Raw genomic sequence first — 72,089 nt, forward strand, 5'->3', positions numbered from 1 at the left:
TCATCCAGTCCTGATTTGATTCGCTGTAAAGCCTGACTTGTCGCCTGCACTTCATTGATGTATGCTTCGATATTTGGGAAACATGATAATTTCAAATTAAATAATTTTCTTAATAAAGTGAGTCGTCTTAGCACTCCGCCATCGGCGTAGGCCTTTTCTAACGCATCCCATGTTTGTTTTGCCGTTACGGCACCGGTAACAATTGGGAAAATGTTTTCTTCCAAGAGTAGACATATTTTTGCTCTTGCTTTACTATCTCTCTTTTTTAATTCAGGAGTATCAAGTGTGTCTGTACTTACACAGTCCCATAGATCACAATCTGTGAGGAACATCTGCGTCGCGAATGCCCATGTTCCATAATTGGATTGTCCACACAATTTTTGTATTGTGGACTGCATGGTCGCCAGTATGTATATAATCCAAATATTTATTTATATATTTATATAACGGTACCCGGGCCCATAACCTGTGGTAATTATGTTAAATAATGAAACATAGTTCTTCGGATGTACATACTGACTTCTTTTTTTCTTTACATAAAAATATACGACTAACTAATTGTTGCTAAGCAACAACTATTCTTCTTAATATAAACTTATGATGGTTACATATACTAAGAAGGCCAGTTCTAACAAATAGGAAGGGAAAAAAAACGGTCACAAGTTAAGGTTAATATCACTCAATACCCAAGTGGATGTACCCCTTCATCGCGAGCGTAGCGGAAACCCAGAAAGGAGCCGGCCGTTCGCGCTAACCCTGATCGCTTAGTTTCTCCGTTTGTAGAATCCTAATTACTCATATTACAAACAAGCACGTAACGACAATGTGTGACTCTTGTTTGTAATGTGCTACTCAAATTCGTTTAACTGTACTTAATAATCAGAATTCTAAACAAATAATCAAGATACTAATTTTAACAGTGCGTACAGAAAATATAATCTAAGGTACTTAGTATAATCTAGGGTACAGCGGTAGGCAGCGGCTTGGCTCTGCCCCTGGCATTGCTGAAGTCCATGGGCGACGGTAACCATTCACCATCAGGTGGGCCGTATGCTCTCGTTTGCCTGCAAGAGCAATAAATAAAAATAAAAAACTGAATCTGTATAATATCTACGATCGTTTGTCATCTAGAATAACCAATGACTCAATTTTGATAAATATATGTTTAAGTGTCTGTGCATCACACAAAAATGACGTTTACAGGAAGCCTTCTTCTTCAATCTATTTTTTTACCGCCACCCAAACGCATTTCTGCTTCACGGCAAAAATAGGCAGGGCGGTGTTACCTACCCGTGCGGACTCACAAGGGGTCCTACCACCAATAATTACGCAAATTATAATTTTTGCGGGTTTGATTTTTGTTACACGATATCCACCCAATGCTGAGTGTAGATCTCTTCAAATGCACAAAAAGTTAGTGCATGAAGGTTATTGGCCTTAAAACGCCACCCTGGCCGTTGCGGGTTGGCGCGTCCACTTATTTCAAGGGTATTTATGTCCTTGGGGCTTGTGGTAGCCCTATCTGCGCTGTTGCAGAAGTCAGCTCTATCGAAAAACTATTGTCCCCATACGTTTTAAGCTTGACCAGTTTATCGGAACAGTAAAATAATTGCCGATTAGTTCGTGACTACGAAAACCTCATGAAAATCTCAAAACATCCGTTACAAATATAATAAAGTATACATACTCAAACATATGTATGTATACCAAAATACTTGAATAGTTCACATGTGAGTCATACACGCTTTCGCTGATTGCGTTTGTATAATAAAAACGTATAAAACACATAAATTAGCTTTGCATTTTTAACATACGATAAAATTAATAACATAATATTATGTTATTCGATCGTCAATACTTCGCCTATATTCTTTAACTAAGCCTCGCAATAATAATTGACAGTGGGCACTTACCGCATTTGTTCTGAAAGTCATAAGAATGTTGTGTTCTGTTTGTAACATCACAGCATCCATTGGAGTTTGTTTACTTTGTTCGCTTTCACTTCTTAATTACTCAGGAGATCATCATGAAACTTTGCATCAACGTTGTCAGGGGTAGCGAAAAGGTCATAGAGTTAAAATTATTTAAAAAAAAAACTACATTAATGCAGGTGCAGTCGCGGGTAAAAGCTAATAATATTTTGTACAATATATACTAAAACAAAATGGTCAGTGTCTCTTGTTTATAGTATTTTCGCTCATTAATCAGAAGAGATTCTTCGAATTACTGCGGCCCTTAATGATTCACCCACAGCAGCGATTGTGGTGGGTAGCCAACATACAACACGAGATATTTGACAGGTGCCTCAATCTCGCTTACGACATTTTCAAGATAAGCTTGCATATATACAAGTTCCGAACAACAACATTCGGACCGTCGGTCTACCGAGCAATATCACCCGCTCGGTGGAAGATCTTCCCTTCGTCGTTAAGCATTCCAAAGCGATAATTAATAACTAGTGGTAGGACCTCGTGTGAGTCCATACGGCTAAGTACCACACCCTGCCTAATTCTACTGCCGTGAAGCAGTAATGCGTTTCGGTTTGAAGGGTAGGGCAGCCGTTGAGATCTATGATGAACTATAAGATCTTGGAACTCATATCTCAAGGTGGGTGGTGGCATTGACCTTGTAGATGTCTATGGGCTCCAATAAGCACTTAAAACCAGGTGAGCTGTGAGCTCATCCACCCATCTTAGCAATAAAAAATATGTACTATAAGGCCTATAGCAAGTAGCGGTTGTAGCAACCCAAAATGGGTGGATACACTCAATCTACCCATTACTGCTGTGACGTACGAGTAATCGTTTATTTCAGTCCCAAAGGGCAGCCCTTATACCAAGAAAATGGAGATCCATACTTGTAAGGTTTATTGTAAAATAATTAAAACAAAAATAATAAAATGTATCATGTTAAACTTAAGGCAATTATCGGATCGTCAAATAGCAACACTGTTAGTGGGAGCAATGGAAGTAGTGGGGACGTGACATAATAAAAAAGGCGGTAGTCTGAAAAAAAAGGTGAAATCAGTGTATTGGGTAGTGAGCAGATGTCTAAAGATTGTAAAAATGGAGTTACAAATAAAGCAATACAGAATTAAGTAAACTACTGCAATCTGTGTATTATTTCCTGACTGGTGGAAGTGGAGTCCTACAATACGTAATACAATTTAATGTCGCCTCTCGAGAAGGGCAGTAGCGGTCATATCGTGTTATGTTAGGTTATCTTGTGAAACCGGGGTCCCGAAACAGATGTACATCGTGTGTGCTCGGCGAGTGGACACTCTCTTTTCACCTTTGTCTGCAGGGTTAACTTTGGTAACGGTATGAGGCTGCTAGTACATCTACTTCGTGTATATGTTATGAAAATATGAAAAAAACGCTTTAATCGCTTTTACGGATTACTTTACATCTTACCTGGTGACGGACGATAACCCCTGAAAAAATGAAGCGTATTGGAAGCGTCGGAAATTGTAAAAAATATGAATTAACTTGCAATACAAGTTTTTGTAAATTTAGACGTTTAATTCTTGGTCATAAACGTCACTACTACATTCCTACGAACATGCATACATGCATACAATGGCGAGTTTTTAAATATATAGCGTAAAAGTTAACTCAAACTCGTACGAATGGAGTTGGAACGTTTTCTTACGTTTTCCGCTAGGGACGCTGTTCCTACTCCATACTTTGAGTAACTTTTACGCTATCGAGAGCGTTAAAAACTCGCACTAAGCACACTGGTCACACTATATTAGTGAGTAAAATTTTTGTGGTTGCTCCAATGATTTTTTATACAACAGATATGTTATCTTCATAGTAACTGACTCTTCAAATCTGATCGCACCATATACATCTACATACCTACCGGTATAGTGCACACACATGTTGACAATTAGCATTAATGAAAAGTACAAAAGATGGGATAAGCGCGTGAGTAAAAAAGATAGATATAATTGGATGGATTGCACTTGTTATATTATTATTGCATTTGTTTAGACGCGACTAAAGACGAAACGTCCCAATCGGCCTGTTTTGGAGTCTTCACTTGACGTGCGCTTGAAACATATCTGCTTCTTTTTACATATAAAATATCATTGGGTTGCTCATATTAGCACTGACACTGTTACAGTAGTAACAAAATATAATCACCTCCCGTCTTGTAAGCATAAAGGTGATACTTATACTATATAGTATCGTATAGCTGTGAATGATGTGCTTCCTCGTAAATGTAAGGCAATAAAAGTGTATTATTACCTCGACAAAAGAAACCTTTAGCTCAGAATGTCAGGAGTGTAATTTATTCCGGTTTTTTTTCACCCATTGGAAATATGCCATGCCCCGACACTCCATTATGTCGATGTCACGATAAAAATGGGTCAAGTTTGATAAATGTCATGTTTTTGGGGAATTATGACAGTATTTACGAGCGATTGGAGGTGAATGTCAATCTTAACTATGTTACTAACACCTATGTTTGTCCACCTGATTACAAATAATTTTACGATTTTCATGCTCCCATATTACGACTACTTATAAAATATAAATGCAATTTTATAAGTTATGGTGTTTTAAACATTACGTCTTGTAAAATACTCAGAAAAGAAACCTACTCGATTTAAAATACACAACTTTTACATAATATACAAAGACGGTACAGACACAAAATTATCTTAAAAAAATATTGGCAACTTTAGATTTGTATTTGTAGGTTTATGCAGAAAAAGCCGCTTGTGTATATCCGGTGTGTGTCATAAATAAATGTATCAAAATAATGTTCTAATGAATTGAGGTTTGAGAACCACATATTATTCAGGTCCACCCTAAAATTTTATGGTGCTCTGTGCGGAAAAGGTATAATACACTATAATAATGAAAAAAGATAATTTTATTTTCAAAATAATTTTATTACATCAAAAAGAAAACCCTAAGCAATAAATTAACATTTCATTTTAAATTTCAAAACTTTATAATTATCTTTTAAACTAACCATTTTTTTTGTAATAAAACTGTTTATATTTAGGAATTTCACACTATTCTATTACATTGATATAAATAATATATTATTAGGCGTGTATAACTTCTTTATAAAGTACAATTTAATAAGTTTAAGGCAATCTCATATCACAATGCTTAACTTAAATTTATTTATTTATGATATTTACTAATTATGTAATAGGTGTGTCACGAAACTTTTAAATACATAAAAAGTAGTTTAAGGCATAAAATACACATTATCATGTACATAAATACATAATAATTTAAAATATTCGTAGCAACATTTAAATCGGAACTGTTGTGAAAACTCTTTTTGTAATATTCGACAGAGCAGACAGAGAAATTTCTAAAATAAACAAGCAATTCAAATTCCTTAATACCTGGCACTGTTCTAAATGAAAAAAAAAAACCTAAATATCTTCTTATACAATATTGCAACAATTAACTCTATCAATCTCGATCATAAATCTATCAGTTAAATTTAATTGACTGAATCATATTATTATGCTAAAAACACTATCCATATCAAAGCTACAAAAGCCTTAGTCTCCAGATTATTAGAAAATAAAACAAACATGACTGAGTGTACCGTAGACAAAAATGTAACATCAAAATAACCACCACAGATTATACAACTTGAACCTCAGCCTTCCCTGTATAATTTCTAAATGTTTTCGATTCTGTCCAAAACACGAAATCCAAGGTCTTGATAATTTAGAAGAAAAATAAGTAATTAAGAAATATTTTACATAAGTCGGTAATATAAAAAAAATTCAAGATTACTTTAAAACTTTGAAAGTAAACACTGCAAAAAGATAAAGATGTTTTGTTTGTAATAGACTAACAATATTAGCAGTGTGAAAGCCATTTACACATACTAATGTTGACAAAAATACAAATTCTATTTGAAAAAGAATCTTGAGAAATGTAAATTTGACAATCATACCAAATTTTAAGTTGAATTTTTCAGCGAATGTGGTATTTGAGACTGAAAACTAAGTTATCAACTGGTTGATAATTAATTTATAAAGAAAAAAGTACGTTGGTTATTCAAACGACCAAACATTTTATATTTTGCTGTGTTTTCTAGTTAAGTCATTTGTTTTCAATAATAATTAGTGTTTTCTATGCTAAACAATCAGTAAGTAATTACTATCTAATCTAATCTTCTATAAAAATACAAAGAACGTGCATAGATACAATTAATTTAGTCTAGAGGTGTCTTTAAGGGTTTATCAATCATCATCAACTCTAGAAACTTCTCAGTTTGGGTAATTTAGCTAAATTTGACAGTTCGAGTTTTAAAGCAGTTTCGATTTTATGTATCAGCATAACCTACATAATGTTTGATTCCGAGTATTGTATATATACAAAACAAATGTTATTGTTTGTGTGACGTATTAGCAAACAATCCCAAACTCTCAGTAATCGAGTTTATTTGCACAGAACCTTTAACAATTTGGCAATAAAAACCATAACAATTTGAACATTAGAATTTTGAAAAACTTTATATTAATTAATTAATTTATTCGTATTTCTAAATTAGATTAAGGCACTGACTATTTGACACTACTTTTTAATTCTAAAGCGATCCAAATTAAATTTGAATCAACAATGTATATTTAACTAAAGTTATCTATTAGGGCCATCGCCGCGCATAATAAGTGCATAATTAACTGTAATACCGGATAAGATTAAGTACAAGATGTTATTTTTATTTTTTCGGAGGCCCGCTTCAAAGACTTCCATGTGTTTTAATAATCAGCATCCAACCACCACAAGCAAAAATCCCGTAAGACATTTCGTTAATTCATTGTGAGTTCCATACCGTTTTTCTACTATTTTGTAACAAAAAAAAATAAGAAAAGGATAAGGAAATACGTAGTAAAATCATTTTTAAACAAATCATAAAGCTTCGTGTAATCTTTGTAGCATTGTAAGTAACGTTCGAATTGTTTATTCTCTAACAATAACAAACTCAATTATGTTTAGTGCTCAATCGCAGTCGGAATCACGCCGCTGTAGGCCACCGTGCCACCTGTGAACTCACGGAACGAGAACAATAATGAGACCCGATTCCAAGGCGTTATTAAACGGCTATTAAAATAGTTTCTTGTTTGTTTCCCACAGTTGAATAAACCACGAGCGACGCTTGCCGCGACGTGCCGCGCTGGAAAGCGACAGCAAAAACCACGCGGTTTTTCAACGTATTTATAGGTGACAATGAAACAATAGGAAGAAACGAACGCACACAGAAGGCGCGTGCGGCGGCCGCTTTCCAACGCTCGTGATGATCGCGACCATAACCATCATTTGCATCGCGAGCGAGAAAATTAATTGATTCACTGTTGATCGAGTGAAGGCGCACCGAGACATTCGTGGAATTTGTCCGTTTGCCCGATTTCGGATTACGGTAAATCGCGAATTCCAAGGCGGCGCGCACTCGCGGACCCGTTACTACACCACCATAGACGCGACACCTCGATCGGAGCTCCTCGGAACTCGCTTTGAGTGGTTGATGCTTACGAACACGGTACGTACACGATCAGCGTTACACACTTTAGAACCCTGGCTCTGCTCTCAGGTTAGGTTAGGCAGCGCCGGCCTCCTGTTTCTGTTGTATCATAGATTCCCATTGCTTTATGAGCCGAGTGGAACTCGGAGCGAGGAACTCTTCACCGGGTGCAAGCTCGCACAGCTCGGCGAGCGACTTGGCTGGCTTGAGGCTGCCGGGTGAGTCGTGTCCCGAACTATTTCTAGGTGATGGCGATCGTATGTCTTCGTTCAGAGCCTCATAAAGCTCCCCTATTGACTTAGTAGCTTTAAGTTTTCCAGGTAAAGGAATTTCCTCATCTTCTGATTCGGAGTTTATCTCATCATCGGTCAGTTCCAGATCAAAAGGTTTCTGTTTTTTCCTCATTTTCTTCAGCTCTTGTTCTCTGTCTTTCATTTCCTGTAGTTCCTTTTGTATCTTCTCTTCCACGGGGACGTATCCCTTCCGTACTGGTTTCCCTTCAGGCGTACGAGTTATGATAGGAGGGGAAACTACTGGTGCCAATACTGGAGTCGAGGGGAAAATAAGGGGAGGGGCGATGGCCGTATTCGGTGTTGAGGCCGCATTTGAAGGCGGGGGCAGCTTTCCTTTGCTGGCTATAAATCTTTGCATTATTCCTTTTGTACCGGTCTGCGGAGTGAACCGGCGCGTGTAACCATTTGCGGTGAGGGCGGCAGGCGCTGCAGGAGTCGAGGGGGCGATGGGCCCTAACAAATGTGAAGTGGAAACCGCTCTGTTGAGGGTCCGCGATATTTTCTCATCAGCATCGCCGTTCATGTGTCCATTCTGATGATTAACGTCAATCGTAGATTCGGACATAAGCCTGTTGACTCTGAAGTGACCTTCTTTAAATTCTCTTTCCCTCTCTGTGACTTCGATGATCTCTCTCTGGATCCTTGACAGCGGATCTTCTTTCAAAAGTGACTGTAACAATAGAAAAGCATAAATTAAAAAAAACTTGTGATTCAATTTTCAATCCTATTTTACACAGAAATCATAACAACGTCGCGCGATTTTACTTTGACTTAAGTATTTTTACAATTCACGACGAGCTCAATGACATTCCATATTTGTGTGACACTACCTACCGCTTTGTGAATGCTGACACTCAACACGGGGCACGAGACGAATCGTGTATGTGGAGAAAAAAAAAACTATTATGAAATGCTTAAGATAGTTATGACGCTGATGTCGAATTCTGCGGGCTTTGGAGTTTAAGCTTTTCAGATATTGCGCATTTGTCGCACTCACACTGCGACATGATTCAGGGTAAATGATCCATACTGATTAGCACACCTACCCATCCGAGCGTGGCTGGAATAGGTCCTAGAACTATCAGCAATTAGGTACGGAATAAAAATCTGATCAACAGCTAAATGCTGATTTATTTCTTAGCTCAAGTTTTTATTGAATATTTTAATAACCCATAACCGAAAATTACAATTTATGCTTTTTGAGTTACACTGCCGTGAATTTTTTTGTTAATAGACTTGAGCATTTACCGTTTTTCCGATCCAGGGGCAAATACTATTCACAGAATTAGGTCTATTAGATCATATTTAATTGTGGACTTCTTCCACAATGAAATGAAGGGTATCGTAAAATTAAAAGAAGTTTTTTCATAGCGTGAGACCGTACGGCGGGTAGCATCTCCAGTGTAAGCTTTTAAATATTCCGAGTAGGGAGGAGGATAGGACCCCATTACAACATAATTAAGACTTCGGCCTCGACAGGGCGTACAGCTGTGAGTAACACTTGTCCAATAAGAAACTCCAATAGTCCGCGTTCGATTACAACTTATGACGAGTTCCGTGATCAATTTCACAGTTAAAATTCAATGCGAATGTTCAAATTGAATCCATTGAAAATATGATTTTAAAGCTCGAGTAAGCAAGCCTGAGTTGATGAATACTTTTGAAATAACTGAATAATTTAATATTATGTAATTATTAATAAATAAAAACGATAATTACCAAAGACAAGCAATAGACGCTGTGGCTATTTCGCAGATTCATATTTGCAAGTAAACCTTTGTCCTCAGAGCGTTTACGCAATAAAGATCTTGTATACAACTGAGCAGTATTAAATTGATAATTCGTACCAGAATAAAGCTATTTATTTATCTTTAATATTATTATCCCACGCTAGAAATAGAGGAACCGGGTACGCAGGATTAAATCGCTGTAGACATAGACAGGACGGTGGTACCAGCTCGCAAGGGATCATAACTCGCTCTACTGCAATACTGGTATTGTAAAACCCGCCAAATTTTAATTTCATGTTAATGAATATATAGTACGTATTGTGTGTAAGTCGGGTTCATGAACCGATTCACCTTTCAGCCTTCTCACTATCTTTCTGTGCGTGCGTTGTTTATTTTGGTAAATAAGATTTAAATAGAATGTTTGGTTCCTAGGAAAGAATTGCAGCTAATTTAAAAGCGTAAGCTTTGGCTGTAAGGGTTTTGTTTCGTTTGCATCGCATTCCTACATATCTATAAATTAATACGTGAAGCAAAAACTTTGTATCCCTTTTTACGAAAATTGCGCGGACGGAGTGGTATGAAATTTCCCAAATTTGTAGAGAATATAGAGAAGGAGTGCAGAATGTTAATATTTTATTAAATTATGCATAAAATATATGTACATAAAATCAATAAATAAAAACACACTACTATGTATTTGACACACACATGCATGCCTATTATTGGTTTATTTAGAAGTCGTCGTGGCCTAACGTATAAGACGTCCGGTGCACTCGTGTTGAGCGATGCACCGGTGTTGGAATCTCAGGCGGGTACCAATTTTTCTAATGAAATACGTACTGAACAAATGTTCACGATTGACTTCCACGGTGAAGGAATAACATTGTGTAATAAAAATCAAACCCGCAAAATTATAATTTGTGTAATTGCTGGTGGTAGGACCTCTTGTGAGTCCGCGCGGGTGGGTACCACCGCCCTGCCTATTTCTGCCGTGAAGCAGTAATGCGTTTCGGTTTGAAGGGTGGGGCAGCCGTTGTAACTATACTGAGAGCTTAGAACTTATATCTCAAGGTGGGTGGCGCATTTACGTTGTGGATGTCTATGGGCTCCAGTAACCACTTAACACCAGGTGGGCTGTGAGCTCGTCTATCCATCTAAGCAATAAAAAAATAAAAAATAAAAATTATTGTCAAACTTTTCTTATTGCTTATAGTCTGTGGTCAAATAGAGAATAGATTAAATATTGTTTGTCTTTAATAATATTTATCTCTAGACTCTAGAGTGTAGTCTTAGCGAAGCCTGTGATTATAGAAGTATAATAAATAGTCTTTGACAATAGAATCATAATAGTGTACAAACTTATAATTTCAATTAATTATAGTCGAATTTCGACTATCGGCGGACCCCACTAGTATGTTTAAATGTGTGTATATCTGGCATGACCCAGCGCTCATATGGACACATCAGGTGGAAATCCTGGAAATGTATAACGGCCTGATTGATTCGCAGCAAAAATACGTTCATGGCGGTGACTACTCTCACAGGCTTACATTAAGCAAGTACACTAAATCGCTGCCAGTATGTGCTGGGTACGAGTACTCTGGTCATCATATCATTCAGCACTTTATCACTCGCTATGAGTCTTAAAATAAATGTTATCAATAATAACGTGTTTTGAAAACCATTAGAAAATTTAATTACCCTTAATGAGTCATCTATTTACAAACATCTTTATTTATCTCAACATAATGAAAACATGTGTTGAATGCATAATGCAAGTGCCAGTATGAAATCATACTGCAGAAAGGTTAGGGTTTTTTGCGTGAGGTAATTACCACGTCATTATGTCTCCTTAAAAATTATTATTTGGGATATTCCAGTTTTATCTTTTAAATTTACTTTTAATCATTTTTACGATTTAATCTGTAATGGCGGAGCACGGATGCAAAGTACCGATTCAAAGCGTTCGAATTAAACTGAGGTTACCGGTTTTGTTTCGGTACATTCAGAACTGCGTCAATGTTTCCGTTTGCCTACACACGTCAGCTTGAAGTTTCGTTGACATTGGAATAACAGTTGTCCGTTTTTTTTAGGCGCGAATACATTTGTCTACACGGTAGTACCTAATAGACAAGTAAACCGCCCGTGCGGGCTCTCAATATACCACCAATAAAGAGACAGAGTTCAAATTTCTTTGGATAATATATAAATTCCAATAATAATATATAAATATTTTGTCAAGCGTACATCCCAAATTCGCGCACAATATCAGTAAGCGGCACTATACTTTGTCCTAAGCTTGATTAAACGTTTGGTCACTCCATTTATGTATGTCTGGGTCACCCTAGCTGGCTGGTATTGACCTTATCGATACGTGCAAGTATCGAGAAACGAGTTTTTGTTATCGATTTTAATGACTGATAGAGGTAATGATTTATTTCGTTTTAATTTTGTAGATAGTGAAATTTTATATGCGCTACAATATGTTGCTAAGAATATTAAAGCTTTGTTAAGTAAACCTCAAATAAGAAGTATTTTCGTAAATATCCCACGTAGCCAATAAAATACAGCGTTTTTTTGCCAATAAGGTAGTGTGCAAAATGGTTTTTAACGCCAAATGTGGCAACAACTATAGAAATATAAAAAAATAACAGCTAAATTCATACAAATTTCTAGTACCATCAGCAGGCGGCTCTGCTCGGCCCTGACATTGGCAGTGTCCATGTGCGTTGGTAATCACATGCCACTAAGCTCTAGACTCGTTTGTCCATCTAAGCATATATTTTTCCAAACGCCTTTAATGCAGTGAAGCACGAACAAAGCGTACAGAATTATCTAGAAAACATTAAAAATAAAATGCCCTTCGATACTTTTATCAGTTAATATAACGATAACATATTACAGATAAATTGATTCGTAAGAAACATTCATTTATCAAAGGCCGTTTTAACTTATGATTGAAAATGTATAGTCGATTGAGTAGGTTTTGTTTTGTGGGTGTTACGAAAATTTGGACGGAATATTCATTCATACAAAGCACAAGAGTCAAGCTATCTAATTAAATTTGAAGACGAGAGTTGTGACTGGAGGATGCGCGATGCTGGGCGGCAGATCTAGGCACAAATCGAGTACTGATCCGTGACCACGGGATGCCTAATTCGTCCTGTATTTTTTTTTATTTATCCATCATACCCCATGTTGGCATTATATATATGTTTTTGTGCCAATGTGGGCACAAAAACATATGAGTAAAATAATACCTAGTTTAATTGTTTTCTTTTTTGTTTTTGTTTAAAAGACAATCGATGAGAAAGCGGTGAGGTACAATTAACTAAAAGAGGGACTAAAACAATTTTACGGCTTAATCTCAATATTAGACGATAGTCATCCGTGAACAAAACTGTAAAATTTATTGTTTTTACGTAACGTATTGTTACTAATTGACCAGCGATCGGTCAATCATTGAACTTCAACCATACTGAGACACCTCTAGATCTATTACCGTTTTCTGAAACTCTTGATATAGCTGGTAGACAAAAAATTATTGACGAAGGAGAAAATATTGTTGTTGACAGACGAGAAAATGTCACTTAACTTCTTTGTCTATTACTTTTTAAATATCGCCTGTGAATAAATTATACGTTCACTGTTACGTAATCATACAACACATGCAAACACCTCTTGTCGTGGCCGCTGGAAACTACATACCCGACCCTGTAGACCGAATGGTAAACAGTCGACGTCGCCCAAAGCACGTCATTACCGATCCTCCTGATCCATTAATGGTGCTTTTAGGCATCACAAGCATCGGTCACCGTCCTCGTCGAACCCGTCGCTTGCGACGAAGGGCTCAACAAGTGAATTAACCCATAGACACAGCCCACTGAGTTTCTCGCCGGATCTTCTCAGTGGGTCGCGTTTCCGATCCGGTGGTAGATTCTGCGAAGCACTGCTCTTGCTAGGGTCAGTGTTAGCGACTTTCCGGTTTGAGCCCCGTGAGCTCACCTACAAACGTTAGGGTGAAGCTGAAATAGCCTCTCAAGGCTATCAGCATAGGTAGGAAAAAAAATTATCTATACATCTATCTATAGGTATATTTTGTACACAAGGGATACAATAAACATTAACTACATTTTGTCGAAGGCCTGAAGTATGATCAGAGAGAGAGAGAGAGAGAGAGAGAGAGAGAGAGAGAGAGAGAGAGAGAGAGTGTGACAACCAAACAACAATTTTTAATACCAACTATTGTGATTTACATGCAACCTTAGGATATATTAATATAAAGGAATTTGTATATACCTGCGTCATTTATATTGACCTAGCTGAATTTCCGGTTAAAATTCAACAATTACTTTATTATTTTAATCTTCAATTAACGTGGTACCTAATTAATAAATTTGTTCACAAAAACTTTCAACTGCCGGTAATATTATCTTGATTTGTTTTTTTTTTTTGTGTTTAGTGTAGAGCGGTGAATGGGCTCACAGCCCGCTTGGTGTAAAGTGGTTACCGGAGCCCATAGACTTCAAAAACTTAAATGCCGTCACCCGCCTTGAGACATGGGCTCTAAGTTTCAATTCTACCCCGCCCTTCAAACCAGATACCTTATATTAAGCGGTACTACAATGCCGCGACCTTGAAACATTAGTTCTAACTATGGTGTAATGGTTGATGGCTTCAGTTTACAAAAGGAGGAAATTAAATGGAATAATCAGACGACAATACTTCCATATGAGATGGGGAAGTAGCAGCAGCTCGAGAAGGCCAGGGTCAGAATCATGACATAACAATGTTTGGCCTCAATGCGTTATAACTAATCTTTCAAGTTATCAACTTCTATTGCTATTTTTGCTTACGTTTGTCTAACGCATTTATATGCTAAGCAATCGTTTTAGATTACAATATATAATACTAGCGACCCGCCCTCGCTTCGCTTCGGAAGTTGTAATTTATTATTGATTTCTCCACTATTTAATGGATGTTATTATACATATAAACCTTCCTCTTCAATCACTCTATCTATTAAAAAAAACCGCATCAAAATCCGTTGCGTAGTTTTAACGATTTAAGCATACTTAAGTATATAGGGACAGAGAAAGCGACTTTGTTTTATACTAAGTAGTGATGTTACTTCAGATATTGCAAAAAGTGCGTTAATATCGCAATTATTCATAGCAACTGAATCGGTATCTTGATTCACAAGTGTTTAAATGCAGACCCGTCAAGCTAAATACTTTATTTTTAAATTGTCTAACATGCTACTTCAAATTCTAATGTATTATCTGTGTGGGCTTTTCGAACATACGGTTTTAATGAAGAATTGATCTAAAACTTATAGTGTGAAGTCGAGACCGCAGGACAGAGATCGGTCATCGTTTTCGTCGAACCCGTCGCTCGCGACGAAGGGCTCGACGGGTAAATTAAGCCACAGACACAGCCCACTGAGTTTCTCGCCGAATCTTCTCAGTGGGTCGGGTTTCCGATCCGGTGGTAGATTCTGCGAAGCACGGCTCTTGCTAGTGTTCGTGTTAGCAACGTCGTCAGGTTTGAGCCCCGTGAGCTCACCTACTAGTTAAGGTTACGCTGAAATAGCCTCTCAAGGCTATCAGCTTAGGTAGGAAAAAAAAAGGACATAGAAGCAAAAGCCGAACCGACGTTCTGCTTCTAGCGCCGAGAAATACAAGCTCTATAGTTACACAGATTACAAGCTCTATAAACCGAATCAATGCTTACTAGTTGAATTGAATTCGTCACGGGAACCAGCGCTGCGGACAACCAGTTGTTTTGTCGTCCAATGGCTGTGCTCTGCGTAACTGTTACGGATCATGACCGATATTGTTGAATTTAAGATTTTATTATATACCAATTGAAGAAATGAGTGGATGAAGGGGTTAAGTACAATTTTTAAGATTTATGAGTTTTTACATTGAATGGGGGTGTTATGTGCCTATAAACCATATTAGACCTTAAAAGGCTATTTTTAGAAATTGCATGTAATAAAGGAGTTACGCACGAAGAAAAAGTACAAGTAACAAAAGTTTGCTGCCCGTTTTCTCAAAATTTACAAATTGTATCATATCCCCTTCATCCGCTCATGTCTTCAATTATAGATAACTCTGCCGTGTTTATACGACGAAACTTTGCTTGAGTCAAATTCAATTTATTGAATAACTAGAAAAGAATTAGTATGTTTTTATTTATTTATGCAGACATTTTTAAAGCCTTTTTTTTAAAGTGACTTAATTGTAAATGGAATCGATTTTGCTCGATCTAATTGAATTCTTTGAAACATTCACGCGGATTACTACCTTCGTCACTAGTGGCAGAACTAAATAGGCACAAGTATCACTGCTGACATGCCTATTTCTACCGCGATGAGGTCATGGATTATGGCTGGAAGAGTAGGACAGAAGATATCACTTATAATGTAAACTACTGTCTACGTCACAAGACGGGTGATTGTGTTCAGGTTGTCGTGTCTCCACAGACTCCAGCAACTGCTCAACATCAAGATGACACGTCTCTCATTTGACCAGCTACCACAGATATCAGAAACGTTTTAAAACCATTAATATTGTATTTTTTTTCATCTAAGCTAAGTCTACATTTGTCAACTTTTTGGAATTAGTATCCAACGGAGGCTAAAATATTCATGAAATAACATACTTATCTAAATATTGAAGGTAACTTAAAAAGGTTTACACGCTTGTCGTCACCCTATACCCAATCATATTTGTACTTAGGTACATTGATCTGAATAAAACTTATTTCGTACTGTCGCAACGAAATGGTCAGATTTCATCAATCATATGATTCAAGATAAGGAGATCGAATGTTGTTTGGTAAAGTAAACAAAGATGAAACTATATAGGAATATTGAGAATCGCAAACCTAACAATATGGTAGTTCCCATTGCGATACGAGGGTAGTTTTTGATGATTGCAAGTTGTATTTGTATACTTTGCCATAGAAATTTGTTTGGTATTATGAGATATTATATGTACTAATAAGTATTTAAAAAGGTTAGGCAGAATAAAATCGTCGAAGGTTATTAACGAGCACGATTAATAGCCAGAGATAAGACAATAGCCATGTATTCACCTACAGCGGGCACAAATAAACGCAAATACATCGAACAATATCGAAGATAATGTATCGGCGGGCAGCGTTATCAGATGTGTAACAGTACATTCGTGATCTCGCACACTTTTACCGATGCTGCACTGCGACCGAGCTATTACCGGGGGCCCGCAAAAAGCTTTCTACCGGCCCTCGTGTCGGCACACATTCCGACACACCGACATTGTCCGCGTTAATTACAAGGAGGTCGATCTCGAGCGACGACCCGCCATCGCACCGCTTACTTGCACTTATCCCGTGCCGACGACCTACGAACCCGCGGCTGAACTGGGCACGCACCAGACGTAAACTAGAACTAAAACAAACGGTACTCACGTCGCCCATGGTGAAACTCGTAACGCAATCCGATATCCGAATGGGAAGGAAGCTGATAATTGCACACAAATGTTTCACTGTTTCGACATCACGGCACCGACACCTGGCACGGTTCTAGTTTTGTGGAGCGTGCGTTGCGGAAGACGGACGTGGGCTGAGCGCTTACGTCCTCTGCGGAGACAGCCTCGCGAGTACAGACTACAGAGCCGAAGCCATATCACCTGGCCCGCTAATTGGCGCGAGAGCGAGAGGCCTCGACGGCGCTAAAACGTCAAAAGTTAAAAAGAGAAAGTAGATCCAACTTAAAACACCTGAGCGCTGTTTTAGCTACACTATTCTGTTTTAGCGTCAAAATTGTGAGCGCCGCGCCAGTTTGAAACTTGACCCTTGAGAACGGATTCACGCGCTATTGGCTTCCGAGGGCCAGACCTCCCCACAAATTGGGCAGGAAGCGGCCCTTAATTAAATGTCCTGTTAACTTTTTAATGTAACTTGAGTGGACTTCGTGCACCGTACAGTACGAACTCCTGACATTGTGAGGCTTCTTTGTATAGGCGCTAACTGTTGAGTAAACTTGAAAACAAAATTCATTAAATCAGTTTCGGATTTCTAGTGGTTTTCAAAATAAGGTGGTCTATATTGGTCACCGAAACTTACAGACATCACAACGTGATTACCGGCCCTTGACACTTGAAAACGAAGTCTCTATTGTATTGTATAACAGCTGTCCAACTCTTCAAACCGGAACGCGTCTGACAGTAAATACTGATGGTTAAGGTTTGTGTGGGTCCGCGCGCGCAGCAATACTAATAATTTCTATAAATAAATGAGAACTCCACTGCAGAGTCTAAGATTGGTACAGGTATGTATTCACGGTGATGCGTGTATTGGTACCAGTGCTTAATACCAGAGTCGTAATATGTTCTTTTGTCATTCTATGTGCGTTTTTTAACTTCCCGATTGCGTAAAAGTTAATTCAAATTTGTATGGAATAAGCTTCCCCTTCGTTTGCCGCTAGGGGCGCTGTTCCAACTTTTACGCGATCGAGAAGTTAAAAAACTCGCACTAAGCACACTGAGCTTTATAAACAACCCTTTCAACTTGTCTTCAGTCAATATAGCGTGAAGCAGTTGGTGCTGGTCGAAACTAGTTCGGGTTTTGACCCCGGACGGAGATCGGACGTCGGGTGTAAGAGTGCAGGGGAGTCGTTTAGTGGGTGGGCCCTAAAATTCTTTGGGCCCGCGGTCTGCTCCCAACACCTTGCAAATCGTCAAGCCCCACAAACCTCGTAGGATAGGCCCCGGACCGAAAAAAATAATAATGTCGGAACTAGTTGTCTCGGGCGACATTTGTTATATTTACATTTTATCAAACTTCAACTCACGACACAATATTCATGTTTAAACCCTCAACAAATGATGGAAATTTTATCGTAATTTTACGATTTTCGGACGTTTAAATTAGTTATTAACAGTTTTATTGGTAGTTGTATTTAGTACAGACGAGACGACACGACAAAGTGCGAATATTTTTTTACTTCAAATCATTTACACGATATGAACGAATGAGGTACTTACTACCTTCACTCATAAATTGGTTCTTTTCAAAAGGGATATATTAGAAAAAATCTCGCCTTTCAATATTCCAAATATCGGAAATAATAAAGTCAGATAACGCCTTACGTCTTACATAGGTGACGGGTTTGAATCAATTGCTCTGGGTTTTGAGAACGGATGTCACTTAATATCATACCAAACGATGACAGCTCGGAAGGTAGTTCTTGAGATATTGTTAACACTTTTTATTTTCGCAAGTAGCAGACATATTTAAAAGTAGTTTTAAGACTTAATATCTCGCGTTTATTAGTTTCGACGTTCGGAATACTTTACAGTTTGGAGGCTTGTAGAGAGTACTGAACGGCAGGCTCGCGGCTAGGCTCTGTCCCCGGCATTGCCGACGTCCATGGGCGACGGTAACCACTCACCATCAGGTGGGCCGTATGCTCGGCGCCTACAAGGGCAATAAAAGTAAAAGTTTAAGTTAAAAGTCGTCGTGGTCTAAAGGATAAGACGTCCGGTGCATTCGTATCTAACGACGTACTAGTGTTCGAATCCCGTAGGCGGCTACCAATTTTTCTAATGAAATACGTATTTAACAAATGTTCACGATTGACTTCCACGGTAAAGGTATAACATCGTGTAATAAAAATGAAACCCGCAAAATTATAATTTGCATAATGACTGGTGGTAGGATCTCTTGTGAATCCGCACGGGTAGGTACCACCACCTCGCCTATTCCTGCCGTGATGCGTGAAGCAGTAATGCGTTTCGGTTTGAAGGGTGAGGCAGCCGTTGTAACTATACTGAGACCTTAAAACTCATATCTCAAGGTGGGTGACAGCATTTACGTTGTAGATGTCTATGGGCTCCGGTAACCACTTAACACCAGGCGGACTGTGAGCTCGTCCACCCATATATGCAATAAAAAAAAGAACAAAGCAAGAGGGTTTTCGTATCGTGCCACCTTTTCAAAGTGGCGCACTCAAAAAGTAGCAAAGTTCCAGGTCATCATGGAGATCCACGTTCCTCATGAACAACGATGCTCCGACCTCTATCCTGCAAAAACGGGATTAAATGACTTGAACGGGTTTCAAATTATTGCAGGCCGCGTGAGCCAACACTACACTTGCATAGGTCATGACGGGAAGAGTGATGGGACGAATGGCGGAGGTGTTAACGCGCCTATTAGGGAGTGGGAGTCGACATCACTACACTAACGAGACGATCTACGCGCAATGCCTATTGCTGCGTTTACACAATTGCCGAGGCTTGACATCAACCACAAGTTCCAAATCTTTACTAACACTTGGTTGCCATTAACACGTTTGCGAGTGCGTTGGCCGGAGAGGCAAGGTGAGTAGGCAAACATGGTATACGTTGAAATCGTGTCCGCGATTTCGCTTGGCTTGACTTAATTTTATTCCGAACATAAGGAAAAACGAAGGAAGGGAATAATAGTTCGGCAGAGAAAATGGTAGATATTAAAAATGCGCGAATTATGCGGCCCATGCGTCATCATATGTTTGATTTATGTCTTTATTAACCAACGATTTTTTTTTTCTTTTCAACGCTGGAGAATCCATTAACGGATTAACTAATTAATTAATTATTATTTATTAACCTACCCTAGTCCGCACAGGATCGACGATAAGCTCTTTCGTGAGTTTGTGTTTGTGAATGTTTGCCGAGCCTCACTGAGCGCGTAAACGTAGCATAACTAACCGTCACTAATAAATCACATCGCGTCAATTTACCATTCGACAGCATAATAATGACAATATAACATAATGAACTTTGGACCTTGTTGCATATAAAAAAAAGTATTGCAAGTTTTTATATGAATCAAATGAATTACATAATAAATGTTTATTGAACTTAGGAATCACGCTGAGAGACCCACAGGAGTTGATAGCAGAAACATAATATGAAGAATAAAGAGAATAATAGATTGAGAAAGGTGTTACATTAAATACGTAATGTAGGTAATGACATTTATTTTCATTATTATAAAGTACCTACCTATATAATTTATTGTTATGCAAAATGTAACGTATAATTTATGGTAAGCCGGGTAATATCGCGTAAGTAAAGATGTACCTGGTAAGTAAAGACGCATCTCCCGGGGGCGCCCGCGTTTAGAGGGCGATGGTTTAAGGGATCTTGCTCTTAGCCATAGAGCGAGCGGGCGCGGACGGTCACCGTCCTCATCGAACCCCTCGAGCTCGACGAGCTAATTAACCCACAGACACAGCCCACTGAGTTTCTCGCCGGTTCTTCTCACTGGGTCGCGTTTGCGATCCGGTGGTAGATTCTGCGATGCACGGCTCTTGCTAGGGTTCGTGTTAGCAACGTCGTCAGGTTTGAGCCCCGTGAGCTCACCTACTAGTTAAGGTTACGCTGAAATAGCCTCTCAAGGCTATCAGTGTGCTTAGTGAGAGTTTTTAACGTTCTCGATAGCGTAAAAGTTAACTCAATTTCGTATGCAGTTGGAACAGCGCCCCTAGCGGCAAACGTAGGGAAACGTTAAAAAACTCGCACTAAGCACACAGGTATGAAAAAAAGGGTGCGGACCTCCCGCATGTGGCTTTTTTTTATTGCCCTTGGAGGCAGTCGAGCATACAGCCCACCTGATGGTGAGTGGTTACCGTCGCCCATGGACTTCAGCAATGCCAGGGGCAGAGCCAAGCCGCCGCCTACCGCTTAATACTCTCCACAAGCCTCGTTTGAAGAAGGACATCTCATAGGCTTCTCTTTATGTTGTACAAGAATGCATTAATTCTTCTTTATTTCTTTCCAACGTAGAAGACTTACGATTCACTTGATGTTCAGTGGTGGAGGAATACTACCAGAGACGAGCGGTGTCCTCGGGTAGAATGTTCCGGGGATGGGAATAGAATCGATCAACAGCCAATAAATAACCAAACGATCACGTCATTAATAAATAATGTAATGTATGTTTAATGAAGTTCAGCGCCGCCAAAACAACAAACGTCCGTTAGGGTTGCCGCAACTCATTGTAAATCCTATTTTGGATATACAGATATATGTATGCATATAGTTTAGTTACACTTATGTAAAATAATGATATAGTTTTTATAAGCTTAAATCTACTTATTCAGTACTTAACATAATATTGCAGGAAACATCTTTGACTAGATTATTTTTGTTGATATCAGCCTTTCAAGGATTGACATCCCTGCTCAAATACTGTTGGAATTCTGCAAGTGTCAGAAATGTCTTTTTTTGGACAAAGATCTTTAATATACTATTTATTATAGCTTATTATATTATAGCTATATTATAGCATAGTCAGGGTAGACTGATAGATATAGTCGCAAGATGTTATATATGTTTTATAAGTGTAAGCAAGTCTAACTTTTAACTAATATACAAACATTTAATGGGACACACAATTTAATGTATACTTATATTTGTGAAACTTATATCAGTATCAGTACATAAATTATAACATGTATCATGAACTTATATTCTTTGTTTTTGATATGAGAATACATAATTTATTGTATTTAGGTATGTATGTGTAACAGGACTATTACGTTATTCCATTGTTAAAATTAAAATAGTAAATATGTATTGAGAATCATTACTTAGACAATCTTGTGACAATTTTTGGAATATTAGCCAGTTTGAGCAGGTATGAACTTAGTAATACATAAAATATATCTATGATTAAAAATTAGATATTCACTATAGTTAATATTAGCTCTGGTTTTACTTTGAGTTTGTCACTGTCTAAATGACTACCTTTAAGGTGTCTCGTCAAATCTGACCTACGATAAAACCTTCTTGGACAGTGACTGCACATAAACGGCATGGTGTCTGTATGATATTTATACAAATGAGTCTCGAGCAACTTCATCATGGGAAATGCTTTACTACATTCTCCAACCGTACAACGATATTTATCAGCTCTCTCATGTTTGTACATGGTGTGGAAAGAAAGACTTCTTTGTGTAGCAAATGCTTGATTGCAGGTCCTACAAACGTAGGGTTTTTCTCCGGTATGTTTGCGCAAATGTTCAGCTAGATTCGGAAATTCTTTCATACATACTTTACACTCTCCGGCTTTTTCTGAATGTTTCCTAATCATATGGGTCTTGAGATTGCCTTTAAGTGAAAACATCATTCCACAGAAGCTGCATATGAAACGAGTCTCATTGGTATGTAATGAAAGATGTAAATTCCTTGCTGATTTCGTCTTGAAAAGTTTGTCACAAAGGTGACACTTGTGTTTCCTCTCATCGGAATGTGACAGCATGTGTCTCCTCACAGCATATTTGTCATAAAATTGTTTGTTGCATGTTGAGCAGGAATGTGTTTTCTCTCCAGAATGTGTTCGTTTGTGGCGTATCAGAGATGAAAGTTGGGAGAATTTGCTGTGGCATAATTTACATTCATATGGTTTCTCTTGCGTGTGAGAACGAATGTGAATTATGATATCTGCTTTCCTGTAGAAACTGTTGCCGCAAGTCTCACAAACAAATGTTTTTTCTCTCTCTAAGTGGTTAGTTTCAATGTGCCTTTTCAAACAACCCTTTAATCGGAATGATCTATTGCAGACATCACATTGATATGGTTTCTCTCCTGTATGAATTGTGTTATGAATTTCTAAGGCCGAAGAAGAAGGTAGTATCTGCCCGCAGACAACACATTGTACTGGACCATTAATTGTTTTATTTCTGGCCTCTTTTTTGAACTTTCTAACTACTTCCATGCCGTGGCGCGATTCCTTGTGCTTTCTGAGAGTATATTTACCAGACAAATGTTTGTGACAAATTTCACATTCAAACAATTTGATTTTAGAATGAGATCTCATATGGTCTTTGTAGGCACTCTGACAGGCAGCCCTGTAACCGCATATTGCACAGATTCTTGGCCCCCTAATCTTTGTTCTAGATGATTTTCTGGGTTTACCTTGTAAATCTTCATACTGATGATCATCACCGTCTAAGAATTCAGTTTCAGACTTGATTTCAGGTTCCTCTTTAATTTCAATGTATTCGGATTTGACGTCGTTCTTTTCTGGTTTATAATTCAAAGATACTGAACGTAAAGCCTTGTCAGAGGCTTGGCATTTGGTGATGAAATCGAAGGCAACAGAAAGTTTAACAAGGCATTCTTCACACATGAAATCAGGCAGGCCGTCGTCCTCTGCGATGTGGATGTTCGCACAATGCATAATTTTCTTACAATATTGCACATTATCTTCGTGTGTTTCGAACAAATTAATATTTCCTGGTTGAACGAGACATAAACGACATATTTTGGACTCCATTACAATGATATATTAATTTATTAATGTATACCTAGTAAACAAAACACATTGAAATCGTTTCAGTTCCATAATATTGTGATAAAATCACTTTTTAGAAAGAAATCTTTCACATTGTTTTAGATCAGAAAACAAGTTGTTTTCATTTCACGGTTTTTTAAGGGATTTTATGACCTGGTAACTGAGACGCTTAAGTCATGTCTTATTTTAAATTGTACCTACTCTTATTTTTATGAATAATAATAATATGGAGTGAAATGAAATGAAATGAAGATGATTAATTTGAGACATTAATCAACTGGGATGAAATGAAATGAAATGGGATGAAATGAAATGAAATGAGATGAGATGATTCGGTATGAAATATAATCTCAGTAAAATGGTGGTTATTTATTGAGATTTTTTCAGTGGACTTTTTGGAGGATCCCGAAAAGTTACGTCCAGCGGCTTTGTTTCATTTTCCCACATTTGTGCTCTTTCACAGATATTAAACAGTTAATAAACCACCATTATTACACATTTTAACCTGAAGAACTGGTGATATGACCTCTTGTGAGTCCGCACGGGTAGGTACCACCGCCCGCCTATTTCTGCTGTGAAGCAGTAATGCGTTTCGGTTTGAAGGGTCGGGCAGCCGTTGTGACTATACTGAGACCTTAGAACTATATCTCAAGGTGTGTGGCGCATTTACGTTGTACATGTCTATGGGCTCCAGTAACCAGGTGGGCTAGGAGCTCGTCCACACATCTAAGCAATAAAAAAAAAAAGAAACAGTAAATAGACAAAATAAAACAAATCACACAACTTCACTCCTCGCGTTCCCGCCAAAAGTCTCCATTTCACGGTTCGTTTGAAATCATAGATAATATAAATATATAATTTTTTAGTTCTTCTAATTTGCGTATTTTTTTATTACTGCTTTGATTTGGCAATTGGAGCTGCCACTATAATTTTGAGGATTTTTCGGCGGAAGCGCGACGAGCGAAGTTGTGTAATTTTTTTTTTAATCTTTGTTTCTTTAGGTCTAAATGTGTTATAACTGAGGTTTACTAACTGTTTATTATCTGTTATAGTGTACAAATCTGAGAAAATGAAAAACCGCTGATGCAGCTTCTCGGGATCTTTCAAAAAGTCTCAGAAAATAATCACCATGTTACTGAGACTAAATTTCATCTCATCTCATCTTATTTTATTTCATTTATTTGTATCCGCATTTATTAATTTGTCAAATTATCAGCTTCATTGAAATTCGCTCCATATCATTTTTCATAAAACATAAAATACCAAAAATGACGCTGTATGGTTTGACCTTCGCCTTTCAGGTTGAAAAAATGGACCTATTAGTCCTATTACTTTAATTTTGACAATGATTATTTGATCGATATGTAAACAAACCTACTCTGTAGTGATAAACATAGATTTAATACTTATTACACATAATGGATAAAAAACATTGTCCAAGACGAACCTGCTGGGCTGGATATTTGCTCCTCAGATTTCACATAACTTATTAAATATAATACAGAGGTATTTGGCCTATATAGCTCCTTGGAATATAGTATCATGGATAAAAATATTTGTAGATTATGTTGTGAGAATAGAGCCGAAACTAACATATTTGAAAGTAAACAAGGAGAAATTAGCTTAAGTTCAAAAATAATGTATTGCTGTTCAGGTCTTCAAATAAAATCGGATGATGGTTTGCCGTCTAAAATATGTGAACTTTGCAAGAAAGAGCTCGATGCTTGTTACTATTTCGTTTTAAAATGTGAAGTAGCAGATAAGAGATTACGATTGAAAATTGCAGAAAAACCAAAATTTGACGCGACTAAGACCGAAATCAAATTGGAAGCCGACGATGACGATAATCATTGGGACGAAGAGACATTCGCGCTTAGACTGTGCGATGTTGATATTAAGTCAGAATTTACAGAACAGAAAGCTGAGGTACGAAAGAAAAGACGTTATACCAAACGTACTAAATATAAAAGGCATCAAGATGGTAGCTGCAAATGCCCAGTTTGTGGTAGAGTTTGCATAAACCCGTCCACTCTGACAATCCACATGCGAGTACACAGTAGTGAAAAATCCTTCTCATGTAATGTATGCAATAGTAGATATAAAGATGCAGGCAATCTCAAACGGCATATGAACAGAAAACATGATCCGATGAGGCAAAGACAGTTTGTGTGTGAAAATTGTGGTAAAGCATTCTATTCTAAAAGAGATGTTGAAATCCATATGAGGACGCACACCGGGGAGACACCTTACACCTGTAATGCATGTGGAAAGAGTTTTACACAGGCAACTTCATTGTTTCGCCATAGATTAAGACATGAGAGTGAAAAGACTTATTCATGTACAATATGTAACAAACTTTTCCGAACCAAAGACGGATTGAGGAACCACGCATTAGTACATACATCAGAAAAGAAGTTTTCGTGTCCTATTTGCAATATGTCTTTTAAATATAAGAACAATGTACACAAACACATAAAAAATCATTCTGAGCCTAAGCGTTTTGTTTGCAACTACTGTGGGAGATCATTCAGCATGAAAGGTGGCTTGAAGAGTCACATAGACAGACAGCATTCTGAGAAATCAGGTTATTGTAATGTATGTTCAAAACATGTACCAAACCTAGAAGTTCATAGTTGGAAGCACACAGGGCAACGGCCATTAAAATGTGAACTGTGCTCGAGTAGTTTTTCTCAGCTTAAAGCTTTGACACATCATGTTAACTTCAAACATAAGCAAACCTCAAAACACAAATGCCTTGTTGCCGGCTGTGAAATGGCGTTTCCGTCTAAACCGATGCTAGATTACCACACTGCAAAAGTACACAGTACAGACATTCCATTTCCTTGTGACCGATGCTCTAGGGGTTTCTACAGGAAGAATGACCTATCTCGGCATATGATTGGAACCCATAAGGAAAAGTTACTGTGATTTTTGTGAAATTGTGTTTTCATGGACTTTGATAGTTAATAAATATAGTGCCATATATTATAGATTTTATTTTACTCGATCCTATTGTGTATCACCAGTTCTGTTGTGATATCTTAGGGCTCTAGTGACCACTTGATATTAAGTTATTTTGTGCTCAGCAAAACATCTAGTATAATAAAAAAAAGTTATAGGACCAACACCAGTTGATTAGTTATTTCATTATATTTTTATTTTGACTGAGATTGTGTCTATTGAAGAAGTTCAACAAACAATCTGGACAAATGTGTTGTAGTACACAGATAAGTTTTAAAGTTTATTTTAACTTATACATTTTTCTTCATTCTCAGTTTTATTATCTCATTTGTTCTTGTATGGTCTATTTATATTCTCACTGATAGCTCAAAGTAACCTTGACCCTACTTATATCAGTCCCAAGTCTCGACTACATAATGACTTCGGTTGCATTAATTGTCAACTTGTAGGCTATGAAAAAATCATTCACATTTGTACTGATACACATTTGTACATTGATACTTCCGATCGGGATTCTCATTCAGAAATCGTTTCTATCAAGGCCTATAGGCCTATCAAGATTATTAAATGAAAACACAAAATATGCTATAATATTTTATATCATTGCGAATGAACACTGGACCCACATTTCGAAGGGCCTCTACAAAACCAAGCTCCAGAGAACATTTGTATCTGTACATTGAACAATTATTGCTGAATTAAGCTCTTCTTAATTGAAAGTTTTCATTTTGTCACACACATTTATCAAAAGCTAAATAAAAATTTACACATGTTTGTGAAGATATAACTTCTTTATTTAATATAATATTTAGACCCATAACCCCGTTAATGCAGTTGTAAATAATTTTTTTTTTTCGATTTTTCGACACATCATTTTAAAGTTCTTTATTTCATTCATTATTAGAGTTATGTGTTAGATTTTTTAAGTCACTAACATAGATATAAGTAATTACTACTAACAAAATGTTATGGTTTTAAAAAACAAAACTGAAATAAAGAATTAATAATAATAATAATAATTATTCGACAGGCTTCATTTAATTACTATCGCAGATAAATGTGAGCGACAAAAATTTTTTTATTAATTTTTAACAACAAATAATATATTTTTAGGTAATCTTTACATTTACAAAATGTTAATGCTTTCACTTTTAACTTTTTTTTAAATAAAATATGTAGGTACCTATTTAAACTTAATTTATTTACTTCTTAGATGTTTATATTAACATTTAATTAAAATTTAATTACCTACAAATTGCACAATTCGTAAATCATTCTGTATTGATCCAGTCAAATTCAAAAATAAATATAATAATTTGTCTATTTACTGTGATGGGCATATTGTTGAATCGTCAAATAAAAATGGACGCAAATAAACGTTCGTTTTCAAACCTCACGATTGAGAAGTTGTAGTTGTATTCAAGAGGTTTTCTCGTATTGAGAGACTATTAAGACCTTTAATTTCAAAGGGAGAACTGTAATTGCCATAATGCCATTAGAGATAAAGTGAGTAATGAGTATGTTGCCTTGTTTATAGTAAACAACAGAGACCCTTTCTCTAGCGAATAGCCTAAGCTCACACGTTTCCGAAACCAGGTATAAACCTGACAAAAGTACTAAGAGCCATTATGGTGGTAGGACGTCTTGTGAGTCCGCGCGGGTAGGTACCGCCACCCTGCCTATTTCTGCCGTGAAGCAGTAATGCGTTTCGGTTTGTAGGGTGAGGCAGCCGTTGTAACTATACTTAAGACCTTAGAACTGATATCTTAAGGTGGGTGGCGCCTTTACGTTGATGTGTATGGGCTCCGGTAACCACTTAACACCTGTGACTGGTGGACTGTGAGCTCGTCCATCTATCTAAGCAATAAAAAATAAATAAAAAGCCACTTTAATGATATAGCAACAGTTGATTTTAGAACTTTGTTGAGTATTCGTTGCTCGGAAAGTAGATAGTTTTAAACATTAACAATACCGCTATTGATAAATTTGATGACGCTTAAATACGTCTCAAAACTTCAAGTAGCAAACGCATCGTTAGATTGAGCAGCCTTGCTCTCAAGTTATGGTTATAATTGGGTTCGATAATATTATCTACTTTAGGTTTAATTGCGTCCATTTATGTTTACACGAATTTTATAACCTACAATTACATAGAAATATAACCACTGGGTGTTACTAGTTCACGTAATAGTATATTCCCGAAAACCATAAAAAAACATTACTCAATTTATATATGTATAAATAAATAACGAATATTAATTAAATAAAATATTTATATTATATTATAGGATTCAGCGCATATTAAATACAAGGATAGGGCCAAAAAAGAAATTGTTTACATTCATTCAGTGGCAGTACACAGGCTCCGCCCTGAAGGAGACAGTCAGAGTATAAGTACAAGAGACTTCCTGAGGTCCTAAATCGACAAGTAGGAGGTAGGTAGTGTCATTGTGATCATTGAAGACTTAGTTTTATTGGATCGGTTTTTCAATGTTTTTATAGACTTGTTCAACATCGGTCCGAAATAGTGTAAATTTTGTTAAATCAGAATAGCAATGTCTATTAGACGACAAGTTTTTATTGTATTTATAATACGCTGAATCCTTGTTGACTTAATGCAGACATGCATAGAAAGGTACTTTGTTGGATTTAATAAAAATAAAAACAAAAAATAAAACGTAATCGTCGATGTATTACAATAGGCCATTTATAAAACATAAATTTTCATTTTCATTAAATAAAAATAGTTTTAACGATTAATAAAATATTATTGAAGGCATAATGACATAAGATTTCATTGCTTCTCCAAATTAAAAACAACAATGCGAAATTAGCACCAGAATAAATTTAACTATTAATCTATGTAACCGTATGTAATCACGTATTCAAAAGTTTTGACTATAAAATGCATTAAAAAAAACAATAAATTTATTTTATCTAACTTATTTCAACAACAGAGAAAAGTCAACATTTATATATTAGTTATTTACTTTCGTAATAAAATTATTATTAAGGGCACTGCCCGGCGCATACCCAGTCATGTTTAAAATAATAAAAAAAACCACTGAAATACACTTAACACCAAAATTCCGAAAGTCACAAAATATTTATACAAAAAAATCGATTAAAGTTTAAACATCGGAGTTGTCGTCGCGTCGCCATGTTTGACCGCTCTATCAATATAAATACGTATTATCGTCACGATACTAACATATCGATAAACTGTCAAATGTTATAAAATAGATTTATCATCTAATAAATAAAAATCACTAAGTTGCGTTGGCAACATTTCAATTTATCTTTAATTATAGTTTCGATGTATGGTTCATTTAGAATACCGTTAATGTGTCCACATAATTTAAAAAATAACGATCTATTTGCTGAATTAGAGTTGAAATGATCTGAGACGTTATCGACGACCGAACACTGGACACAACCGCTCGTTATAGAAGTCGATACAGCGATATCGACACTGCACACAATAAATTAATTCGATTGCTTTTTTATATTTCAAATGAGAGTCATTAATTAATGGCCTGTTCAGTCATCTGTAGACACAGCGCGTCGAGGCTGGAGTATTCGTCGTTGGGGGTGGGGGGCGGGCGGGGCAGCGCGGGGGGCGCGGCGCCCACGTACGGGGGGTAGGAGTGGGACTTGGGGCGCGGGTGGGGGGGACAGGGGCCCGTTTGAGGTTTGCAGCTCCATATGCGTTTCTGAGGCTTTTGGTACCCGTTGTGTGGAGGCATCCGCCATCTGTAACACGATTATCATTCGAGTGTTCCGTGTTAAGAAAATATATTTAAAATAAGTGCGCGTGTAAGAAGTGAGTAAGAAGTTCTTTTGCGGTGTGTTGTATTGTGATTTTCTTCATTTTTCATCCATATATCAAATTTCTCTTGTAATAAGAAATGCTGTGTATAAGAGAAAATATCTCTTCATCATTTATATATATTTTAAATTAAATATTATATATTTTTTTAATCCATTAAAAATAAAATATTATATAGCTAATATGTTACTGCCATCTACAGGAGCAATGAGAAACTAACAACAAGCCATCTAGTGGTCGACGCCCGTAAACAGAGTGTGTATAGGAGAAACGACCTAACTCGCTTTCCCCTTTCTCCACGGTCGAGTGATTCGCGAGACGCTTTGTCTATTTTCTCACTCTCACTCTTCCTAAATTGTATATTTTCTCTCTAGCCGTAACGAATCTATCGCGGGTTAAATTTTACTCCAAACGCGCCCAAAGAAGTTCCACTTTTACGAGCTCAATAATGCTCTTAGCAATTAATGTTGTTTCAATTAATTTGAAATAATTTATCAGAATATTATGATTAATCAAGAAACAGAATGAATGAGTTCAAGAGAGGGGGGTGGGGGGCGGCACCTGGGCTTGGCGTGTCGGTGTCGGTGCGGCATGTCGCCCACGTGCCGGTAGAACTGTCTGGGCGGCAGGCGGTGCCTCAGCCGCTTGAGGCCGTCCTGCAGGCTCGCCGAGCTGAAGGACTCGTGGTGCAGCGCCTGTGTGTGTAGTTCGTCCCGTCACATCAACTCGTCCGTGAACAAATGTAACTACATATCTGTGGCGGGTAGCCATCATACAACGCAAGATAATTGACAGATGCCTGAATCTCGCCCAGCGAAGCGGACGGGTACAGCTAGTATCTAGCGATGCACCGGTGTTCGACTCCCGCAGGCGGGTACCAATTTTTCTAATGAAATACGTACTCAACAAATGTTCACGATTGACTTCCAAAGTGAAAGAGTAACATCGTGTAATAAAAATTAAACCCGCAAAACCATAATTTGCTTAATTACTGGTGGTAGATCTTCTTGCAAGTCCGCATGGGTAGGTACCACCACCCTGCCTATTTCTGCCGTGAAGTATTTCGGTTGCTTCTCGGTTTAGAAGGTGGGGCAGTCGTTGTACTGTTAAAAGTGAGACTTTTTTTTTTTTTGGGCCGATGGCCTAACTTCCTACGAGGTCCCCGCGCCTAGGGGGAGCGCGGGGTATGTGAGACTCAACGATCTGCAGGTGTTGAGAGCAGACCGCGGGCCCAAGGAATTTAGGGCCCACCCACTAAACGACTCCCCTGCACTCTTACGTCCGGCGTCCGATCTCCGTCCGGGGTCAAAACCCGGTCAGAGTAGGGGGGTTCCCGCGGTCAACACTACAACCAGACACGCGGCGCCACCCCGAGGACGCCCGACCGACGACGTCAGTCTCCGCGGTACGGCGGCCCTACCAGGCCACCCGGGCGATGCCGCTGGTGTTCCAGGATGTTAAAAGTGAAACCTTACGGTAACCACTTAACGACTTACCACTTAACCACTTAACGATTCCGATCCGGTGGTAGATTCTGTGACGCACTAATCTTGCTTGGGCTAGTGTTAGCAATTCTGTCAGGTTGAGCCCGTCAGCTCACCTACCGGTCTGCGTGAAATTGGAATAGCCCCTTAGCTACCAACGATTAGGTAGAAAAATTGATATTCGACTATTTAGCACATATTTTTTGATGTCCCTCGTATCCGTTCCCACAGCCCGACTGGGGAGTGCACGGGGGAACCGACTCCGACTAACCCTCGAGTACCTTTTCAACGAGCCAGCAATGTAAGGACATGGGGTCCACGGGCGGCTCGTGGTCATCATCGCTGCTGGGCACTGACAGACGGTGGTTGATGTTCGACGAGTTGTTCAGGCATTTCGATGCTGGAATTAATATTTATTTAATTAATTTGACAAGTTGTATAACGTTTTTAGTCCAAGGGTTGTTGCTGTCAATTTATTATATAAATGCAACTATTTTTTGTCAAAATTTTACATTGTATTATGTTTTATTATTTAATAATGAACTTAAGCACACGTGTTCGGTAAGAAATCAGTTCATTGTGTATCTGTCTTTATGCAACCCGCACTTAGCAATCCTTTTATTAAAAGGAGAACAAGTACCCCCAATTACACACTACACTGCATCTGTATAATTAACATTACATTGAGTAAATAGAAGTAGAAAACTTCAAGACTTTATTGCAAAACAAGTTACCAAGTTGCAAAGCCCTGACAATGGAGCCGGGAAGTTCAGTTGAAGGTGGCATTGGACTGAGCAACACTCCCCGCAGCCTCTCCAGAGCTCGTCCCACGACCGCAGTCCCCGGAATACCCTGCAGCTCTGTCTCTATCGCTTCCATCACGGAGGGTCGCTCGTTCAACTTCTTTATCGACAGGAGCAGTTTATGTCGAGCGCCTTTCGTGACTCCTACAACACAACAATGAAGTCACATGAGCCCACAAAGATCCCTTCTAATTGACAGCATTTCAAAAAATTAACAACCGTTTCTTTATTTTTCAATTCTGAGCTTAAAATATGTAATTCTTATCATTTTATATTATTTAATTTCGAAGTAAATAATTAAAAACTAAAAATGTTGTGGTGACGTCATATTTACGAATTGTATGAAAATATTCCTATGCCTTTAGCGACATAGCTGATTTTTATACTCTGTGGTGAAAATGTCATAATATGTCATTATAATTACAAAACAAAAGCGTCAGGGTTCCCAACTTTGAGTTTCTCTCTCCTAAATTTTACTATCCATTTATTATCTTATTTATTTTTATTGCTATGATGGGTGGACGAGCTGCCCAGCTGGTGTTAAATGCTAATGCCATCATCCATCTTGAGACATGAGGTCTGTCTGTTTTTATAATACAATGGCTGCCCCATCCTTCAAACCGAAACGCGTTACAGCTTCACGGTAGAAATAGGCAGGGTGGTGGTACCTACACGTGCGGACTCACAAGACGTCCTTGCGTACCTGATACGTGGTTAATTTAGATGCTGTCAAAGTGGGAGAGAGAGATATACCAGTGAAATCTCTCTATAACCTACTTATACAGACCTTGGCTCATCAAGAACTTCGGTAAACTCTATACTTGAACGAAAATCTAAAGCCACACTAGTTTGTTCTTATCAGAACTGGTCGGGTGGGAAGAGGGGCCCCTGTAACCTACATGGGGGTCGCTAGTCAATCTATAAACCCCTCTCTCTGCAACAAGATGACTGACACTCCGATGATGAATTAAATCCATGGATTAGTATAAAAATTGTCCTTTCTTTTTACTACAAGAAACATTTTTATTTTGATAATTTACATTTATTCAGTATTTATTTATTTTATTGTGCACTTTCCTTCTATAACCTAGTTTACACTGATTTCAAATCACTGAACTTGTATAAAAGTTTTTTTGTGTACAATAAAGGATAGAATAGAGAAACAGATACAATTTGAACTCACCCAATTTCTCCAAGTACTTTTCATCCATTGCCATCATCTGATCATAGCTTATATTTGTGAATAGCCACACATACTTATGCAACCTTAGGCTTTTCAACCACTGAGCGACAGTCGACATTCCGGGGTGTTCGGTGAAGTTATTCGATCTTAGATCATCTAAGCGGGTTTCGCTGCCCGTTGTTCCGTACATTATACTAATGGGCCTGATTTGGCTCAAGCTGTGCTCGCTGGAGAGGGAGAAACTCCTCGGTTTCTGAACAAAAGGCTCATCACTCAAATTCTCAGCTGATGAGGACATTTGAAGAAAATTAGTTGAAGGTGGAGTTAAACTATTTGATCTTTGAGACTTGGGTTGGGCTATTGCTGCCTCAAATAACAATTTGTCTCCGTCTAAATTCAAATCAACATCACGACCATTCTTAGAGAATGATTCTTGAAGTAAATCATTGTTGAATTGATCCAAAGGATCTAAAATACATCGAAATTCAACATTTTTGCCTATCGTTCTTCTGAATGAGTTGTTTGTACTCCATATATTGGTGTCAGGAAGGAGACAGGGGTCTATCCGTTGTTGCCAAACGCTTTCTGTATTTCTGTTACCGGATATGTGATTCTCTAAGTAACGCAGCCACTGTGTTAATGTCCTGTAAACATATCAAAGTTATGTTTTACATATTGTCTTGTTTTACTTTCAGAGTTCATATAAGTTATTTTAGTCTATTCTGAAATATGTTAAAAAAAAAGCTCCAGTGGTTCTATTAAAAAAAATTGTATTGATTAATTTGGAGGGATTTCAAAACCATTCTTATAGTACGACCTCTTGTGAGTCCGCACAGGTAGGTACCACCACCCTGCCTATTTCTGCTGTGAAGTAGTAATGCTTTTCGGTTTGAAGGGTGGGGCAGCCGTTGTAACTATACTGAGATCTTAGAACTTATATCTCCAAGTGGGTGGCGCCTTTACGTTGTAGATGTCTATGTCTATGGCTCCAGTAACCACTTAACACCAGGTGGGCTGTGAACTTGTTCACCCATCTAAGCAATAAAAAAAAAGAAAAAAAAAACATATCCCACCACAGAATACCATATTTTCAACTTTGATTAGTTTTACTAGCATTTACGTACGGCTTTAGTACACGTAAAACACATATACATTACATACCTCTGATCGTGATGTGTTAATGCAGGATGCACCAGCATGTAAGACAACAGCTGTCTGCATAATTCTGGAGCCAGCGATGTTCTTCGTGGGGAATCTACACACCTTTGAACTAACACTGGCATAGCATTCATGTAAATGTCTTTAACACGTTCGTTGTCTGTGTTCAGTAGAGGTAATAATGTTAAGAGTTGATATAGTCTGTCACCACCTGTAGAACAGAAAATTGTAACTCTTAATACTGTTTCAAATATAAAATGTGATATAATCAAATATAATAAAGATTGATATTAACATTAAAAGGTACTATTCATCTTATTTTCATGGAAAAGAAAATTAATAATTCTCTTGTAACAACTAAAAAATAAACTCTTTTTTTAACTGTGTGTACATAGGTTTATGAAATGTATGAAGTTTGCAGTTTATATAAGTTTGTATTTTAAGCCTCTCCAAACCTCCTCTTCCAAGAATCCAAAGCAATAAGACCAAGCACTTAACTGCTTTTACATTGCTTGTGCCAATATAGAAAAAAAAAACTATATAGAGCTACATAGTTTATCTGAGAAGAAATAAATCGGTAGAGTTGATCAACTCAAGACATCTAATTTTATTTCTGATTGAGAAATAAAATGATATACTTAAAAACACAAGGCCAATCGAAATTGAATAGGCTGAGTAAAACACTTTCCAGAGTGTTGTTTATACTCCAAGTTTTCTGGCATAATACCATGTACAAAATATAGTGCTTGTCTTCTATTAAAAATTGATGTTTCATAATTTATATTGCATTTCTTCAAAAAAATACATATTTTATATTCAGCAATAATGACAATGCACAGCAAAGATTCACTAATGTTTAATCAGATTAATAAATAAAAAAATCTCTCCAGCAACCAAACAAAAATTGGCGTACATAATAAATCACATATAAGCATTGGTGACATCCAGTTGTTTGTGTAAAACGCATTCAGTTGTATTGGCTGTGTATCATTTATGTGGTGATGAGCATGAAAATCAGTTTTAAAGAGGTTTTTGGTGTTTTTAATTTTATTTATATTTTATACGAGCTAATGTGAGATGGCATGCAAAAGAAATCAGAATTTAATTATATTGGAATCATATGTTTGCACCATGTAAAAACTTATCAAGTCTATTTTCAAAAATGAAGTTTTTTTTTATTGTTGTAGTGACTCACTTTCATTATTAAAAAAAAACATAATTTATCCTTGTTCATGTATATGTTGAACATAAGTACTTTTTCACTTCATTTGTAAGTGATGAGTAATGTAAATAAAAAAGGGTAGCTGTTCAAATACATACCACCCATTTAATTTTATAGAAAAATATGATTAAAATGAGACTTTACCGTCGTCATCTTCATCGTCCCCTCTTGTAGTGAGGAGGCTCGTCAGTAAAGCCTCGTCATTCGCGTCTCTCTGGAGTCGTTCGTCTTCCACATGATTCCTAAGTGCAGCCTCTACGGCCCGTTGCACTAATCTTAGTCCTGGCCAAGGGACCCGTCTGGCGAGCACACAGGCTGTCACAGTCTTTTCGCATGCACCCCACTGCTCGAATACCCCTGTTACACCCCCCAGCTGCTCATAAAACGTGCCGTTCATTGCGACAACACCATAGCAGCCCAATCTCAAGATTTGTTTGTAATCTACACGTCAATGGTGAGTGACAGCTGATCCTTGAGCACGAATTCCTCGATACCGCGACAAACTTCCACATGGAGTAGGTAAAACGAACTTTTCACGGTTGTCGGTGTGTAGTTTTTGGGTGATATTTTTTATTTTAAATGCAGGTAGATTGGAAAACATGGACTTGTTTCAGAGACTCGACTAGTTATCAAAATCCAAAATGGCCGACCACAGATTATCAAAATGTCATTATTTTATTTTTCCTACAATATGGGATCAGCAACAACAATCTGCTAACAACTAATAGTTTAAAATAAAAATTATTACGATTTATTAATACAAAATATATTTCTGCATAATCTCATTAAAAGTTGTGGTGCTAAGATTTAGAACCGTAAAAGAAAGGTCAGACTGAATACTAGATGTCGCTATTTGCATTTTACAAGTATACAAAGAAAAGAAAAAGTACGTAGTGCAGCTAAGTTTTTTTTTCTGCCTAATTGCTGGTAGCCTAAAGGCTAATTCCAGCAACTTAAGGACTGGTAGGTGAGCTCACGAGCTCAACCTGAGAGTGATTGCTAATATTGTTCCTAGCAAGAGTCATGCTTCGCAAAATGTATCATCCGCAAAAATACACATACCACCAAAAGGGCTATTTCTGGCGTGAACCAACAATGCGTTTCGGTTTGAAAGGTGGGGCAGTCGTTGTACTGTAAAAACTGAGACTTAGAACTCATGTCTTAAGGTGGATAGCGGCATTCAGACTATCGATATCTATGGGTCCCAGTAACCACTTAACATCAGGTGGGCCGTTAGTGTGACTAGCCATCTAAGCAATAAAAAATTCCGTTTATTAAATTTTCCTTTAAAATCGCGCCAAAATAGCCAGTTCATCGGAATGAAGCAGCTATCGTCTTCCTCACAGTGCAGTAAACGGTTTAAGCGCGCTGTTGTGTATTTCCATAATTGAAAATTTTATGTCCGTAAAGAGTAAGAGGTAATATTACGAAAGGGTGAACATGAATAGATGACAGAGGATTTCATCAAAAAAGGGAAGGTTGACCTTGGTATATTTTGAAAGAAGATAGTCTGCTGCCCACTCTTGCATAATATGAAGTAAAAGGGACCACCGAGAAAGATTTCTATTATGCAAATACAAATTCTTGAGGGAAAAAAGTGAGTAGCATTGAATAATAGTTTTCTACGTTTGATCCTTTTGAAGTATGTTATTGTTAACAACGACTGTAGGTAAGTGTCTGGTTGATTTGAGTAAACAGGATACTTACCCTTATACCTAACAGACATTAAAACTAAAAATCGTGATAAGATTACATTATTAATTAATAGCCCATTAAGTAATAGTATTAAACCGTACATTTTTTTATTGCCTTTGTAGGCGAGTATACGGCCCACCTGACGGTAAGTGGTTACTGTCGCTCATGGACGTAAGAAATGCCAGGGGCACAGCCAAATCGGGAACCATTGAGTACTCTCCGCAAGCCTCGTTTGAAAAAGGACATGTCATAGATAGTGATAACCGCACGAATTTAAAACAATGCATAACCTATATCAATCATATTTCTCAGGAAATATATCTTGATATATATATATTCAGTTTCAATTAGTGCTTGTTCGTCCCAATTATAAAAGGCGAATAAAAAGATCGTGTAACGATGTAACATTTTTAAATAAAATAAATATGATTTAATAATATACTAACAGCTGATGATATGTCGAGCTTGGAACGCACGACGCGCAAGGGAAGAAATGATGTCACTGAGCCACGAGTGCATTAATATTGTTAATAACGAAGTCAGACTTCCCACGCTTTTCAACCATCCATAATATTAATATGTTTAAAATTATAAAAACATTGCCACGCGCTTCGTGAAGAGGCTACAATTTCGTAATATTTAGAAAGGGTTACAAACAAGCTGACATCGGAGCTAACAAAGTAAGAATTCAAAATCCGCAGACCTGCATCCTAAGTGTGTCAAATATTTATAAGTTCTGTAGACTTGCACGTAAATTAGGCCCAGAACATAACACGCACGTTAGGACAATATAAGTATTATGAAGATCAAGATGATTAAAGGTACATACAGATTTCGAACTCATATTGTCTCATGGTGAAAAGCTGGAGGGCAACTTGTGATCACTATGCACGCCGGTAACAGAAGTGAGAATTTGTTTTAAATATATCATTTTTAAATTAGTACCTACAATACACGAAATCTGCATGATAATGTCGACTGTGGTGTGTTACTCTACTAGACAAGCCCCGGGACTTCACCTGCATTAAATTTGTAATTCAGAAAAGATGAAACATGTAGCATTTTCTTCGGATAAAGAGTTGCTTGTGTTATAATGTAAAAGCTTCTTAATCGTGCTTCTTTCATTCTCGTTTTTACCATTCGCGGATTTAAAAAATGCGATCCTTATTTAATTCCTATATTGGCGGCTAAAATTTCTTTTTGCGCGGATCTAATCGATACATCGCTACATACTCATTAACAAAAAGGATTCCAACATGTAGGTATCCAACCGAATATCCTTTATAAACGCGTCGTTGAATGGACCAATTCTTCTTCTTCTTCGTCGCTTCCTCATTACTGAGGGTCGTGACCACCTTGGTCTAGTTTTTGCACCAGCTTCCTCCAATGTTGCCTGTATTAATAAAAGTAATCGATGCAATAAAAAAGTCAAATATACCTTAATAGAACTATGCCTAAAGGGTAATAATAGGGTCAAAAATTGAATTAAATTAATTTTTTATATTTGGCACTTGTTTTTTATTATTTTCGCCTAGGTAAGTATCCCCTACAATCCCATATATGTAAATTATCATTCCATATTCACGGTTTCAATATTCGCGATATATTTACGGAATATATACCCCGCGAATAAAGAGCTTTTACTGTACTCTAGTCCACAAACTATTAGTTCTATAGAAATGGTTACCATGACAACTGCTGCGGTAGTTTGATATTATTTAAGCGTGTATAATCTATGATTTAAGCAATGGTCGACGAAAAAAACATACTGAATAAGATTTACACAAAATACGTTCTTACTCCTATATCACAAAAAGAATATTTACGCAAAATTTAAAATCTAGTAGGTGAATGTCTTCATAATAATTTAATAATGATTTTTATTTTTTATTTTTTAATGAAGAATTGAAAAAACATACCGTTATTTCATTACGTTTTTCCAAATAATCTTTAAACAATAACGTCCTAATTCGTCAAAGCTAAGTGATTCTTCATTAAAGGCCAGTGAAGAATTAGAGTGATCGTTGTGGAAATCCTGACTTTTTTATCCGGCAGAGTCTTAATTCGGTCTTACAAAACTAAAATTTATGCAATTTCAATAAAGCACACACACTGACAACACGCGGAAGGGATTAAAAGAGGGCAATTCCACGCATTCGTTCAAAAGTTTGTGGAAAAACCATCTGTAGTATTTTAGAAATAAAACCTAAAATTGTGTGTTTAGAATTCAGAAACCAATGCAGCCGTCGAAGGGAATTCGATATGAACACACACCGTTATGTACTAAGGATTAATTTTCATATGTTACGATCATAGGAGCCTTAAAAATATTACTGTCATTGATAAGCATACGATTCCTTTAATAAAAAGGGGTTAACAGAACTAATATACAACACCACGTGAATTATACCTTCCGCTTTGAGAAGGAGGATTTTAATTGGCAATAGTATCTAGTCTTTCCTTTCATTTATAACCACGTATAATAAAAATCAAACCCGCAAAATTATAATTTGCGTAATCACTGGTGGCAGGACCTCTTGGGAGTCCGCACGGGTAGGTACCACCACCTCGCCTATTTCCACCGTGAAGCAGTAAAGCGTTTCGGTTCGAAGGGTGGGGTAGCCGTTGTAACTATACTGAGACCTTAGAACTGATATCTCGAGGTGGGTGGCGCATTTACGTTGTAGATGTCTATTAGCTCCAGTAACCACTTAACATCAGGTGGGCTGTGAGCTCGTCCATCCATCTAAGCAATTAAAAAAAAAAGCTCTTTCCAAACATCCCTTCGTATGAGTTGATGCTCTAAACTTAATTTTTCACCAAACCATTTCCCTAATTCTTATCACGAGTAGCGACAGTGTTGAAATGTTTGAAAGGCGCGAGTTTGAGTGATAAGGTCGTTGTTATCTAGACTCCAATGTTGCGTTTTAAGACGGGTCACTATTTCTGAGGCTTAAAAAATCTTCAGCCTATTTAACTCTGCAAGAAATTACTTTTGAATTGGATAGAAAACTGCACTGCGTCATTTAAGAAAAGTCGTCGCGGCGTTGCTTGCTATTTGGTGACATTTTTCTTGTTCCCTATTAATTATAGGTTTCGCCTAATAGGTTTTTTAATAATAAGTTTACTAAATGACACTGTCTAATATACTGTCATTAGTTTAACGATGACGAATTAAAGCAACTAAAAGATTATAAAATGCCTTAAATGCATAGCTTATAAACAAGTAAACAAAGTAATTAAGAACTGAATCTTGGCATGAAACAAATGTAATTGTTGCAAGTTACAACAGCTATTTCCCAAACGTTCTGGGAAGTGAGTGATGTCGTAAATCATTGCAGTTTTTCGTCTGGTTCCGTTACAATTGACCGCAGGTAGTCCAACCCTTTCTGAACGAGGGTGAAGACTCCACCCTTTCGCGAAAATACGTGCCCTTGTCATTCGTGCTTTCGTTTTCGTGTGGAGTGGTCAATATGGCTCTCTGGACGCCCTATGCGCAAGAATCGGCTCTGGACTTGAGCAAGACCAGAGTCAAATTAGAAAGGAAGTCTCCCGATTTGCCTGTCACAAATTCTTCGCCGCCAGCCTCTGGGTTTCTTTATCATGATTATCAACCGTACTACGTGAATTATTCGCCGGTTCGTCCTGTGCACGCTGTGCCTTCTGTGTCACCGGAGTCTACTGGTTCTTGGACTCAATATCCTCTGCCGCCTTCGATCGGAAACAGTCGGTCTCCACCGCCGGGCTCGCCTGAATTCTACGAGATGGATTCCCTGACAGACGACTATGAATATCAAGAGTTTGAGAGAGACGCTTTCCGTGCTATGGCTGAGAAGAACGGTGGAAGCTTATTGGGGAACAATCCTCGCATGAGGAGAGCCGTGCAGACTAATCAGACGGCTGACGACACGTACAGGAAGCAGCGGGAGAGAAACAACTTCGCGGCCAAGCAGAGCAGAGATCGGAGGAAGATGAGAGAAGTGCGTTTGGCTTTTCAAGTCACTTATTTGAAGAAGAAAATGACAGAGATGAAGGCGCGGCTGGCGGCCGATATGTGCAGCAAGTGTGTTCAGACTCGCGATCGCTAGTTGCTTTAGTTACTTTAATTTAGTAGGCTATGTTTCAATGCCATGTATCGAAATGCCAAATTTTTATTCGTAAAAAGTAAAATTTTCAATTTATATCATAGAGTTATTCAATTAATATAAATAAAGTGTCTCGATTTAATTGGATATTATAATTATAAAGTACATAACCTAAGCTAATAATTTAAAATTTAATTGGATTTATAATTATAAAGTGTAAAACCTAAGCTAATAATTAAAAAAAAAACGTTATAAATATTATAATTTTGTTTGTGCAATTTCCAAATTGGGTTTAATCGATTGAAGTCACCTTATAAAAATAAATTAATATTTATGACAAATTGGTGTTGTTATTTTCCCTCAAAAAACATGATTTTTAATTGAAATTTGCGGTTTGGCTGCTGTATCAGATGTTAGGCTCTTTATTAGCGTATAGGTACAATCGGCCAGCCAACCTACGACCCTCAGACATAAGGATCATGACCATAGGAGTAAAAGGTGACTAAAGGCCTTTGGTAGTGAGCTTAGTCTAAAATCTATGCTAACAAATAGGGGTCCGGACCATAGTAAAAAAAATCCTTAGAAATAAAGAAAAAATTAGACGCTTCACATCTAAGTTTAGGAAGCGACATCGACATTGTCATGGCAATGAGTTCACCGATACCTACCGCGGCAAGTAAGGCTAGTACATCTAATATAAAAGGGGTAATACAAACAAATAATAAGAACCTAAATAATAAAATATTTTTTTGTTAATTTGCATGAAAATTACGAATGCAAGTTTTTCTGTTAACTATTTAACTACAGAAAAATAGGCCTTTAAAACATCATAAATAAGCTGTCTCTTCATACCCCTAATAAATTTGAAGATTACTATCTCACAATAACATTTCAACTACCGGCTTAGGTCGTAAAATCTAGAATTTTCGGCATCATCAATGTTATTAGCGACGCGACCTTTTTCTATTGTTTCTCTGTTTTCCTCTGCAAGCTGTGTTCAAAGAAGAGTTTTATTTTTACAAAATATCGGTCTAGAAAATTCTACTGACTCCTAATTTTGATTTAAATTAAAACATTATAATTTTAATAGGTACGCTTTTATTAGCTTCAGACGTATGTATGTTAGTATGTAACGGAATCTTTGAACATGATTTTGATCCCCTTCAAAACATCGGATTAATTCGAAAGGCATACATACTTATTAAGGACTGATGACAATACATTATTTAAAAAAAAAATATATATATTTAAAATATTGAAATTCAACTAAAAATGAAAAATAAATAATAGTTTAAAAAAACTAACAAAATACGCTTTTATTAGGATATTAATAAATTTGAATTAAAAATAGTGTAAGAAAAAATGATTTTATTGTAAAAAAGCGTGGGGTGCATGGTATCAATTATAAATATTTTATGAACAGATATGAGTAGAAGGGTTATTTTGATAATATCCTGAAAAGCACCCCACGCTTTTTTACAATAAAATCATTTTTTGAAATTTATTTTCTATTTTATAGTTGGATTTTCGATAAAAGCGTATTTTGTTAGTTTTTTTAAACTGTTATTTTACGTGAAATGCACGGCAGCGAACGGCAATACCCATTAGTTGTTGCCGTAAGAGTGTATGTATGTAAATTTGTTAGAAAATACATTATAAGTTACGTAAATATTATTTTAAATTATTTCTTTCAATTAGAAACACTATCTTTCTAAATATTTTACCATTTCAAGATGTTACTGAACCATGTTAACTATTTAACTACAGAAAAATAGGCCTTTAAAACATCATAAATAAGCTGTCTCTTCATACCCCTAATAAATTTGAAGATTACTATCTCACAATAACATTTCAACTACCGGCTTAGGTCGTAAAATCTAGAATTTTCGGCATCATCAATGTTATTAGCGACGCGACCTTTTTCTATTGTTTCTCTGTTTTCCTCTGCAAGCTGTGTTCAAAGAAGAGTTTTATTTTTACAAAATATCGGTCTAGAAAATTCTACTGACTCCTAATTTTGATTTAAATTAAAACATTATAATTTTAATAGGTACGCTTTTATTAGCTTCAGACGTATGTATGTTAGTATGTAACGGAATCTTTGAACATGATTTTGATCCCCTTCAAAACATCGGATTAATTCGAAAGGCATACATACTTATTAAGGACTGATGACAATACATTATTTAAAAAAAAAATATATATATTTAAAATATTGAAATTCAACTAAAAATGAAAAATAAATAATAGTTTAAAAAAACTAACAAAATACGCTTTTATTAGGATATTAATAAATTTGAATTAAAAATAGTGTAAGAAAAAATGATTTTATTGTAAAAAAGCGTGGGGTGCATGGTATCAATTATAAATATTTTATGAACAGATATGAGTAGAAGGGTTATTTTGATAATATCCTGAAAAGCACCCCACGCTTTTTTACAATAAAATCATTTTTTGAAATTTATTTTCTATTTTATAGTTGGATTTTCGATAAAAGCGTATTTTGTTAGTTTTTTTAAACTGTTATTTTACGTGAAATGCACGGCAGCGAACGGCAATACCCATTAGTTGTTGCCGTAAGAGTGTATGTATGTAAATTTGTTAGAAAATACATTATAAGTTACGTAAATATTATTTTAAATTATTTCTTTCAATTAGAAACACTATCTTTCTAAATATTTTACCATTTCAAGATGTTACTGAACCATGAAATGAAGGCGTTATAAAAAACAGCAAGAGTCCTCAATCGTGTCGGAGAAATCCTCCGAAAATCGAAGTTATTTTAGTTTGTAGAATATGAGTTTCATATTAAATATAAACATCTGCTCTTTACCATTATCGCTGCACAGTGATCGTTGTCATGTTTTTCGATGGTATCTTGTCAACATTGAGCACGCGACCTAACAAAACATACCTAAGCGCCAAAGAGTATAATATCTCTATTACAATATTATAACGTAATGAGGATTTTTCATTGGGTTTTCTTACTATTCCCAATGATTCTTAAAACTTAATTAGGGATTGTAAATCTATTTTCCGACAAATTGAGACATATTTAAAAATCAGTTAAACTATTACAATCACATTTAGTATATTCGTCTCAAAATAACGTAACATTAAAACGTATCGATGTCACACGATCACTCAGTCATTAAAACGCTTAGGTATAGCTATTATCTACATAAAATATAATCTATATATTAATACGTGAAGCAAAAACTTTGTATCCCTTTTTACGAAAATTGCGCGGACGGAGGAGTATGAAATTTTCCACACTTATAGAGAATATAGAGAAGAAGTGCACAATGCTAATATTTTTTTAAAATAATGCATAAAAGATACATTAAATCAATAAAGAAAACATTACACACACTACATGCCATGTTTTTGACGCACACACGCATGTATAGGTACTATTTATTTTCAAACTTGTTCTTGACGTCTGTTGTCAAATTGAGAATAGATTATATATTGTTTGACTTTAATAATATTTTTTATAGTGTAGCCTTGGCGAAATTTGTGATTATAGAAGATTAAAATACAATCATAGTAGTGTACAAACTTACAATTCCAATTTATTATAGTCGAATTTCGACTACTGCGGGACCTCTAGTATAATATTAAAATATTAGCGAACCTGGCAGACGTCCTATACCTACACGTCTTAAATCCCAGAATTTCAAACTTTTATCATAAAATATTTATTAACATTGTTTTTTCTACTGGATCGAACTGTGAATCGAAAACATTCTCGAATACACACACACAAAACATGATCAAAATCTGTTCGGCCGTTTAGGAGTTCACTAATATACACACGGATAGAAGAATTATATAAGTATATACTAGTGGTCCCCTAGTAGTTGAAATTCGGCTATAATTAATTGAAATTATAAGCTTATACACCATTATGATTCTATTGTCAAAGACTAATAAATAAACTTCTGTAATCACAGACCATTCTGTAATCACAATCATTTCGCCAAGACTACACTTTAGACGAATATTAATAAAGACAAATAATTATGCAATAAGACAATAAACAAAAATAGTATGTACCTAAGCGTTGTGTGTCAAATACACGGTAGTGTGTGTAATGTTTTTTTTATTGATTTAATATATGTTTTATGCATAATTTAAATAAACTAGAGGTCCCGCAGTAGTCGAAATTCGACTATAATTAATTGGAATTGTAAGTTTGTACACTATTATGATTGTATTTTATACTTCTATAATCACAAATTTCGCCAAGACTACACTATAAAAAATATTAACAAAGACAAACAATATTTAATCTATTCTCAATTTGACAACAGACGTCGAGAACAAAAGTTTGACAATAAATAGTATGCATGCGTGTGTGCGTCAAATACATGGTATGCAGTGTGTGTAATGTTTTCTTTATTGATTTAATGTATCTTTTATGCATTATTTTAAAAAAATATTAGCATTGTGCACTTCTTCTCTATATTCTCTATAAGTGTGGAAAATTTCGTACTCCTCCGTCCGCGCAATTTTCGTAAAAAGGGATACAAAGTTTTTGCTTCACGTATTAATATATAGATAATCGCGCTTTTTTGTTACGAGTCGACATTCGACGTTTAGACCACTTTCATAATACCTAGGTATGTATCAGAAAAGTGGGATTTCGAAATCGTGCTATTGTGTCTATTTGTTTTGAATATTGTTTAAAGTAGTATTAATTATAAACGAATTACACTAGAAAATTATGAATAAAATAATTTGTATTGTATATTCTTATCAAATTCCTGGTCTGTGCCAGATTTCTTGACCATACAAATGATTTATATCGGCTCGGTAAAGAATTTAATGTACAATAGCTGTGGGTTGGTATATATAGGGACAAAATGCACATCGTCCGGATCGATATTGTGTCACCCCACGCAAGGGTCGGCGGCGTGGGGTACGTGCCCTTGCTTAATCAACGGACGCAACCCTACTTTATAAGCTCCGGTTCTATGTTCACGCCTCTAATTTTATATTAGAGTAGACATGTGTGCCTTTTTTTTCTAATTTTTTTTATTGAATTTTTTTATTGCTTAGATGGGTAGACGAGCTCACAGCCCACCTGGTGTTAATTGGTTACTGGAGCCCATAAACATCTACAACGTAAATGCGCCACCCACCTTGAGATATAAGTTCTAAGGTCTCAGCATAGTTACAACGGCTACCCCACCTTTCAAACCGAAACGCATTACTGCTTCACGGCAGAAATAGGCGGGGTGGTGGTACCTACCCGTGCGGAATTACAAAAGGTTCTACTACCAGTAAAAAGTAAATTAATAAAAGTAAATTAATATATTCACGTTGGCAGAAAAATATTACTCTTATACATGCCGTATAGTGATGTCTGTATTTCCTCATGACTGATTGCTCTGAGATCATAATTTTTTACACATTAAAAGGGTCCGTGGCCTATATTGAAACCCACATTTTTTTCAATCGTGACCCTATTGCTTATGCCTACTGCTTAGCTGTCCACACTGCTACAATACATACGTTGTATATTTCATGTAGATCAAAACTGCCCTTAACAGAATTTCATTAAAATGGATATCTTACACGTTATCAGAGTTTTAAAAAGCAGATCACAGATTGAACACAAATTTCTGCAAATCTATTTTATCTCAGCTCTAGAAATACAAGCGTATATTATTAATTACTAGATGACCCGGCGAACTTTGTTCCGCCTTACTTATAGAGGCAATAAATGAACGGACTTTCGATTTTATCATGGTCAATTTTTTATTTGGATAATTAATATAAATTAAAATAGCAAGTATTTTAATGATACTTTATTGGCCATGTATTTTAGCTGTTATTATTATTATTATTATTGTCTTTTCTTGTTCTTCTTCAGTCCTTTCACTCGCAATGTTTCGAATCCTAGTTGCATTACGGCTTCGTCGGGAAACATTTGATCGTGCCGGTCGCGACATGACTTTCTTAATGCTTACCTATATCGGCACAATAAATAGAAATTCGAAACAAACACATCAACCGGTCAACTTCAAAATTCTACTATAATTAACCATACCTAGACTGCATTACGTTTAGCTGTCAGCTGCATTTTGTTATTCCATATCAGTTGCGTTTTGTTATACCACGTTTTATGTCACGTCCCACGGGAACGTGATAAAAAGTATCCTATGTCCTTCTCCTGGTTCTAAGCTACCTCCCCACCAATTTTCAGCCAAATCAGTTCAGCCGTTCTTGAGTTCTAAACAGTGTAACTAACACGACTTTCTTTTATATATATAGATTACTACACACTATCCCATATTAGCAAATAGGTACATTGCACCCGCGCGAAGCTGGGGCGGGTCGCTAGTATAATTTTAACTATAGCGAATTCATGTGGACGCTAGCTACAACAAGAATTATTTCTGAAACCATGCATTATTTTATATTTTCTTCATACGAATTTAAATTAGTCAGTAGTTAGAACAATTCATTTTTTGTGAAATTCTGAATTTAGGTTCGCCTTAGCGTGACTAAACGAAATGAAAATCACGGATAATATTTATTTAAAAATTCTATAATTTGGATCCCTTAATGAATTAATAATGGCGCGACATCGTGAGACGCATCAAATCTGCCCTCCCTCCCTTCCAACACTATATGACGATCATGACCACTCTGTCAAGAGTGACACGACTGAGAAGAAGAAGAATGAATTGTTCAAATAAATTCCTGCTATATTATTTATTTGATTATAAAGCGTACGAAACTGGTTTGTTAGTCCTGCTAATGCCTGATGATGCCTTTAATTTTAATTTTTATTAATTTTAATTTTTAATGTTTTTCTCGAAGATATATGTTTTAGTAGACACTTTAACCGTGTTTATGGTGCAAGACACTATATTCTCTTAGGTTGTAATAATCGCTAATGCATGTCAGGATAATGGTACAAACTTATCAAATTATTGGATTGTCTTTGGTGTATGATAAGTGTACTAAATTTCCACTTAATCAAACCTTTCGTAGTGAGTGGCCATCACGGTCAGAGATTCTGCCACATAGCGACGATGCTAAAGAAGTTAATAATTGAGGTAACCTAATAGAGCTTTTTATGTTATTGGCTTTATCATACGGTTAATAAGGTAGAAAACGTAAGAGGCATTACTCGGCCTAGTTGTTGTGTGCTCATAAACAGTCATCAGTCTGGCAAAACTTTGAGTCTATCAATGCTAATAAAAACGAAGCATACATTTTATCCTTAAAGATGACGCATCCACAACATACTTACCTAATGAATGACGGAAACTCGACCATAAACACGGACGCCTAAGATTTAGATTCGTATTGTGTATTAGACGTGCGCTAATCATGTTCGGAACTGGATTGAACATGACATCGTTCTTTTGAGTGTCAGAACTAGTTCCAGTAAACATGTTCGCGGAACTGTTTAGTTCCACGAACATGTTAAGTCTAGTAGCTGTTTGTAGTTTGTAGCTGTTTAGTTCCGCGGACATATTAAGTCTTGTAGCTGTTTGAAGCTGTTTAGTTCCGCGGACATGTTAAGTCTAGTAGCTGTTTGTAGTGTAGCGAATCACGTATTAAGTTATTATTAATTACACAATATTTTTCAAAAAAGGTATTAAAAATACAATTTTTTAAAAGCACTATATAAAAATAGATTGCCGCTTATGGCAATTATTATTGTAATTATTATTTTGTAAGGTTTTTAGTTTTAGGTTCATTATCATATCATATCATCATTGTTACAGCTGGTTGCATAATTTATTAATGTACTGTAATTACTTTGTCATAATTTCAACTACTCTACTACTTTCATTATTTTTCAATGTATTGTACGATGCACCGGAAACTATAACCTATCAGTTGTTAATTAAAATACCACGTTATTCTGATATACAACGTAAATTGAGCTCGTTGTAGCCTTACAACCTTTTTCCCATAACCGAGATACCGAATAGCGAAAGTGGTGAATGTTTTAAAATTCTCTAATTTTGAATTATGATTTTCTAAGAAATGGTCTACAAACACTTAAGGTTAAGTGCTCGTAGGAATGATGCATGGTCAAGGTCAAAATCCATAGCAAAACATTTTAATTTATTCAACTATCGACTGTAACACGTAGGTCGTAGAGCATAACTTCAATATTAATAAAAATGTAATATGAAAGAGCTCCACACGCAGTTTCATGCACTCGCTCCATCTCACTCCTTCGTATTCGTGCCATATGTCGCCTTATCTCTTTACGTGGACTCGTGTCGGTTCGAGACTCGTTCGGGTGGACTCGCCGCGCCACGCCTCCGCGCCGCGCGGTACCTATGCTCTAATCATGTCCGCATGTCCGTCATGTTCAACGCGTTCGTAGTTCCTGTATAACAGTACACTTGGAATGGAAATGGAACTGTCTGAACATGTTAATTTTGACAACTCGGATTGAATGATATAGTTCCATATGAGGACATAGTTCCAGGAACTATTTAGGTCCGGAACTACGCATGTCTATTGTGTATTATATTTTCTCTATTGACAAAAAAACGGATTTAAAAAAAAAACACACTAAGGCTCGTTTCGAGAGTTACCACAGAAAAAAATGATCTAAAAACGATAAATTTACTCAATTGCTTTGTTATTTTTCAAAAAAAATATCAATTTTTTTCTTCCTGATAACATCAAAGCTACTAAAAAAAATAAAGATCGGTTGAAAAACAGACGAAACAGTGGTATTTAACTCTATTGTATCTACATATTTACAATATGTAATAAAAATCTCCCTCACAACTAATTGATATAAAGTATATTTCACTCTATTCTATAAGGCATAAGAGTTGTTTTGATTGAACGTTTTCCACGAATAAGCCCTGTTACAGGATTGGTTGCGCAATATCCTAAGACCGCCTCCTTGTGCAACGATATGAGCTACACGCTTGCACAATACCTTTGTATTTTAGTGTTTATAGTGCTATTAGGGTGGGGTACGGCGGTTGTACATAAAACATCCTACCCACAGCGCAATCTACATATATAGGTACCAAATCATATACGTGCTTTATGTCAGCTTTTTGTTGTTTTCATTGTGTTGCTTTGAATTTCAGACGTTTTTTTAGACAGTCACATAAATATGATTGGCGTTAGTTTCATTTTAAAATTTCCGACCTTTTCAATCACTTACAGTTTTGTGTTCGGGGTTACATTACTAATGTTTAGAGTTTAGACCTAGTTTTCAAATAGCTAGTGTCGTGTAGAGTAGCTTTCGTTGGGTAGGTAATACCATTGCGGCACTTTCTGCCGCGAATCAATCAGTCGTAAATGTAATAATGAAGCTGTCTTAGTGAACATTAACACGCTCAGTAGGCACTGACTTAATAGCATGTCATAGTTTATAATTTAATTCAAATTACCTTTGATTATTTTAATTTGTTATTTATTTATTTCAGTCGCTTCATAATGTTTTTTAATCAATCTTTACAGATATACAGACGAAGGTGTTATAATTTGAATACCTATTGCTCTCGATAAATTTTATTTCTATGAAAACAAATATAATTTTTTTCGTTTCTTTGAACAGAGAAAGGTTAAACAAAGTACAGCATCTTGAGGTCTGGCAGTTTGGTTTGACTGAGGGCTATATCTACATAACCTACATGATCCCAGTTGTTAGATAAGATCAATCACCTTCTAAGCTTTGAATATAAATTCCGATAATTGGGGATTGTCAAATCTTATAAAATGACTAGCCGTACTCGCCCGCTTCGATGGGCATTTAAAATTAACATTATTATTTATTGTCATTATCATTAGGTAGTCCAAAACTCATATAAATATTAGCCTATCCATTAAGTACATGTATTTTCTACATGGATACCAAGTTTCAAGTCATTCGGATGCATGGATCAGTAGTTATAACGGAGCATCGGCAAAAACCACTCTAGATTTATATATTAGTATAGATTGGCACCACAGAGCCTATATACAAACTGTAGACTTGTGTATGAATTTGTTCTTGACATTCGCAGTGTACTTTGCAACGGGGAGACATGAAATGAAAATAGAAACGGGATTAAACCGTAACAGGTAGTAAATAGTACCGTAATAAGTTTAATAGGTTTAATTAAAAATAATTTATTTAATAGGTAATAGGTTTAAATTTGTCTAAGAAAAAAATTGTTAAACACACAAATTAAACACAATTTGTTAGTGGTAACAGTTGTTTATCGATCATTATCAGTGGCTATCTGATTCTCGTTCCCAAAAATCGTAAGACGTACCTAATTAAAAGCCCTGTAATGATTGGCTTAATTGCGACTTTGGTTCAATGACTTTGACTTCGTTGTCGGGTCCAGATAAGATTCAATATCTTTATGCAGTGTATTCAGGGTCTAGGCGTAGATATAATTTGTTATTGTCTCGTATGTGTGATTAATGGCCAGAACACATGAGAAAATCGCAACTTGAGGCAATCCCGCAAAATTATAATTTGCGTAATTACTGGTGGTAGGACCTCTTGTGAGTCCGCGCGGGTGGGTACCACCACCCTGCCGTGAAGCAGTAATGCGTTTCGGTTTGAAGGGTGGGGCAGCCGTTGTAACTAAATTTGAGACCTTAGAACTTATATCTCAGGGTGGGTGGCGCATTTGCGTTGTGGATGTCCATGGGCTCCAGTAAACACTTAATGGTGGGCTGTGAGCTCGTCCATCCATCTAAGGAATAAAAAAATAATAAAAATTGAGTGTTGACGGTCATCTGCTAGAATTTTGTGACGATACCTTCCTTATGCATCTCAGTTACGTTCCAAAATTGATATTAATTCGTGAATAGCTCGGATGTACCGTAAGGATTCGTTTGTTCGCATTCCATAGGGATCCTTTTCACATTGAATATAATCCTTTGCAAATGTTGCTCGTAAACAATTTGCATATTGTTGTACCGTTTTGAACGACTTTCTTTTGGCGTATTTTTTTTTCTTACCGTCTCCGAAGTTGGTTTTTGTTCTTGCACACGGTTTTTGTTTGGGCTTATTCAGGTTTTTGCAGCGAAACGTTTTGTGTACTCACTGACTATGCGTTTAATACAGCCCACGTCACCCTTTAGTTCTATCCTTGGTCTTTAGTTATGAGGAAACGTGACTAATTAGAGTTAGGTTGTTGGCTGTGAGAAACAAAACAACAAAACGTCGTGTAATTAAACAATGAAACACGCAAATTTTGCGTAATTAGGGGCGACGGAGCGTATTGTTAGGACGCATATTCCTGCCACGAAGCAGTAATGTGCTTTAGGATGAAAGGAAACGAAGATGTCGTATTACATACCTCGACATTGTTTTTTTTTTAATATATAGATTCGGGTGAACGACCCCGCGGGTTGAGCAACCCTGTTTCAATTGTAGGTATAACTGGGTATTGGATTAGGGTAGGTGTCCAATATTTATCTTTTTCATCGTTTTTTATTATATTGCACTAGATAAGAAAAGTGCTCGTAGTTGTCCTGGCGTTCAGTAGTTGTCGTACATAGTAGTCCATAGTAGGTAGCATAGATATCACAGCGTGATTGCCGCTACCCACCGTAAGATGAGGTCGGAGTTTCAATTGAATTGTATTATTGTTGTCTAACCCGTCAATCCAGAAGGCATGACTGCTGTTTTGCAGAAACGGGCATTTAATATAATAAATATAAATATATAATAAAATGTAATAGTAACAAAAGTGTTCCCTGAACATGTGTTATGTAGGAATTTCATTAGAAAAATATGTGGCTGCCTCCAGGATTAAAATTTTTAATTTTTATTTTATATTATTGCCCTTGTAGGGAGACGAGTATACGGCCCACCTGATAGTGAGTGGTTACCGTCACCCATGGACTTCCGGAAAGCCAGGGGTAGAGCCAAGCCGCTGCCTACCGTTAAGTACTCTCCATAAGCCACTTTTGAAAAAGGATATGTCATAGTGCTCGGGAAACATCGTGGAGGGGAGCTCATTCCAAAGCCGGATGGTACGTGGCAAAAAAGATCTCTGGAAACGCACTGTGGATGACCGCAGTGGCTCCAGGTAGTATGGATGAACTCTACTCCGGTGGCGGGCACTGTGATGGTAAAAACGAGATGATGGAACTCTGGCATAGTCGGATAGCTCGACTCTAGTAGGTGTACCAGGCGCCTTAACCTTAGTCCATGACGACTTCTACGAGATCCATGTTTGCTTTGTTACATAATTAGGTTTCTACATGTGACTAGAATAAAAATAAACGAATATTTACAGCGAGGGATAACTGTTGGTAGTAATTATTGTGGTATTCATGATACATTTTCAATATACGAGAATTATGTTTGATTTGTTACTTACTTAGGTTTCTACACGCGAGTAGAATAAAAATAAACGAATATAATTTTTAATTAATTGTTGATAGTAAATGTCCCGGCATTCGCGATACATTCTCGACTTCATCTAGTCATGGAGAAATTTTTACTATTTCTGTACAATGGTCGTTACAATGTAAATGTGACTTTAATCTTATGTCTGCGGTTGACAAGCCACTATAAGTGGTCCAGTTGGCTTGATTGCACTCTTCTACATACCTATAACACGTACTTGCGATAAAATTACGAAAACGTTGCAATTATTTCCTCATTATCCTGTTTGTAGTCTATAAACTACTAGGTACTAAAGTTTATATATAGGTATAAGTCCCCATATTACTCATAGCTTGAGAACACGCGGAAATACATTTTGCGAACCTTATATTGTTTAGATTTCTTTGAGGTTTAGAGTTTAGTTGCGAAAGGATTGTACGTTACGCTTTGAAATCTAGAATTTCGATGTAATTAAGACCAAGTTGAACACATCGCGTGATTAGGTACGCGTCTTGCGATGCCCAAGCCAAGCTAAATTTCAGGATTTTCTCTGTGAGTCGCGTTTCCGATCCGGCGGTAGATTCTGCGAAGCACGGCTCTTGCTTCGTGTTAGCAACATTGTCAGGTTTGAGCCCCGTGAGCTCACCTACTAGCTCGGTGAACCTAGAATAAGCCCCCGAGATTACTAGGAAAAAAAAGCTATGCCCTCAAAAAGTTCTAACTAAAATAAACTTAGACTAGTTACTGTTGCTCTGTGCTATGCGTTGACGCGATCAACACATATCTCCCCGTGTGGTCAGTCGACAATGCACCCGCCCCGCACATTGAGCGAATTGAATAACTTGTATCCGATGGGTTTACTGTTATGCAGAGCTCTCTCATGATTGATGTGTCAATGCGTCCTCAAGGTGTAAATACAACAATGGAGTACAGTAATCTTGATTTCCGTGACCGTAGTTTTGTGATTACAAAGGATTGCTTGTTTGTATGTGAGCGAAAAAATTTGATGGGAATATAAGAAATTGAGTGCATTTGTATATTAGGTAAACATAATGTGGTTTGTAATTAATTGTTTAAAAAGTACTAAAGGTTTAGGTAAAATATTTATCTTTTCCCTACTTAGGTATTTACTGGTAGCCTAAGGGGCTATACCAGCTACGCCCGAACTGGTAGGTAAGCTCACGGGCTCAAGCTGAGAGAATTTGCTAACACTAGCCTTAGCTAGAGCAGGGTTTCGTTGAATCTACTATTGGATCAGTCAGTAATCGCGACTCACTGAGAAGATCCAGCGAGAAACTCAATGGGAATCTATCAATTTACGGTGTTTGATTCGAATGATTTACTTGACGCTGGCGCGAGTGAAATTTAATTCGTCTTCTGGCATTAAAACTGTATAATCTCAAAACTTACTAATTTTACAGGAGAGCGTTTTAAAGGTTTAACATGTGATATTTTTAATATTAATCATCTTTGCAACATTTATTTTTTATTTTTTACCAATTACATTATCTGTGTATTAAAGTAAGATAAAATTATGCATTAATTTTGTTAATAATAGTCAAAACTACACTCTTTTGACATTTATGAGAAAAATACTGGTAATACAAATAATTCCGCATATTAACTCAATTTTGAATATTTTAGGAAATTGTACACTTTTTAATGCGAAAAGACGAATGGTGACCGTAATTCGAGAATGTTTTTATTCTATAAATGATAAAAATCTGTGAAACTCTTAAAGAAAATATAAATTTTCAAAATGAAACTGTAATATTTGAAGTGTTTGAAAGGGTTGAAAATTGTCAGTGCCAGCCACGTCTGTGCACGTGCCACTTACTTACCTGCGCGAAAGGTCATAAAAGCCCCATCTTTTGTTTCAGAGAGACGTCATAAACAGTTGCTACTCACCGGCTCCTTACAATGGGCCCATAGAAATAACGGCCAATACCAAAACACAGGACGCTACTTATAAATTTCCGAAAAGGGACCGGATTAAACTTATTTGCGCTGTTTTTTTGACGCGGGGCTCTTGTGGCCGCCGACTTTAAGTCTGACGGTTGTAAAATCTTTAGTTTTATTGGCTATGGTGATTGGAATTGCGTTTTTTTATGTCGTCAAAGAGTTTCGTTATGCGGGCATGACTGAAGCTCGAGTTTCCTTTGTGTTGATGCCCGGGGTCTTATTTTAAGTCTCAACTATGTTTCGGATTATCGAAAAAAATAGTTTTGTTTTACTTCAAGAGAAAAACGGGTGGTTATTGCTTTCAGTTATGACTTATGTTAGCGGCCTTCATCTTATAATTTAACTAGCTTTTGCCCGCGACTTCGTCCGCCTGGAATAGTTTACAAATAATGCTTTATTTAGCGAAACTTTAACCGTTTCTACCGCGCACACAGCGGAAGCTCTCAAAATCTATATTATTCAATTCAATTCTATATTAGTGCTCCGCTTGTATTGGTCTTAGTGTGATGTTATAAAGCCTGCCTTCCTCGATAAATGAGCTATCTGACACTGAAAGAATTTTTCAAATCGAACCAGTAGTTCCTGAGATTAGCGCGTTCAAACAAACAAACTCTTCAGCTTTATAATATTAGTATAGATTTATTGAATAGTGTGGTCCTCATAAAATATATTCACTGAACACGTTTCAATGCCCGCTCTGGATTTTTTCATTGATTTGTAATTATTTGATATGGTCAATGTTATAAAAGCTCCCGACAGCGGATTACGCAAGTATTATCATGACTGCCGCGCCCGTCGGGCTCCTGCAGCCAATACCTAAATATATTATTACGTAAGCGGCATTATTTGTTAAAATTACAAATATTTGAAAGCGCTTTCAACTTACTTTGGTAGATCTTTGACGCAATCACAGGCCAAAGAGATCTAGATGACTATACTGATACGCTGTTGATAAACTGCTGACAATAAAGCTTTAAAACACTTTATTATCTATCTATCAACCCATATACGTCTACTACTGGACATCGTCCTCCTCCAAGACTCGCCACAAAACAATTCACGTGTCAATGTGTAGAATACATCAATGCGTGCGGATCGTGATTCGAATACCACTTTTCTTTCTTATCATTTCGCTATTTCATTACCGTGATGCAGATAAACTAACGGGCCACTTGCTGTCGAGTGGTGTCCAGACTGTATACACACCATATCGACCGTAAGACTTCTATTGTTCTGCAGAGTGACCAGCTCAAAGTCTACATTTAAATTATCAAATTATGATTGTAAAAATCTTAAATGCAAAATATACGACCATTGCAACGATACATTTCAAAAGAATCATATCATTAGCGACGAAGGACATATGGTCATTTAAAAAAAAAGCCCATAATTTCCGTCCACTGCCTCACTGGGTCCAGTTCAGCATTAACATTGGGCATTTGAGCGTTAACGCAACTGTCATTAGATACGAAATGGACACAGCTTCCGGCGTGTCACTCAAGCGCAATCCTTTTAAACTTTAGATGAATGATATGAAACGATCTTGTCATGGTGGTCCTTACTCAATCCTTTTAGTTATGATATTGTACTTTTGCTAGAGCGTTAGACAGTCTGATGGCTTAATCTGTTACATTTCCGGAAATGTTGGTGTATTACGTTACGTTGAACAGTAGATGTGTCGTGGGAACCACCATTTTTTACGCGTTATTGATTTGTACTAGTGGTAGACCTAATATGAGGTCAGCGTGAGTACCACCTCCCTATATATTTCTGCCGCCATTTCGGGGTCCTAGAGGTGGGACAGTCGATGTATGAGATCAATGAGAGAGTATCAACGCTATTGATACCTGATTTATTTTCTTACAGTGAGAAGCGGCGTTCAAGTTTTGACGTTTATGGGCTCGGGTAGCAGTTTAATATCAGGTGGACTGAGCCCCGATTAACTCTCGGTGTTTTTAGACCTCTCAAGCACCGTTCACCGTCCTAACCCATTGATACAGCCCACTGAGTTTCTCGCCGGATCTTCTCAGTGGGTCTTGATTCCGATCCGGTGGTAGATTCTGTGAAGCATGGCTCTTGCTAGGGCTAGCGTTAGCTAATTCTCTCAGGTTGAGCCCGTGAGCTCACCTACCTATCCGTCCGGGCGTAGGGTAAGGGCGGGACAGCCGTTTTAACTATACTTGAGACCTTAGAACTTACATCTCAAGGTGGGTGGCGCATTTACGTCGTAGATGTCTATGGGCTTCAGGAACCATTTAACACCAGGTGGGGTGTGAGCTTGTCCATCCATCTAAGCAATAAAAAAAAGCTGGAATAGCCCAAGGCCACCAGCGATAAGGTAGAAAAAAAAGTAGACTGTGAGTTGGACTATATCATACCTTTAATAGCTAATTTATTTTAATATTAACCTGATTTAATCTTGCTCGCTTTACTGGTTGTATAAGGCTATGTAGGTATATGTTACGGTATGAGACATGAATGGTAGCTAATTTCCAAAAGACAGGCCGAAGATCGACCAGACAAGACTAGTGTTAGTTCACAGATTTATTAAATTAACTCAGTCAAATTAAGTTACTTTATTCAATACGGCTGAAGAAGGAGCCTATCTAACTTTTCCTTAACGATGGTAGGCTTAATGTTTTTTTTTACCTTCATTAACTATGTCAGTGACATACTTACTTGGTACAGACAGACACAAATATTCTAGTTTACGCACCAACAAATATGTCTATATTTTGTATAGAAATAGATAAAAACATTTTCGAATAGAAATCACTAATATTATTGTTTGTTTTGCTAATGATTTAATGATTGTTAAATCGGTACAAAAACAACAAAACACATTAAAATTTGAAAACAATACAAACGATCCTCAGATAGCTTGCGAAGTGAAAAACAAAATCATTAGTTGGGACGTCCTCATTAGTCCGACACGTAGTCTAAATCAACTTGATATTTAATTTGTTGTTTTCGAAAGTCTATTAATGGGCTTCAGGGTACATTCAGTGTCGACTTTTTTATTGCTTGGATTTGTGGACGAGCTCATGGCTGTAGTGTTGTCACTGAAGCCCATAGACATCAACGCCACTTTGAGAAGGCCGCACGACATGAGAACCCTCTTGTCGTGGCCGCTGGAAACTATATACCCGATCCTGTAGACCGAATGGTAAGCCGTCGACGTCGCCCTAAGCACGCCATTACGGATCGAATTAACCCATACACACAACCCACTGCGTTTCTCGCCGGATCTTCTCAGTGGGTCGCGTTTCCGATCCGATGGTAGGTTCTGCGAAGCACTGCTCTTGCTAGGGTCAGTGTTAGCAACACTCCGGTTTGAGCCCCGTGAGCTCATCTACACACGTAAGGGCGAAGCTGAAATAGCCTTTCAAGTCTATCAGCATAGGTAAAAAAAAAGACATCAACAACGTAAATGCCGAAATTTACCTTAAGATATGTGTTCTAAGTCGCAGATTTACAGTACAACGGCTGTCCCACCGTTCAAAACCAAACGCGTTACTGCTTCAAGGCAGAATTCCTATCCGCCTATTTCCGCCGTGAAGCAGCAATGCGTTTCGGTTCGAAGGGTGGAGCAGCCGTTGTAACTATACTGAGACCTTAGAACTTATATCTCGAGGTGGGTGGCGTATTTACGTTGTAGATGTCTATGGGCTCCAGTAACCACTTAACACCAGGTGGCCTGTGAGCTCGTCCATCCATATAAGCAATAAAAAAAAATTAGGTAGGGTGGTGGTGCTTAGCTTTGTGGACTCACAAGACGTTCTACCACCATCAATAAAACGTGAATAATGTTACCCCTAATCTTGAGACAGGAGGTGGACATTCCACGCTTCGAATACGTATGTTTTGTGATGTAAATAGGCAGTATGAGGATGTCCACCCATCGCGATACGCTCTATTATAGTATAGGTATAATTTTTGAGTAATTACGGAGTTGAAAGGTTTTGGGATCATGGTTACTGGGGATCTCACCTATTGCTAAGGGTGAGTTGAGGAAAAGCGGTAGCTAGATGTGGTTACGTATTCCTGCTGATTAGCCGACTAGAATCTTCTCAAAAGCAGTCTATTCGATATTTCAATAAAAACATTGCCAAACAAAACTTTATAGCATTAATCTTTGATTCTCGCGAGTCGTACACAATTTTAAAATTACTTTTACGGTTTAATTTCTGCCAATGACTCTGTCAGTAACATTTGAAACATCGGAATTTTTTTAATTAAATAAAACAACCTTATCGTCGGGACACAGAATATTTTGACTCGTCAGAAATAGTAAAAGTCATAAAATTTGGTTTAGTTCTTAATGGTATAAATCTTGCTTGGAATTTTCTACTTGGACTCTCTAGACTAGAATCTTCTCAAAAGCAGTCTATTCGATATTTCAATAAAAACATTGACAAATAAAACCTTACTAGAGGTCCCGCAGTAGTCGAAATTCGACTATAATTAATTGGAATTGTAAGTTTGTACACTATTATGATTGTATTTTATACTTCTATAATCACAAATTTCGCCAAGGCTACATTAAAAAAAATTAATAAAGACAAACAATATATTTACATCTATACTCAATTTGACCACAAACGTCAAGAATAAAAGTTTGACAATACTATTATGCATGCGTGTGTGCGTCAAATACATGGTATGTAGTGTGTGTAATGTTTTCTTTATTAATTTAATGTATCTTTTATGCAATATTTTAAAAAAATATCAGCATTGTGCACTTCTTCTCTATATTCTTTATAAGTGTAGAAAATTTCATACTGCTCCGTCCGCGCAATTTTCTTAAAAAGGGATACAAAGTTTTTGCTTCACGTATTAATATATAGATAGCATTTTGTTTGTTGTGGCAACTTGTTAGTATATAGTTAGTGATTTTAACAATTTTCTACGTGATAAAAAGTTTTCTTCCTAAGAGACAGTACTAAATGCTTTCACACAGTTTGTAGAATCTAGATTACCAGAGTTCTATCGCAAAGGCATAAATGATCTTTCTATTAGATAGCAGCAATGTATAGATATTAATGGTAGATACTTTGATTTAAAAAAATGTTTCATTAAAAAAAAACAATTTTTCAGTACTTACAAATCGGTAATATTTTCATACTTTAACCCCTATTGTTTGTATTGGCGCTATTATTGGTTCAAACTGGGTGCTAGTTTTCAGAAACAATTTAGCATGACAGCAAAATTGTAGAGTTATAGGTATAATTTATATTAGCAAGTTGCTGTGGATTTTAAGTTGGGATTGGTACGGAAAGTCTACACATGGGTGGGTGTTTTCAAAATGAATAGAAGAATATTTATATTATCGTTATAGAGTGGTGCAAAGAAATTGAAGATCAAATTAAAGTCTGTCCAAGTGTAGCTACATGAGAATCCAAAAATGAAAATTATTTTCTTGTACAAGACATGTTTTGGGCGACGGCAACTTTGTATTGGTCGTCGCCATGGTCGGATATGGTTTTACGGTTATGCATACATAATTGTTACTTTGATACTAACATAGTTTTAAGATATGTTATTAACACAATGAGTTCTGGTTACTTTCATAAATAAATATATTATTATTATTATTCTGTTATTAAATAAAAGATTTTTACCGCAAATTCATAATATTAAAATTTGATTATATATCCAATCTAAAGTACTTATTCATTATTTTTCATAATTCTTATTAAATATCATTTCATAAACTGTATATTTTAAATGTGTTCCAAAAAAAATATTTACATTAGAGAAAAAAAAATTAAGCGTCTGTTAGCTTAATTAAAATCATTAGCTATGAATCTCTGATCCCGTTAGTTAACAGGTAAGGAGACGACCGCCCAACCGCATTAATAATCATCCCCTACTCTATAACTAAGCCCCGCCCCCTCTCGTACCGAAAGACTCGTGAGCAACCCCTTGCGTTAAACATTACACCACCGTCTTCCGGGAGTGAAACATCAAGTGAAGTGCAGTGTTGAGATGGCTCTTTGGACACCTTACGCAGACGATACTGCGTTGGATTTGACCACAACTCGTCTGAAAGAAGAGACCGAGTACACAAGGCTAGATAAGTCGCGGATACCAGAAGTTCCATACGTCGTCTATCCTCAGCCGATTTACGCTAATCCAGCGCATATTTCTCCAATATCGGCAAACAGTTATGTATCTTACGAAGCTCAACAACACGATCAAATGATTTACCGAAGTTATCCGCGCACAAATTTGTCGCCCCCGACATCGCCGGAACAATACGAGAACATGAGGAAAAGAAGTTTGAGCATGGTGGATTCTGATTATTTATCTGATGACCCTGACTTTCAAGAGTTCGAACGTGTCGCCCTGAGAACGATGGCGGAGAAAAATGGAGGGACTTTATTGGGTACGTAGTGCTTTTGGAAAACTTATTTATATTACTGATTTAATTTAATTTTAGCGTATTTATTTAGAGTTACAATATAAAAGTAAACAGTAAATATGTTGAAGTGTTAAAAGTGACTTCTTCATGTCTAAATTATGTCGGAACTATGATTCAGTTTGTATTTCTTAATTCATTCATTACTGGTGGTAGGACCTCTTGTGAGTCCGCGCGGGTGGGTACCACCACCCTGCTTAATTCAGCTGTGAAGCAGTAATGCGTTTCGGTTTGAAGGGTGGGGCAGCCGTTGTAACTCTACTTGATACCTTAGAACTTATATCTCAAGGTGGGTGGCGCATTTACGTTGTGGATGTCTATGGACTCCAGTAATCACTTAAAACCAGGTGGGCTGTGAGCTCGTCCACTCATCTAAGCAATAAATAAATAAATAAAAAATGTATTTATTTCAAAAATGTAATTTCCATTGTTCCCAGGCAATAATCCTCGTATGCGCAGAACTGTACAGTCGAAGAACGAGACGGCTGATGAAACATACCGCAGACAGCGAGAGAGAAACAATTACGCGGCAAAACAGAGCCGCGACAGAAGAAAGCTCAGAGAAATTCATTTGGCGTTGAAAGTGAATTACTTAAGAAAAGAGCTATCAAGTTTGAAAGCTGTTTTGGCATCTAGGAGATGCGTCAAATGTCAACAACTGTGCTCGTGTTAAGTAATAATTATAATAATACTAAATTGTAAATGCTATGTAAATTGCAGACTAAAAGTTCTATGTAAATTCAGTCGTGATAATAACTTTTGTCTTTTTTTCTTGATTGAGCATTTCAATGCTATAAAAGACGGAATTATAAGTAGTTAAGACTTTGGAATATTTCTTGTACATAAAGTATTATGTAAAGTTTATAAATTACGACAGAAAATAAAATTTAATATATTGATATCATTTACGATAAGTTTGTACATTCAATCTGCATAGTTTGACTAATTTGTAGACAGCTCTAGCTGATTCATTTTTCTCTTACTTACCATTGCTGTCTTATAGAATATTAAATTTTTTGAGAGATTAACAAAATCGTAATTAAAATATATTCATTTGCACTATTGTACAAAAACTAAAACTACCCAGGTTGATTGTGAACGTGCAATTTTCGATGTAACTAGTCTGCATGTCTGAAATAAATAATTGTGCAATTTAGTCTTAAAAAAAAAACAAAAAAAAAATGTTTATTAGTTTATTAGATGTATTTTTTAGCGTCTAGAGTAACGTATCTATACGAGTAGTATAAGTAAGTGTTTTATGAAATTGTAAACGAATTCATTGTGACATTTAATTTTAATGTCATTGGTTCGGCGTTAAAATTTTGGCGCGAATTTATAGGTCTGACGTTACATAACCCGACAATGCAATGAGAGTTAGGTTATTGTTATAAATTGTATTTTAGTATTGCTTATCGTCGCTGTCAAACCAAAATCTGCTATGTGCAAAAACTCTATTTTGAATTAACGAGTAAAAACATTTTCGTATAAAATTTTATATGAAGGTGAATTTTTAAGAAATATATCAAATGAAAGCTAGAGATAAATATTAAAGCTATAGACACATAACAGTTTTTTTTGTACGGTAGATAGGGCTGTGAGCTATACGAAAAGGTCAAAAAGTAAAGATCTCAAAAAGTGCACATAGCAGATTTTGGTTTGACAATGACATTATGCTAAAATAGTATGGCAGTAGATGTGGTGTGTTAGTTCTAACCCGTACGACCTCAGAGCAAGCCCTAATTGTCTATGACCAGCTCTTGTGTGCAACATCAACTAGTTTTAAGACTTGCAATTTTTTTAATAAAAAAATATCATAAAAACTGTTCTTTTATTTTGCATACTGAGCCATAAATAGTGTTCTTATGTATTACAATCTGTGTCTATTGCTACCGCCTTTGTTACTTTCCTTTTTCAAACAAAGGGTGCAACTATCGCTATAAAGTTTACAATCTTAGGGAAATTTCCAATTTTACTTTCAAAACTTTATTATGTTATGCTGGTTGTCGTGCCTTTTAATGTTACCGTCACCTGTGCAGCTGACACACTCAATTTATTGCAATGTTTTTCTATTGTGAATCCGCTACAAAATAATTCGCGTCGCTTGGACAAACTCAAAACAACATGTTTTCAGCATTCGTAATTGATTGTTTGGTGGTCGTGGCGCCGACAACCGCCGGTCCGGCGTCCCGAGGGGGAGGGTGATGGGAGAGATGTGCTCCGCACTAAACGCTTCACTTTCCCCCCTCTGCCTCTTCATGAGTTCTGTCTCATGTGAGGTTTGGACGTTGGTTGTTGAGCGACAGGAGGTTTTAGTCAGTTCGAATCTGACATACCCCGCCCTCCATCCCCAGTGGAGGGCGGAAGTCCGGCGATTTCCTTCTGACCAAAAAAAAAGGTATTTATTCTGTAATGACGAATGGAAGTTATGCGGTGAAGAATGTGATATATTTTTTACTGACGAGCTGCTGAGAGGCAACCGAAGCTCATAGAAACAAGATGAAGGCTCGTTTTGATACAATTCCAAAAGTCGTATTTTTCTAAAGGTCCGCGTGCACACACAGTTTTATTTTACTACTTTTAATCTAGTAGCCTTAGCCTATGACAGCTTAACCAAACGAGTAGGTGAGCACACGGGGCTCTAACCTTAGGACATTACTAAGAGCAGCGCTTCGCAGAATCTACCACCGGATCGGAAACGCGACCCACCGAAGATCTGGCGAGAAACTCAGTGGGCTGTGTCTGTGGGTTAATTTACTCGAAGCGACGGGTTCGACGTGAACGGTGACCGGTGCTTGATGCATCACAAAGAGATGTTATGTTTGTTTTGCCTATCAACCGGAAAAAAAGTTGTGTAAATACAATAAACAGTTGTTAAAAAACAGTTGTTTTTCAGACTCTGTAAGAAGGATCTGAATCACTTCTCGTGTTTCAGAGACACGTTTAAAACTACCATTACTCTAAGCCAGTCTGTAGGTCCATGAAAACTGTAAAGTACATATTTGAAGTACCGAAAATTGTTAAGTTGCACAGAGTAAGCCCGAGATTACGTCATAAAAGTAAAGTTAGTACGTCTATAAATATAGGTATAGCTATTGTTCTAATCTATACTAATATATAAATCTACAGTAGTTTTTACGGATGTTCCGTTATAACTACTGAACCACGCAGCCGATTGACTTGAAACTTGGTATCCATGTAGAAAATACATGTGCTTAATGGATAGGCTAATATTTATATGAGTGTTCGACTCCCTAATAATAATAATGCTAATTCTAAATGCCCACCGAAGTGGGCGAGTACGGGTTGTTATTTTATATTTTAACGAAATTGAGTAGGTAACTGAGCTGAACGCAGTCTCACACAGCAGCTGAGCGACACAGGCACACAGCGCTCGGGAGAGTCCGTCGACCCCACGCGTCAACATTGTATAATTATGTGCGATAATGAGACGGGGCAACGCAATTTTTTTACTGGTGGTAGGACTTCTTGTGAGTCCTCACGGGTAGGTACCGCCGCCCCACCTATTTCTGCCGTGAAGCAGTAATGCATTTCGGTTTGAAGGGTGGGGTAGCCGTTGTAATTATACTGAGACCTTAGAACTTATATCTCAAGATGGGTGGCGCATTTACGTTGTAGATGTCTGGAACCTCTGGGTCTGCGGAGGGACTTCGGTTTCCTCTGTAATTTGTACCGTATGTTCCATGGGGAGTGCTCTGAGGAACTGTTCGAGATGATACCGGCATCTCGTTTTTACCATCGCACCGCCCGCCACCGAAGTAGAGTTCATCCATACTACCTGGAGCCACTGCGGTCATCCACAATGCGTTTCCAGAGGTCTTTTTTGCCACGTCCCATCCGGCTATGGAATGAGCTCCCCTCCACGGTGTTTCCCGAGCGCTATAACATGTAATTCTTCAAACGAGGCTTGTGGAGAGTATTAAGCGGTAGGCAGCGGCTTGGCTCTGCTCTTGGCATTGCTGAAGTCCATGGGCGACGGTAACCACTCACCATCAGGTGGGCCGTATGCTCGTCTGCCTATAGTGGTAGCCTGCAGTCAGTGGCAATAAAAAAAAAAGATGTCTATGGGCTCCAGTAGCCATTTAACACCAGGTGGGCTGTTGGGTCCCCCGGATTCACTCTCGGTACTTTTAGTCCTCTCAAGCACCGGCCACCGTCCACGTCGAACTCGGCGATTGCGACGAAGGGTTCGACGAGCGAACTAATCCATAGACACAGCTTACTGAGTTTCTCGCCGGATCTTCTCAGTGGGTCGCGATTCTGATCCGGTGGTAGATTCTATGAAGCACTATTCTTGCTGGGCGAGCGAATTCTCTCAGGTTGAGCCCGTGAGCTTACTTACCGGTCTGGGCGTATCTGGAATAGCCTCTTTGCCTACCAGCGAATAGGTAGGGAAAAAAGCAGTTGTTAGTTAATGAAATAGGCTCGTATTATTTTTGAGAGGGTACCTATTTAACAATCACCTGAACGATAAACTCGTTTCGGGGAATACTTCTCTCAGTTACTCGTGTAAAACACACAGTATTTTTTGAAATTTATTGATGATGCAATTTGAATTTATATCTGTAGTGAAGGCTGTATATTGCGTTCGCTCCATGTAATTGCTTAGTGGTAGTAACTCATTGTCCTAGTGTTGAGTCAATGCCACTTTGAGACAATATACATGTTTTGGTGGTGCCTGTTGTAAGCCGTCACGGGTAGGTACCATCGACCTGAGTATATCTGCTGTAATGTAGTAATGCGTTAGGAGTGTGAGACAGTTCCACTTCATTCGTCCGTCGTATACAATTGCGACTTCCAGCCTCACGCCTCAAGGTCGGTGTGATGCCCGTGTTGTCTATGTCCTCGTCCAGTAACTTAACGTTATATGAACTGGGACTTGCCTGATTATTGAATATAGTAAAAATGGCAATCCTTCCTATCGTTTGCAAAAATCTACACCCAACTCAATCTGCTCGGAGTTAAATGTCTCCTTTTACACGTAAAAAAGATTCTATGAAATAAAACAAACATTATTCTTAACTAGAAATCTTTTAATTCACCTAAAACACTAAAAAACTAATATGCCATTGATAATATTAATGTTACATTTCAAACCACGGATAAAGTCGGGTTATCGCGGTTGTTTTAATTCAATAAGGGCGCAAGATAAAGAGATATGTATAAAATCGTGAAAAAAGTACTTTTACAGAAAGTATTTTTACAGAAAATAACCATTTAAATGTTAACAATTTTTAATATCAATATTTAAAACACAAAGTAAACTCTCAATTCGTGTTGCAAAATTAGAAAACCTATCTTTGGCGATCCGAGTTGTAAAACAACAAAAAATATGTATTTGATGTTTCATGACGTCATAATCAGTTACGCGAGCGTGCGAAAGAGACAGCGAGATATCAATACGTCATTTTGTAACTAATTGCATTCACAGTAAGGTTATTTTCGGTTATTTCGGGATATTCAATAGACCATACAAGTAGGTTTCGGAAGTGTTAGCTTCAAGTCCGACTCGTGCTTGTATTGTATACCCGCTGAGTTTGTTTCGCCGGTTCTTCTCAGGACTGTGGCTCTTTTTGGAACCGGTGGTAGAGTTAACATTTTTATTTATATTTTGACATTCAACAAGTGTGTTATGCTGACATCTAAGTTGAAATAAATGATTTTGAATTTGAATAGACGAATCAGTAGCATTATTGTGATCGTTGCGAGCGTGACCTTCCTAACCTACGCCTTCTGTTTGATGACGTGCGACAAGTCGTGCTTGCCTCGCACACACTTTAGTTTCACGCCGGGACAATCTTTTAACCTGTAAAATAAATCAGGTCACGTATTGTCCAATCTATTCGCCTGACTCACTGTTGCATGAAAGTGTCATTAGTATTTAGTCGACAACAAACAAATAATTTGAATGTCCATTTTATGCTATGCTTTGCCATGTTCTATTGCAAAGTTAGCCAATTGTGGCTCCGGTCCATGATTGAGAAGATATGCAGAATTCATGTTATGTGACTTCCGCGGTGAAGGAATAACATCGTGTAATAAAAAAAATCAAAACCCGCAAAATTATAATTTGCGTAATTACTGGTGGTAGGACCTCGCTTGAGCCCGCGCGGGTAGGTACCACCACCCTGCCTATTTCTGTCGTGAAGCAGTAATGCGTTTCGATTTGAAGGGTGGGGCAGCCGTTGTATACTTGAGACCTCAGAACTTATATCTCAAGATGGGTGGCGCATTTACGTCGTAGATGTCTATGGGCTCCAGTAACCACTTAACACCAGGTGGGCTGTGAGCTCGTTCACTCATCTAAGCAATAAAAAAAAATGTTCCTCCCGCTGTCGGTGGGAGTCGCTAGTTCTATTTGATTAGAACAGCTAATTGTGTTCAGCAACATCAAACAAAGAGTCCATTTTGAAAATCGGACAGACAACTATTGTTTGGTGTGTTAGTGGTCGGTGTTCAACAAGATGGCTTGATCAAGACAATGGGCTCCAGAAACCACTTAGCACTAGGTGGGCCGTGAGCTCGTCCACCCATCTAAGCAATAAAAAAAGAATGAATATAATGAATATACCTTCCCACTCTGACCAGGACCACGTTGTGTTCCTGCAAGTTATGCCCGATGCCGGGTATATACGACACCATTTCCTTGCCATTCGACAATCTTACCAGAACACATTTACGGTTCGCGGAGTTCGGCTTCTTAGGTTTTTTTATTACGGTCTTTAGAACGACACCCTGAAATATATTTTCGATAAGTGCTTATCTATACTAATATACAAATCTACAGTGGTTTTTACGGATGTTCCGTTATAACTACTGAAGCATGCATCCGATTGACTTGAAACTTGGTATCCATGTAGAAAATACACGTACTTAATGGATAGGCTAATATTTATATGAGTGTTGGACTCCCTAATAATAATTACAATAAATAATAATGTTAATTTTAAATGCCCAGCAAAGCAGGCGAGCGCGGCTTGTGATTTTATATATGAGTATTAACTACCATATTTTTGGCGCAAAAAGTCGCGGGTTTCGGTTAATTGGGTAGGTGCATTTTGTAATGGCTTAAGAAATGCAGACTACCCATTTCGTAATAAAAAAGTAGATAATATTATTGCTGATGTAGAAGGACAGGCTATCTAGCCTCTTGGTTCACATGTGATCTGCTAACAGGTGCTCAAAAACAACATGACACGTTTTTTATTACTCTAGCTTCTTTGATAAGAAATGGTCTGTATTGAATCGGCAGTTACTATGCTATGATGGTTAATCAAATTTGAACGCATGTATTAGGTACGCGCACAGAAATACGCAAAAGGCCTAACGTTTACCTTAGCGAAGGGATTCCCGTTAAGCGGATTCCTAGATTTCCTCTTCTTAATGTGAGGTCCGGTTCTGTGCATCTGGGCCAAAGACGCCATTGCCCTCGAGATGAGGCCAGTTTGGGCTGTTAGAAAACTGGACGATGGCACGATTGGTTTTGTTGAAGCCGCCGGTTGAATTGCTGTGAACAAAATGAAAAAGATAATTTAAAAAAAGTCCTAGGCAGAATTAAAATTACTTATACGGTTTGAATCTGGTGTCACTGGTGGTAGGACCTCTTGGGAGTACCACACGGGTAGGTACCACCACCCCGCCTATTTCCGCCGTGAAGCAGTAATGCGTTTCGGTTCGAAGGGTGGGGTAGCCGTTGTATACTGACACCTTAGAACTTATATCTCGAGGTGGGTGGCGCATTTTACGCTGTGGATGTCTATGGGCTTCAGTAACCACTTAACACCAGGTGGGCTGTGAGCTCGTCCATCCATCTAAGCAATAAAAAAAAAGAAAAAAAAAGAACTCCACGGCTGGAATGTAAAACTGAAGCGAATGTAAAATTTATTCCCTATCTATTCGGTGGTAGGCTAACAGGCTATACCAGCTACGCCCGGACGGGTAGGTGAGTTCACGGGCTCAACCTGAGAGAATTTGCTAACACTAGTCCTAGCAAGAGCAGTGCTTCGCTAAATCTACCACCGGATCGGAATCGCGACCCACTGAGAAGATCTGACGAGAAATTTAGTAGGCTGTGTCTATAGGTTAGTTCGCTCGACATATGACAAGTTGTTTATCGAAGCAATTTAACAAATATATCTTCATAAACTTGTCTGGTAGCGCGAACGTGTTGACGAACTCACGGCCCACCTGTCGTTAAGTGGTTACCGGAGCTAATAGACACCACTACCCACCTCGACAATTGAAGTCTATAGTCCCAATTGTATGCTAATAACGTAGATAAACATTTTTGCGTGTTTGACTTAAGTTATTCGATGTTATTCCTTCATCGTGGAAGGCATTCGTGAATTCTATGAGTGAGTACGTAGGTATTTCATTACAATAATGAGTATTTGCCGATGGATTTCGAATACTGGCACAGGTTTAACAGTCACGACGAATTTACACTGTTAACATCGAAACTCTTTTGACATTTTTGGAATGCAAAGTCTGTCATTGTGTCTGCAGTTATTACAGCTCGATATTGGCTATATATATTCCTAATAGACTTGAACGTCAATTGTAGTTCTTTTTATCCCTACATAGGTAGGGAATCAGCATAGGCTGATAGCCTTGTTTTCAGCTTCACCCTAATATATAAGTGAGCTCACGGGGCTTAAACCAGAGTGTTGCTAATACTGGCCCTAGCAAGAGGAGTGCTACGCAGAATCTAACAGCGGATCGGAAACGCGACCCACTGAGAAGATCCGGCGAGAAACTCAGTGGGCTGTGTCTGAGGGTTAATTCGCTCGTCGAGCCCTTCGTCGCAAGCGACGGGTTCGACGAGGACGGTGACCGGTGCTTGTGGTACCTAAGAGAACCGTTAATGGGGCAGTTATTACAGCTCGCTATTGGCTATATATATTACTAATAGACTTGAGCGTCAATTGGAGGATTAGGTATCATTACAATACTTCCAGGTGACCGAACCGCTATTAAAACATCACAATATGAGCAGCAGGTGATATAAGCGTATCCGACGGACGGATTACATATTTGCGAAACGAAAAATGCAGAATTTCAAAACT

The 72,089-nt window shown here is 37.2% G+C and overlaps 7 protein-coding genes across 8 annotated transcripts in view; 3 read left to right on the forward strand and 4 right to left on the reverse strand.

Moving 5' to 3' along the window:
• Positions 1-4,882: 4,882 nt before the first annotated feature.
• mdu (mitotic spindle positioning protein meduse) lies at positions 4,883-17,211 on the reverse strand. Of its 2 annotated transcripts, none has more exons than XM_028183826.2 (2): positions 16,988-17,211; positions 4,883-8,472 (listed from the first exon to the last, which is right to left on the reverse strand). In XM_028183826.2, the coding sequence occupies exons 1-2, from the start codon at positions 16,994-16,996 to the stop codon at positions 7,585-7,587; spliced, it is 897 nt and encodes a 298-aa protein (XP_028039627.2). In that variant the 5' UTR covers positions 16,997-17,211; the 3' UTR covers positions 4,883-7,584. The 2 variants fall into 2 exon arrangements, with proteins under 2 accessions (XP_028039627.2, XP_089590795.1); XM_089734669.1 differs by lacking the exon at positions 16,988-17,211 and adding an exon at positions 9,522-9,847.
• A 4,261-nt stretch (positions 17,212-21,472) lies between these two features.
• Positions 21,473-24,002, reverse strand: LOC114250074 (uncharacterized). Its single transcript, XM_028183816.2, has one exon. The coding sequence runs from the start codon at positions 23,840-23,842 to the stop codon at positions 22,244-22,246; it is 1,599 nt and encodes a 532-aa protein (XP_028039617.2). The 5' UTR covers positions 23,843-24,002; the 3' UTR covers positions 21,473-22,243.
• Positions 24,003-25,279: 1,277 nt separating this feature from the next.
• LOC114250078 (uncharacterized) lies at positions 25,280-26,845 on the forward strand. Its single transcript, XM_028183819.2, has one exon. It carries the CDS (start codon positions 25,403-25,405, stop codon positions 26,786-26,788), a length of 1,386 nt encoding a protein of 461 aa, XP_028039620.2. The 5' UTR covers positions 25,280-25,402; the 3' UTR covers positions 26,789-26,845.
• A 2,648-nt stretch (positions 26,846-29,493) lies between these two features.
• smg (sterile alpha motif domain containing protein 4 smaug) lies at positions 29,494-37,155 on the reverse strand. The gene is made up of 7 exons (XM_028183802.2): positions 36,645-37,155; positions 35,282-35,489; positions 34,121-34,764; positions 32,869-33,081; positions 32,416-32,534; positions 31,212-31,345; positions 29,494-30,574 (listed from the first exon to the last, which is right to left on the reverse strand). The coding sequence occupies exons 1-7, from the start codon at positions 36,895-36,897 to the stop codon at positions 30,346-30,348; spliced, it is 1,800 nt and encodes a 599-aa protein (XP_028039603.2). The 5' UTR covers positions 36,898-37,155; the 3' UTR covers positions 29,494-30,345.
• Positions 37,156-41,525: 4,370 nt separating this feature from the next.
• Positions 41,526-42,621, forward strand: LOC114250076 (uncharacterized). The gene has a single exon (XM_028183818.2). The coding sequence runs from the start codon at positions 41,669-41,671 to the stop codon at positions 42,281-42,283; it is 615 nt and encodes a 204-aa protein (XP_028039619.2). The 5' UTR covers positions 41,526-41,668; the 3' UTR covers positions 42,284-42,621.
• Positions 42,622-62,481: 19,860 nt separating this feature from the next.
• On the forward strand, positions 62,482-64,826 carry LOC114250051 (uncharacterized). Its single transcript, XM_028183789.2, has 2 exons — positions 62,482-62,973; positions 63,444-64,826. Exons 1-2 carry the CDS (start codon positions 62,574-62,576, stop codon positions 63,677-63,679), a joined length of 636 nt encoding a protein of 211 aa, XP_028039590.2. The 5' UTR covers positions 62,482-62,573; the 3' UTR covers positions 63,680-64,826.
• A 3,210-nt stretch (positions 64,827-68,036) lies between these two features.
• mRpS12 (mitochondrial ribosomal protein S12) overlaps positions 68,037-72,089 on the reverse strand; it is a 13,745-nt gene continuing 9,692 nt past the window's right edge. The window contains exons 3-5 of the mRNA XM_028183796.2: positions 70,359-70,531; positions 69,596-69,759; positions 68,037-68,830 (exon numbers count right to left, since the gene is read on the reverse strand). Coding sequence (XP_028039597.1) covers positions 68,749-68,830; positions 69,596-69,759; positions 70,359-70,531 — 419 coding nt within the window. The 3' untranslated portion in view covers positions 68,037-68,748. The remainder of the gene's footprint in view (positions 68,831-69,595; positions 69,760-70,358; positions 70,532-72,089) is intronic.

The sequence above is a fragment of the Bombyx mandarina genome, chromosome 18 (genome assembly GCF_030267445.1).
Source record: "Bombyx mandarina strain Sakado chromosome 18, ASM3026744v2".
Lineage (NCBI taxonomy): Eukaryota > Metazoa > Arthropoda > Insecta > Lepidoptera > Bombycidae > Bombyx > Bombyx mandarina.

Excerpts from the sequence above, each read along its gene's own strand:
- LOC114250051 (XM_028183789.2), top strand. The coding sequence starts at position 62,574 with ATGGCTCTTTGGACACCTTACGCAGACGATACTGCGTTGGATTTGACC. Across the intron at positions 62,974-63,443 it reads AAATGGAGGGACTTTATTGG|GCAATAATCCTCGTATGCGC; the intron begins GTACGTAGTGCT and ends CATTGTTCCCAG.
- LOC114250078 (XM_028183819.2), top strand. The coding sequence starts at position 25,403 with ATGGATAAAAATATTTGTAGATTATGTTGTGAGAATAGAGCCGAAACT.
- mdu (XM_089734669.1), bottom strand. The coding sequence starts at position 9,563 with ATGAATCTGCGAAATAGCCACAGCGTCTATTGCTTGTCTTTG. Across the intron at positions 8,473-9,521 it reads GCGTCTATTGCTTGTCTTTG|TCACTTTTGAAAGAAGATCC; the intron begins GTAATTATCGTT and ends CTATTGTTACAG.
- smg (XM_028183802.2), bottom strand. The coding sequence starts at position 36,897 with ATGAACGGCACGTTTTATGAGCAGCTGGGGGGTGTAACAGGGGTATTC. Across the intron at positions 33,082-34,120 it reads AAAGTACTTGGAGAAATTGG|GAGTCACGAAAGGCGCTCGA; the intron begins GTGAGTTCAAAT and ends GTTGTGTTGTAG. Across the intron at positions 32,535-32,868 it reads TGTCAGGGCTTTGCAACTTG|CATCGAAATGCCTGAACAAC; the intron begins GTAACTTGTTTT and ends TATTAATTCCAG.
- LOC114250076 (XM_028183818.2), top strand. The coding sequence starts at position 41,669 with ATGGCTCTCTGGACGCCCTATGCGCAAGAATCGGCTCTGGACTTGAGC.
- LOC114250074 (XM_028183816.2), bottom strand. The coding sequence starts at position 23,842 with ATGGAGTCCAAAATATGTCGTTTATGTCTCGTTCAACCAGGAAATATT.